This window comes from Cyprinus carpio, chromosome B4, assembly GCF_018340385.1.
Source record: "Cyprinus carpio isolate SPL01 chromosome B4, ASM1834038v1, whole genome shotgun sequence".
NCBI lineage: Eukaryota > Metazoa > Chordata > Actinopteri > Cypriniformes > Cyprinidae > Cyprinus > Cyprinus carpio.
In genome coordinates this window covers 20,316,839-20,388,927 of record NC_056600.1, presented here as the reverse complement: position 1 = coordinate 20,388,927, position 72,089 = coordinate 20,316,839, and the positions used below count along the sequence as shown (strand labels likewise).

At 35.7% G+C, this 72,089-nt stretch overlaps 2 protein-coding genes and 1 pseudogene across 8 annotated transcripts; 2 read left to right on the top strand and 1 right to left on the bottom strand.

Annotated features, from left to right (window-relative positions):
- Positions 1–2,299: 2,299 nt before the first annotated feature.
- Positions 2,300–6,650, bottom strand: LOC109087234. 7 transcript variants are annotated; one of them, XM_042722367.1, is made up of 13 exons: positions 6,344–6,650; positions 6,218–6,260; positions 5,872–6,004; positions 5,662–5,791; positions 5,495–5,576; positions 5,180–5,353; positions 4,994–5,112; positions 4,777–4,904; positions 4,497–4,564; positions 4,209–4,236; positions 4,054–4,136; positions 3,462–3,843; positions 2,300–2,530 (listed from the first exon to the last, which is right to left on the bottom strand). In XM_042722367.1, exons 2-13 carry the CDS (start codon positions 6,248–6,250, stop codon positions 2,376–2,378), a joined length of 1,515 nt encoding a protein of 504 aa, XP_042578301.1. In that variant the 5' UTR covers positions 6,251–6,260; positions 6,344–6,650; the 3' UTR covers positions 2,300–2,375. The 7 variants fall into 7 exon arrangements, with proteins under 7 accessions (XP_042578301.1, XP_042578295.1, XP_042578296.1 ...); XM_042722361.1 differs by having other exon boundaries at positions 6,423–6,650; XM_042722362.1 differs by having other exon boundaries at positions 4,054–4,124; positions 6,423–6,650.
- Positions 6,651–7,471: 821 nt separating this feature from the next.
- LOC122137129 lies at positions 7,472–24,871 on the top strand (annotated as a pseudogene).
- A 12,435-nt stretch (positions 24,872–37,306) lies between these two features.
- LOC109078928 (kinesin-like protein KIF21A) lies at positions 37,307–71,478 on the top strand (the record flags this gene model as incomplete). The annotated part of the gene is made up of 42 exons (XM_042722650.1): positions 37,307–37,546; positions 40,261–40,443; positions 40,830–40,979; positions 41,872–42,003; positions 42,278–42,445; positions 43,195–43,310; positions 43,413–43,608; positions 44,407–44,596; positions 45,249–45,312; positions 45,402–45,602; positions 46,302–46,358; positions 47,269–47,344; positions 47,461–47,563; positions 47,767–47,955; positions 49,139–49,338; positions 49,417–49,524; positions 49,617–49,685; positions 51,383–51,528; positions 51,607–51,751; positions 51,901–52,095; positions 52,386–52,421; positions 53,365–53,563; positions 53,682–53,702; positions 54,418–54,475; positions 54,592–54,646; positions 55,809–56,010; positions 56,203–56,325; positions 57,554–57,694; positions 58,460–58,634; positions 58,741–58,896; positions 59,783–59,900; positions 60,158–60,328; positions 61,107–61,256; positions 62,640–62,842; positions 63,035–63,157; positions 64,388–64,524; positions 65,298–65,472; positions 65,577–65,732; positions 66,618–66,735; positions 66,993–67,163; positions 67,944–68,143; positions 70,804–71,478. Coding segments are annotated over 42 exons (5,874 nt in total), but the record flags the coding sequence as incomplete, so codon positions are not given.
- Positions 71,479–72,089: the final 611 nt, after the last annotated feature.

Below are 72,089 nucleotides of genomic sequence, written 5' to 3'. Positions count from 1 at the left end.
CTACAGTCACAAGTCTTGGACGCATTTACTCATCGTTACTAGTATTTTCACAGTGAATTGAAGTCATTAAAATCTGAAACTCTCATTTATTGTATTATGTAGGCGCATCCAAAAATATTTACAAAATCAATTGTTTCTGTAGATTTCAAATAGCAAAACCCATTCGCGGAGATTACAGCTTTGCACGCTTTTTGCATCCACGTGTGTTCTCCATTTCTTCTTCTTAGTCTCTCCATAAGTCTCATAAGATTCGTGCTTGGACGTCCCTAACTATGAACAACCATCACAACACAAGTGACATTAACATAATTATCAACTGTCCTCTGGCTACCCCTTCCCCTCCCTTCCCGGCTGTTGACACCTGTGTTCCGTAGCAACTCGCCTTGTCTTGTTTGTCCTCTGCGATCCCGCTATCAGTAGTGTCCGCCGTCCAGGCAGCCGTTGATTTTGTAAAGTTGAACCTTCATCTCGTTTTACCCCGCTGGTATCTTCCCGCTTCTTGCCCCAAAAATGTAGCTTTCTGCCGTTCCCTGTGATCGTGTCGTGGGGGGCTTTATCCCTCTATCCCCCTTTCTCTCATTCCTCCTTCTTGTGTGTTTAAAGCCTTTAATTCTTTTAAAAATTTGGGCCCCCTTCTTTTCCGGTCCAATTTTCACTATGGGACACCCCTTGCGACTCCCCCTTTTTCCTCATATAAACTCCATAATTTGCCTGATTATTCCTCCTTTGTCCGCTCGTTGTTAAGACCTTCTTAAGGTCTCGGGCGATGTAGCACATAGAGAAAGTAACAACGATCTGGGCTTCCCAGAAAGTACTGACTAAACTAAGAAACAATAAGAGTTAATCATAGGACTATGCTATATAGGAAACTAGTACATCGTGAGACATTGCTCCAAAGACTACTAAAGTGTTACTTAAATTTGGATATTTTGCTTTTAAATGTAATTTAAATGTTTACATTGTTTTTATCTTGTATCTTTGTTATTACCAGTTTGAATTTGTCTTCCTTAAAGCTAGGGGACAACGGCTCATAGCCATGGTCGTGTCCTGGAAACAGTGGAGGAGAACGTTTTTTTGGAAAAGTACATGTTACATAGCCAATATTCGTTTGAGCTGCTTTGTAAGTATACCGATCGACAACTCCCCCTCAAGCTGAAGCTCAAACTAGCCCCGGACCATTCCCCTCGAGTTGTGGTTTGTCGCTTTATCCGCAACAAGTTTTAGCAGAAAACCAATAATGTTCGCCTCACCAAGTTCCTTGTTCTCCGGTGTCACTCTGTTCAGTGATATAATACTTGTGCACCGCCGGCCCTTGGGTCTTTGTGGGGTTTTGTTTTTCCCGAAATGATTAGGTGTAAATTTGGAAAATTTGCATTGGGAATAAAAAGTTAAATTTTGGTTGCGAGAAGCAAACAAATACACATCCATTGGATGTGTGGGCGTGTTCTCAGTTTCGACCTTTAAAGGAATAGTTCCGCCACAAAGGACCGCGGCCAAGTGGACTCATAACAAAGTCGTTCCAAACATGTATGACATTTTTGACTCTGGTGGAACCTAAAAGGCGCGGCTGTTTGCCTTTGAAGAGTTCACGCCTGCCATTTCCAATTCCTGAAAAGCATTAGTCCCCGTACCCAGGGGGGGACAGACAATCTCCAAAAAAGGGACAACATTAATCCCCTCGAGCTTTGACACAAACCTTACCAGCAAGTAAGTACACCAGACCATGAATCTATGACTAACGCAATAGAGCAAAGCAGAACAAAAAATGCATAGGTGAAACTCAGCTACATTTATTCCAAAATTAGATGTCTGGAAGTAGGAGGACCTCTAGAAAAACTTCACTATAGAGTTCAGTCTACATGTATGAGGTAATGGAGAGGGTCTTATTGATTCGTGTCGAGATCCATTCCTGCCTGAACTGGACCAGATGTATGTTGAATTATCGGATTGTATTAGGGTACGGAGCTTCAACAATGGATCAGCCCATCTGTTTAAGGGTTAGGCGGTGTCTTTTGTGTTTTTTGTTATGTGCACCCACAATGCAGCCTTTATACTGTTGATAAGGTAAGCGTAAGGTGAGGACAACAGATGTTGTGTTTGTACCAAGTTAATTGATTACTGTTGCTGTAAATGTTTTGCTAGATTTATATTCTATGAAACTAAATATATGAACTTTGAAAACTTGAATATGTACTTGGAGATAATAATAAAGATATATAACATACAGTATTGTTTTTCGTCAAATCTGAACTGAGGTAACAATCAATTTTTTCAAGATGTAATTCTGCTTACTGTCCAATCCTTTCTCTGCTTCAACGTCAGCAACATCTTGGAAGTTTTTTTTTTTTTTTTTTTCATTTCTGTAGAAACCGAGTTCACACCTTTCTCTGCTGTGAAGTTCTACACCTCTTCATCTCTTTCATGAACTCTCCTGCATGGCTGACGTCCTTAACAGGGTTTCGCGTCACATTTCCCAACCGAGGGTAGTCACATTTTTCTATTTTCTTCCTGCTTTCCTCTTTTTTCTGTTCTGGAGTAAACAGAGGACATAAACATACTATTTCAGATTTCAAACCAGTTTCATTAAATGAAATGGGAATAGTTCACCCATAAATGAGGCAAACATTCTAATATTTTTCATGTTTTTGAAAGAAATAACTAATGGTTGCCAAGGCTGCATTCATTATATAAATAATATAAAAAATAATGCAACAGTAATAATGTGAAACATTATTGCAATTTTAACTAGCTGTTTTCTATTTTAATATACTTTACAATGTATTTGATTTCTGTAATGGCAAAGCCATTGTGTCAGTGTCACATGATACTTCAGAAATCATTCTAATATGCTGATCTGGTGCTTAAGAAGCATGTAATTTTAATGTTACCATTCATAATAAATATAAAAATAAATTATTAACACTTTATAATTTTTGGTAATACATTTAATAAATTTTTTCAGGATTCTTTGATGAATAGAAAGTTCAAAAGAACAGCATTTATTGTAACATTATATATGTCTTAACTGTAACTTTTGATCAGTTTAATGCATCCTTGATGAAAAAAGCATTAATTTCTTTCAAAACTAGTAAAATGTTACTGGACTCAATCTACTTGCTGAAATCTACCCCTCCTTGTCACATCAAGATGCACTGCACCATGGTCTGATGTAAGTGACACTAATTTTGCTCATATTGTAACCAAACACAATGCGCCATGCTGAAAATTACTTCTACTCGAATATTGTACAACTTCAGTTGTATGCACTAATTTTATCAAGTTTTGTTGTCCTATTTGTATTGAAAAAAAAAAAATTTACAAATACATCAAGAAATCAAAAAAAAAAAAAAAATTAAAATTTTCATTAACTGTTCAACTAAAAATATAAAAATATACAAGAAAAACATAAAAAATTTGAAAAAAAATTCTAAAAAATTTCACAATAAGCCAGTTATTTATACCTGAGGCGTTGCAGAAAGGATGTTTCGAAGCTGACGTCAGATCTCTTTTCATGCTCTTCTGACTATGAAGCTTGCGGAAGGAGAAGCCCATTTGTGATTTTGGATGTCTCTGCACCTGCTGGTTTGTTGCTGATGCCCCTGAAGGCATGTTTCCTGTTTTTTTGTGCCCATTTTTTGGAGAAGTATGTGTTGTTGGATTAAGCAACTGATTAAAATTAGAATACTGCCACCTTGTGGTAAAGGCGCTGGTTTTCTTAGCAGAAGGGAAAGGGTGGTGAATAAGTGAGCACTGAACTGACACATCTCGGTAAGATAACGCTCCTGTTTGTGTCCCTGTTTCCAAAGTTATTGGGAGAGTCCCATCGCACCTTTGTGCTTCTGTCTGCAGATGAGAAAAACAAAAAAGATTCATTCAGTGAATGAAGTGAAATGTATATCCACTGAAATGCTTTTAGGAACAAAGCCACACACTTTCATTATGTTAGATGTGTTCATTTTTCACGCACTATATACTAGGAGAGATTACAGAAACCAATTTCATTATTCCGGTGATTAGGATTATTCAAATTACAGGACAGTTTTTATGTCTTACGTCATCTGAGCTGAGATGAACTCCTCTTGGAGATTTTCCAACATGCACAAAGACGCTGCTACCATCAGCACCTGCTGAAAAATCTGCATAAAACTTGTTCTGAGTAAGCGCCATTAAAATGATAATTTATAAATAACAATAACCAGAACACTTACATGTGTTACTGTCAGTACATACAAATCCCTGAAGAAGAAGAAGAAGAAATGAGAAAGTCAAACCCAAGTTGGCATCTAAAAAAACAAGTTTATTAGAAATCTACTGAAGCTTTTGTCTAAGTTGCTTTTAACCACAAGGGGGTAGTATTTGTTAACAATAAATGCAGTTAGTCAGCAATTTTACCAACAAAACTATGTGTGTGTGTGTGTGTGTGTGTGTGTGTGTGTGTGTGTGTGTGTGTGTGTGTGTGTGTGTGTGTGTGTGTGTGTGTGTGTGTGTGCGTATACCTGTGTTGAGAGGTGGCCATTACTGTCCATGTTTTGTGATCTGTCACAAGGATTCATTGAGTCGATCACTAAAAGAAATGAAAATTATAGAGAACATCTGTAATATGCAATGTATTAAAGTACTGACTGTACTCTGGACTGAGTACTCATCGAGCCTCAGAAAGATTATTAAGTGAGTAAGTCAATCAGTCATTGCATATAATATTGTTTCTGGAAAGTTGCGACTCTGCATTATCTTATTTTGCTATCTTATGTGCTAGAAGCTACAGTATATTATTACCTTTATAATCTAAGTTCTTAAAATCTATGAACAGTGGCTCCTCCGGTTCTTCAGTGCTCTTTAAAGGGTTGAGTGGATATGAACCTGAGGCCTCTGAATGCTCTCCCCTCTCTGGGCTGCAACAGATTCTGATAATTCCATGTTACAAGCACTTTCTCATATCTATTCTCTTTTATCGGCATATTGCATCAGGATATAGCAATATCATTGGACTCACTTTGGTAACGTGCTCTCAAACTGATTTCCAGCTGCTGAGCTGTTGTGTGACACATCTTGCAGGAGAGCTTCATTTGGCCATGGATTAGCCAGCTTTGTTGGTTTAGAGAATGAGACAAACTGAAAAGAGTCATAAACTGTAACAATTTGGGTTACTTGCAAAACTGTGGATTTTAAATGATCACACCTGAGGAGTTTTCTTCATACTGCTGAGATTCTCCAGAGTTGGCAGAGAAGAGGATAAGTGTTGTGCAGGTTTGGGTTGGGTTGGATCTGAAGAGCCAGATGATGTTGAGGGCGGTTGCGGTTGATTTTCTGAGCCACTGGCATCAGACAGGTTCGATTCAAGCAAAGGAGACAGCTAAGGATGAAGAAACCATTATTAAATCCTGTATGATATAAACATATACTGTACATGTTCAACAAATGTTACTAATGCAAAATTTATATTATGTCAGCGGTTACTAAATAAAATACTGGTGAATGATTTTGTGGTAGTGACCATTTTAGTCATCCTTACGGGCGTGAACTTGAATTCTTCAGAGAGACGATGTTTTCTGACTTTATAACCAGGTGTATCAATACTGTTGAAACAAATACTCAATATCTGAAGATGAAATCATTTGGAAATATAGCCTAGAAGGAATAACAAAGCTTCTTGAAACATACCAGTACTGTGGCTGACTGGTAACTAGGTTCAGATTTGAAGGAGAACAAGGGCTCATAGGTAACTCCGAGGGTTCTTTCAGAGCTCTTTTGCTTCTTTTCACACCAGTCAAAAGGTTTGTTTTCGGTTTTTCTAGAAGACAAATGATAACATATGATTCTACAAATGAGCTTTATTAAAAGGGCATATAAATAAGTGCACCATCACTGTACCTGTTTGCTCTTTCTTTGATGAAATCTGGTTTACTATGAATAATGTCAGCAGATCCATATTGTCAGGGTTGTATCCTTTGGGAGACTCCTCAGTATTTGACTTTCTTTTCATCCTTTGCTTTTGAAAAAACGCCTTGAGTTCAAACAGAGAATTACAAGAGCACAGGTTTAAGATAAAATAACACACACACACACACACACACACAAACTAAACCTAACCACCTGTGACCCCAGTACAATCCCTAGCCAATTATCCTTCAAATGTAGTATTAAGAGTGTGTAGTTATTAAAAACAGTGTAAAGTCTCAAACAGTTAGTTTAGAGAGTGAAAAGTAACGTTACTTACTCTTTGTTTTGTTGTGTCTTCTTTGCTTTTCATATACCTGCTCCTGTTTCGTTAAGACAAGGCGCCATTATACATATATAAACTTAATGAATTTATATCAAGTAATTTTGACATCTCTGCTTTGACCTCCTTGAAATGTTGACTTTACAGCCAAGTAATGTCAGTTATTAGCGAGTTTCAATAAAGTTAGCAAGTTAGCACAAACCTAGATCCTCCGACCCAGTTCATGTTGCCCTCAGTTTAGGCGGGTTTTTTTTTTCACCCACCGACTCTCTTTTGTTACAGATAACTAGTTATCTGCTGACAGAGTAAAAACTTGTCAGGTTATGATGCTATTAAGCAACCGATAAGATATAAGGTAAATATCATAAATAGATAACTGCGCGAGTGACGTCTCTCTCAACCAACCGTAGACTGTATGAAAACAGGTCTCAACCACTGATCTATAATATATATATATATATATATATATATATATATATATATATATATATATATATAGATATATATATATATATTATATATATATATATATACATTATAGATCAATGGTCTCAACCCACATCAGCGATTCATTTTTTTCTTCTTTTTTCTAATTTTAAGATCTCAGTTCAGAAACTTTTATTAATTAAAATTGTAGTAATTAATAATGTAACTGGAAGAAATAAACACGGAACGACGCAGCAAAATTAGCCCGTGTGTGATTAAAATTTTAGATTTTATTATAAATAATATTATTGACATATAATGATGATAGTAATAAAATATATTTATAATACATTTATATAATATATTCAATTCTATGTTATATTAATATAATTATAATTCATATAATGTTATATATTAAATAATATATTTTATTTAAAAAGGTTTTTTATTTAAAAACCAAAATAACTAAACAAATATGCATTTTGACATTGACTCAATTGATTAATTTTGACATTTTTTATTGCATAACAAGAACATTAATACATCATAAATATATAGAGGATCACAGTGTTTTCAAATATGATAAATAACATTCATAACAGCATCAAAGGAACAAACAGAAAAAAAGAAGTAAAGGAAGAAAGAAGAAAAAACTACAGGGGATATCTTGCAAGAAATTTCCATAAGAAAATGATTCAAAAATTCTATACATCCTATTTGCTTTATTTATTTCTTAGATCTTTTAATTCTTAAGTTCACTTTTAAATAATGTGACCAGACCATTCTGTTCGATTCTGTTATATTTAAATACGTCAAGTGCGGCAGCCAATCAGCGTAGAGTGGGGGCGTGACCAGCAAGAAAAGCCCAAATGACGGAAACGTCTTATCTAGCGGTGCAGTTTCAACCTTACGGCACAATGAATTATATGTATCTATTCTCTGTTTAAGACATTGAGTGACCCTATGGATGTAATTTGGAACAAACTGAAGATTGCAAACGACTTATTTTTGTAAAAGCAGGATTAAAAAATGAGCAACATCCTTCATGCAGCATCAAAAGTGAGCTGGAATCAGAGCACTGCGGCGAAAAGAGCGGTGTTCCTGGCGGCCGCCGCATACGGAGCGAGAACGCTTTACCCCATCATCTGCAAACAAATAAATCAACGGAAACCACCCAAGAACAACACGTCTGCACCGGGACATGAGAATGGGTTGATACCTGCCCCTAAAGCTACACCAGAGACCGCCTCTAGCCTTAGTAAATCACCCGGTGTCAATGCGGAATTCTTCAAGCAGATTCTTGAACTGGTTAAAATCGTCTTCCCGAGGTTTGTAACCAAAGAACTGGGTTTACTATGTTTACATTCACTAGCTCTGGTTTCACGGACGTTTCTGTCTATTTATGTGGCAGGTTTGGATGGTAAAATAGTGAAAACGATTGTAGAGAAGCAGCCGCGGAGCTTCATGATCAAACTGATGAAATGGCTTCTGATCGCCATCCCGGCCACATTCGTCAACAGCGCGATCCGTTATCTGGAGTGCAAGCTCGCGCTCGCGTTCCGCACGCGTTTGGTGGATCATGCATATAAAACGTATTTCACCGATCAGACCTATTATAAGGTCAGCAATATGGACGGGAGGCTGGCGAACCCGGACCAGTCTCTAACCGAGGATGTGATGATGTTCTCGCAGTCGATTGCGCATCTGTACTCAAACCTCACCAAACCCATCCTGGACGTGATACTGACTTCATATACTTTAATACAGACTGCGAGATCTCGCGGTGCGAACGCAACCGGACCGACTCTGTTAGCGGGTCTGGTGGTGTTCGCCACGGCGAAGGTTCTGCGCGCTTGCTCGCCGCGGTTCGGTAAGCTGGTGGCGGAGGAGGCGCACAGGAAGGGCTACTTGCGTTATGTGCACTCCAGAATAATAGCCAATGCAGAGGAGATCGCCTTCTATAGGGGACATACGGTGAGGAAACGCATAATGCACATGTGCATGTATAAAAATCAATATAACATTAGTAATTGCTTTCTGGGGGGCATAAAGCGAGGATATGCATCAATCATATAGTGCAAATGTGATAACAGAGGACTTTTAAACGTGTCAGACACAGTGTGCACATGTGCATAGGCCTACATACTGTACTGTATATAAAAATCTTATACATATGCAAAGAAAGTCACATTTTATAGGCACATATGGTGAAGAAGCACATCATTCATATGTGACCCTGGACCACAAAGCCAGTCATAAGGGTCAGTTTTTCTGAAATTGAGATTTATACATTATCTGAAAGCTGAATGAAGCTTTCTATTGATGTATGGTTTATTAGTTTAGGACAATATTTGGCTGAGATACAACTATTTGGAAATCTGGAATCTGAGGGTGCAAAAAAAGGGTTAGGGTTTAAAGGGTTAGTTCACCCAAAAATGAAAACTAGGCTGCGTTTTACTCACCCCCAAGGCATCCTAGGTATGACTTTCTTCTTTCAGATGAATCCAGTCGGAGTTATATAAAAATTGTCTTTGCTCTTTCAAGCTCTATCATTGCAGTCAGCAAGTGTTGCATTGCTTTAGTCCAAAAAAAGTGAAATAAAAAGCACCCATCCATAAAAAAAGTGTCTCACACGGACTCCTGTAGCAACTCGATGCGTTTTTGTAAGAAAACATCCATATTCAAAACTTAATAATCACTTTAATCTAATAATCTAATAATCTTTAATCTAGCTTGTGCCAACAGTTGCACACTGAAGCAGTTCCGGTAGCAAGATGTATGAGGTCAGCTTTGCACATTCATGCACGAGTGAGTCTCATGAAAACCAACGTTTGTTTACAGGATCAAAAGAAGCAAAGTTTTCTTACTTTAGCAAAGGAAAACCAGTCTCCTCTTGGCTTATATCAAAACCCTCCTACATTCTTCTTTACAAATCCTCGTTTTGTACTTCTAATTAGTGACCGTTGTTTTGTTTTGAGCTCTCCTCTGTGTTTCCGTGTGCGCCACTTCTGAGTGGCGCTTGCGCAAAGCTGACCTCATATGTAATTCCCCGGGAACTGTTTCTGTTTACAACACTGAGCGCAAGTTAGATTCAAGAGTATATTACGTTTTGAATATACAAAACGCATTGAGACACTACAGGATGCCTTTGTTTATCCCCCGGAGCCATGTGAGACACTTTTTTTTATGAAAGGGCGCTTTTTGTTTCATGTCTTTTGGACTAAAGCGATGCAACACCCGCTGACTGCAATGATAGAGCCTGAAAGATCAAAGACTGGATTCGTCTGAAAGAGTAAAACGCAGCCTAATTTTCATTTTTGGGTGAACTAACCCTTTAAAGTTGTCCATATGAAGTCATTTGCAATGCATATTACTAATCAAAAATTGAGTTTTGATATATTTATGGTAGGAAATTTACAAAATATTTTCATGGAACATGATCTTTACTTTATATCCTAATGATTTTTGGCATAAAAGAAATATCTATAAGTGTATTGTTGAGTATTGCTTCAAATATAACCGTGCGACTTATGACTGGTTTTGTGGTCCAGGGACACACATGTGTTATTTTACCACATAATTTCATTTTTAATTGAAATAAAAAAAATCTAAATCAAATTCTTATATAGGCCTATATTTATATATAAGTGCCAGAAATGAGCTTCCATACATAACTGAATAGGGATTCATTCCTAAATTTCAGTTAAATTATTAGATTATGTAAGCATTAAGTGCTGGAAATGAGCTTCCATATAGAACTGAATAGGGACTCATTCCTGAATTTGAATTACATTTCAAAATGGATGTAAGGAAATAGAATTAAATTGACACTTTAAGAAATTCATATAACTACACTGTAAAAAATAAGTGTAATTTTAACTGTAAAATTTGGTAAAAACACTACCAAAAAAGATCTAACCTGTAAAAGATCTAACCAGACATTTAATGTACTTTTACAGTAAAATGCTGTTAATTTTACAGTTGTTAGAAGTAAAAAATAACAAATCAATGTATAATTTACAGTCAAAAACTGTAAACTGATATTCCCAGAATTCCCTGCATGACACTCCACATTTGAAAGTATTTTGTTTAAATAATCAAGTTTTTTTTTCTAGTTTTTGTTATCAGTTATGTACATTTGGGCTTTATGTTACATATTCTGTTTAATGAAAGTTTATTGCATTATTTAAGTATCATGTGTGTTACCATGATGGTGTTTTGTGTTTGCATGAATGACTCTGTGCACCTGCTTGTGGCGAAGCTACTTGTGATGAGCTCTGATTCTTCATGTGGCTTTCTCTTTTACCACCTGCATTATGGTGGTTGCCAGTATGGTAAAGGTACAAAACAGATTTTTACAGCAGTGTGCACTGTTGAATTTACTGGTTTACATTCAATTTTTCTTGTTTGTAAATCACAGTTTTATACTGTAAAACTTACGGGTTTTGGCCGTAAATGTGTTTACGGTTTTTCTGTATTTTTTACAAAATTATTCTGGCAACCACAGCTGCCAAAATTAATTTGTAAAAACTACAGAATTTTTTTTTACAATGTACATATATATATATATATATATATATATATATATATATATTTTTTTTTTTTTTTTTTTTTTATTCATAGACTGTAAAAAAATATGGACGTAGTGTCCGTGACGTCACCCAAAGAACCCACAATACCTGACTTCAAATCATAGACTGTAAAAAAATATGGACGTATTGTCCGTGACGTCACCCATAGACTCCTCAATAGCGGTTTTGAAGCTCAAAGTGTGCAGAGCGGGCCGTCGACATCTTGGCAGCGCATCACTGCGCGACTCTCCCGGATAATCGAAAATGGGCAAAAGGCGGGCGCTGGTTGCTGAAGCCACGCCCACCTAGCGCGACGGCATTGTCAGCAGCGGCAATTCACCTGTAACCCAAGTGGCCACGCCCTTAATTATGCAGAACTTTAAGGCTTAATATAATTTAAACGGATGAGTCATAAAAATATTCACCCCCCTCACAGTTGTCATGAAGGGAAAAATTAGCAATATAGACCAAAATAATTTTTTGCACCAGGCTGTAAACATGTTTTTTCTGCTGTAAAGTTGGGCATTTTAACATGGGGAGTCTATGGGACTGACTCCCTTTTGCAGCCAGCCTCAAGCGGCCAGTCGATGAATTGCAGTTTAAGTCACTTCCTTATTGGCTTCACGAGAGAGAGCGGGAGGTTGCCGCTCGGTTGTGATAGATAGACAGAAACACATATAGATTATATAAATTTTTTTTTTTCTGCCATATAGGCTGCAGTCTTCATGTATGTATATGCAGTCATACATACACATACCCTTTCCCTGTGACATAGCCTAGATAATATGAATTGTATACCCTATACATTATACATTGTAAAAAGAGGTAGCCTAAAATGGTTACCATAAAATAGGTATTTCTGTTTGATTTAACTCATAGCTTTTTGTTTCAACTTAAAACTAGCTACCAGTTTTCAGTGTAATTACTGCAAATTCTGTAGTCATGCACACAGTGTTGGGCAGCAACGTGTTACTGTAATTTGATTACTTTTTTAGTAAAGGAGTAATTTAACACGTTATAATTTTCAAAATTAATTAATTAGAGTAAAAAAAGTAATTAGAATATAGTTACAAGCCGAGGTCTCTATACGTTACTGCCGCGTTACATTGCTGACAGAATACAGTGTTTTATAATCTAGAGATTGTAAAAAGGATGTAACACAAGCACTGTCGAGTCAAGTGCCAGTGGATTAGAGACCTGCTCCCGTGAGACCCGACGCAACAAAGTGTGGCGCGGGACAAGAGTGCTGCGAGCGTGTAGACACTTGTGTGTGTGCGGGATGTGGGAGAATAAAATGATTCAAGGGACTCCCGCAAAATAGAAATATCTAAACAAAATTGTTATTCATCTATTGCACAAAAGCGACACGAACTAATATAAAATATAAACGATTAACAGGTGCAAGGGTATGCATTATATAGTTTCTATTTAGGTTATAACACACATTTGCAGCGTTGAGCAATGCAGTGCTGAAATTTGCATGCTCACGAATCCTCTTATTATAACACACGAATTGTAGACATTATGAAAGATTCATTATGCATATATTTATTGTGTTATAACAGAGATTTGTGAGATTGCAATGAACAGAGATGTCTTTTAGAGATTATAAATGCAGCGCTCTTTGCTAAATTCTGTCATGTCAAACCATGCACGCAGCAGCCGCTTGCTTTAGTTAAAAATAACAGTGTTCTGTGAATGTTGATGCTTTAATAACAAATATTTATCAGGAGCCTGTATGCTGGGATTTCATAATTTTCATGGAGAAAAAAGTAACGTAACTAGTAATGTAACTAATTACCAATTACTTTTAAAATAAAGTAATCAGAACAGTAACGTGATTACTTTTAAAAGGAGTAATTTGATTACATTTTCAGAGTAACTTGCCCAACACTGGTCATGCATAAGAAGGCCTATATAGTCTGTGTTTGTATACTGTAAGCAAACTTTGCAATTCTGTTTAATCTAATTAATTTCTGATTTCCATAGCTAGCCATTTACATTTGAAGTCTCTCAATCATTGGTATATCTGTTCTCATGTGGCAGGTGGAGATGAGGCAGCTGCAGAAGTGTTATAGTGCCCTGGCAGAGCAGATGAACCTCATTCTATCAAAACGTCTGTGGTACATCATGATTGAACAGTTCCTCATGAAGTACGTCTGGAGTGGAAGTGGCCTGGTTATGGTGGCAGTGCCCATTATCACTGCCACTGGCTTTGCTGACAACGGTATGTGGAAGTGTAGTTTGTACTATATATACAGTCTCATTGCAATTTCTGTCGAGCTTTATTTTAATGATGTTCCAGTGCTTCTATTTCAGAAATATAGGTCATATAAGAGTAGTATTTGCTTTAAGATGTCATGTTTCATATTCATTTGCTTCTTAAAGAGCTGGCTGACGGTCAGACACAAGTGTTGGTGAGTGAAAGAACAGAGGCCTTTACAACAGCTCGCAATCTACTGGCCTCAGGGGCGGATGCCATTGAAAGGATCATGTCTTCTTATAAAGAGGTAAAATATTAAACATGCTCTTCTTTCTTGACATTTTTCACAATTATATCCCTTTTACATAAAAGGAAATAAATGCTAAATTAAGATTTATGTTAAACTGTATATTTTTGAAAGAAGACTCTTATGTTCCCCAAGGCTGCATTTATTTGATCAGAAATACAGTAAAAACAGCAATATTGTGAAATATAATTACAATGTAAAAGAACAGTTTTCTTTTTAAATATGTTTAAAAAATTTATTTATTCCTTTGTTGGTAAATGTGAGTTTTCAGCAGCCATTACCAGTGTTGGGTGTAATGAATACTTAGGAATTAATGACCATTAATTAATGATCATTTGAATTATTTTCCCTTAAAAAAAGTAAAGTAAAGGATTACTTTTATTTTTTCTGTAATTTAATTACAGTTACTTCTGATGCAATTATGTTAAATACTGTATAAACTATAGAACATTTCTATATAAAACAATAGTGGATTTAACGTCAAAATTGAATACAAAATATTCAATTGTATATGTATTTTTTATTTTGAAGAATTAAAAGAGCAGTTTCATGTCTATTTTTGTATTGTTCAAATGGTCAAGGTTGACATTAAGTAATGCAGTACATTTTAGAGAAATTAGTACAGTAATCTAATTGCACATTAACTAGTAGCTAGTAATACTTTTTTAGAGTAACTTACCCCAGCACTGGCCATTACACCACACACACACACAACACACACACACACCACACGTTATATATATCTATATATTATATATATATATATATATATATATATATATATATATATATATATCATAATATTGTAGGGGTGGGAACGATACATGTTTTCGTACTGAACTGTCACGGTATTATGGAAGCAGATTAGTCTCAAATATAATTCACGCAAAAAACACGATTCACACATGCGTAGACAATTTCACATGCATGGAACCTAATTCACGTACACACAAAAAAAATTCACGTGCGTGAAAAACATATATATTCACAAAAAGCAATTCACATGCGCAAAATAAAATTATATATTCATAAAATACATTTCACAAATGCAAAAACACAATTCGTAGATATACAACTGTGCACAAAAACCTTTGAATGTTTAAAATGTACGAGTGTCTGAATGTACAAATCGTCATTTACTACGAATCCACTCGGATTTGTGTGTGTGTGTTTTTGAGACTTTCCTGGCAGAGCTCTCTTCCCACGTGGGTCTGTCGTACTCTTTAGCCAATCAGATGCGAGCTTACCATACAACCAATCATATCATAAGCCACTGAGACTGCATTCAAGGAGCACGATTCTGCGCACCTTTTGCGCCATATGGATTAATTAGAACGGAAATTAAGCCTTTACATCAGTAATCCCATAGACAGTAAAAGAAATGGACACAGCGACCCAATTGGAACTCAATTGAGACAAGTGAAGCCCATTTTTAGCGATTTTTAGCACTTCCGTTTCTGACGCGCAGACTCAAACTAAGCTTGATGACGTCAGCAACCTGTCTGACAGATGTAAATCTTCTAGTAGCTGTGCGTGCAAACTGCCATCTTTAATCTTGCAGAGACGGCGAGCTTGAGCGGGGAGTTCTTTGGCGTGAGTGAGCAGGAGTATTCTGTTTAATTATTTTGTATAGTATTTTAAAATGTAACGCCAGGGCTTCTATGGGCTTCTCTCTTGATGTCTCCCCGATTGCCTGCGAGCTTCTGAATGCACTCTCAGTGGCTTATGATATGATTGGTTGAATGGGTAAGCTCACATCTGATTGGCTTAAGAGTACGACAGACCCACGTGGGAAGAGAGCTCTGCCAGGAAAGTCTCAAAAACACACACACACAAATTCCGAGTGGATTTCGTGGTAAATGACGATTTGTACATTCAGACACTCGTACATTTTAAACATTCAAAGGTTTTTTGTGCACAGTTGTATATCTATGAATTGTGTTTTGCATTTGTGAAATGTATTTTATGAATATATAATTTTATTTTGCGCATGTGAATTGCTTTTTGTGAATATATATTTTTTTTCACGCACATGAATTTTTTTTGTGTGTACGTGAATTAGGTTTCATGCATGTGAAATTGTCTACGCATGTGTGAATCGTGTCTTTCGCGTGAATTATATTTGAGACTAATCTGCTTCCATATGGTATGGACATCTCGGTTTGGTGCGTGAGGCCTTAAAACGAATACAGGCAATTCATCCCCAATCCAGAAGGGGGCACTTGCAGCAATGCAATGCTGTTTGATAACCGTCCTCCAGCAGAACAACAGCGAATGCTGTGAGTTGCGCACTTGAAAACAAAGCCCACTAGACAGTGACCATGTGCTGACTCTGAATGCGTCTCTCACAGACTGAAAAAGGAGTATACTTTAAAGGCTTGTGCACTCAACTGTTTGCGAAATGGAGCTTTACGTCGTGTATCATACCTCTCTCATTCAGCACAAATCCAAATATTCCATAATATTTCCATATTTGCAATGTAACGTATCTGAATGCTAAACTATTATTTATTATGTAAATTATAGGCTTTGATTAGAGGCAGGCATGCTGATGTTTGGTTTACTGTGTTTTATTTTGATAAAGTACTAACTGCTCTGTCAAGTTAGCACTGCTGGAACTGATGTGTTTTGTGTGTGTGTGTGTGTGCACGCCGGCGCGATCACATCAACTGTTTCCTTATACCAGCAGAATAAACTTTAAATGCTTATTGTCTTATTAATAATGCATCACCTGTAAAAAGGTCTGCTTTTATTTGAGTATACTCACAGTGAAAACAAAACATTGTGCTTTTGTAAAATAAAGAAATCAAATAGGATGTCGCTTTCTGCCATTTGAGTTTCCTTTCTTTGAACAAATTAAGTCTGCCACACAAATGAACTGAAATCAGCTTATATAGGCTACGTTATGTGCCGCACTGTACTTTTCCCTTTTTTATATGTAAACTAAATATATATATATATATATATATATATATATATATATATATATATATATATATATATATATACATATATACATATATATACAGTATATATATTTAACATAATGTAATGATTTAGTATTTTCAAATCTAGGTGGATTTTTTTTTATTTGTACTACTGTCTGTTCAAAATAAATGAAAAGAAACCGAGCATAGTAGATTTGATTTTTTTTTTCTGTTGTACCAAAATCGTATAGAACCGTGAACCCCAAACCGAGGTACATATCGAACCGTGACATCTGTGTACCATTCCACCCCTAATATATTGCTTTGTAACATTTGTTTTATTATTATATTCATTAATTCTACAACAAAATGATGGGAACTATGAAAACCCCTTACACTGTCATGACAAAAATAACATTTTTCTTGTTTAGCAGTACAACAGCAAGGGCAAGATCACCACTACAGGAACTGAAACCACAAAGGATGTGATGTCATGCAGCAGTGAAAGCTGGGAATCTTAACGTAGGCTTGTGATCAGTGTTGATATCAACTGCCACTCTGTTGACTAAGCCTGCTGGGCAACTTAATCCACCATCTGTTGAATAGAAAGCATCAGTCAGAGCCGCTTCACAGATGCTGCTTGTGTCCATTACAGTGTTAGATACTATAAAGCACGACAACACTCTATTTCAGACCTTTTAAAATAGAATTTTGTCTAAAATTGTCTAATTTTACTTGTCAACTAGCCCTGCATGTGATTTGTTAATAATTAATATTTTTACATTTTCTCAAGAAATGTAAATGTGAGTGGAGGTGAATTGGTAACACTTTAGTACAGGCACCAATTCTCACTGTTAACTAGTTTATAATTAGCATGCTTATTATTAAAGGGGTCATGACATGGTTTTTTTTTATTTTATTATTATGGTCCCCTAGGTGCAATTATAGTATTACTATAGTTTTTTTTTAAAAAAAACTTTTAAAATGTAGTGAATTATGACATTTTCCCACCCTGTTTCTCATCCTTTGATTCAAACAGTCTGTTTTTGGGTTGTTTCCCCTTTAAGAGTTCAGTGTTAACGCCCACTGTTATGATTGGCTAACGACAGTGCCTATGGATCAATTATTAACGCCCCCAGCCAGAACATTTGCGGATTGAGCATAACTCCATGTACGATGTCGCATTTTCATTGGTCAGTCGTTGAAGCCTATTTCTGATTGGTTGTTGCCGTTTTGACAGCGTTTATGCCAAGAGCAAAGAGAAAGAATTCGAAGAGAAGAGTACTTGGCCATGCGCGAACGCACGGGACACAGTCTAAGCACATACACGCTTACTTTAAGCGAAGAGGAGAGATTCGCGATTGCCACTGAACACGGTTTAAGTGCAGGCATACTCTCTGAGCGAGCCCAGAGAAATTCTTACAAGAGCAACGTGTATCTGAGAGCGAGAGCGCCCCCAGTTATTCGCGCGCGAGCAGAGAGATTCGCGCTCGCACATTATATTAATGTACTTTCGCGCTACAATAATGCGCTCTCGACATTTGACAGGGAAATAACGCCATACTGCGTGGCATTGTAATTTTCCTGTACACAGACCCACTCGCTGTCCGTCGACTGAACACTTGTGAGGTGCGCGGCGCGACAACGATACGAAATGAGCGTAGTTGTCTTGTGCTGGAGGCGGTCATATGCAAATGGTTGGAACGTCACTTCGCACCGTGACGTCCCTTCTTACCATGGATCAAGAACGAGCTGTATTTAGAGCTTGGCTCGTTTATAATGGGGAGGACGTCTTAAGCTATGAAACTTTCAGGACGTTTTAATGGTGCAAAGACCTCTTATATTCTAAAAGATCAAGGCAAATTTGGTTTCTCATTTCATGACCCCTTTAACATATTGGCTATTTATTAGTACTTATATTCCCAAAAACCACATCCCAAATCCCATCCCAGATTCTACCCAATACCTAAACTTATAGGGATAGTTCACCCAAAAATGAAAATTCTGTCATTAATTACTCACCCTCATGTTGTTCCAAACCTGTAAGACCTTCGTTCGTCTTCAAACACAAATTAAGATATTTTTGATGAATTCTGAGAGCTCTCTTACCCTCCCATAGACGGCAAAGATATTACCACTATCAACACACAGAAACGTAGCAATTGGAAAAATTGTCCATGTAACATCAGGGGTTCAGTCGTAATTTTACAAAGCTCAGAGAAAAGTTTTTTTGCGCAAAGAAAACAATGATTACAATAATTCATCAATTATTTTCCCGGAGTTACCGTCTTCTATTTTGCAGAGTACCCCAAAAAGCTATCAACGTAATCATTGTTGTTTATGTTTATTAGCGCGCGCATGTTGAAGGAAAACAACGCAGATTACATTGATTACGTTCTGGGGTACTCTCCAAAATGGCGGAAAATTGTAACTCGGGGAGAAGTAAATTGTTTTTATTGTTTTCTTTGCGCACAAAAAGTATTCTCTTAGCTTCGTAAAATTACAGTTGAATTGTGTCAATTTGTGTTCTGAAGATGAACAAAGGTCTTACAGGTTTGTAATGACATGAGGGTGAGCAATTAATGACAGAATTTTTATTTTTGGGTGAACTAACCCTTAAAACTACCTTACAAACTATTAATAAGCAGCAAATTAGTTTATTGAGGCAAAAGTTGTTGGCTTGTTAATGGATGTGACCATACTTTTATTTATTTATTTTTTGTACTTTTTTTCATTTCAGTTTAGTAATTTAGTTATGTGCTTTTGTCTATTTATTAGGTTATTTTTTATTTATTTATTTATTTATTTTTAATATTTGTATTTAACTTTAATTTATTTTATTTTAGGCTAACACTTTACAATACAGATCCCATTAAGTATCGTAAATTAATGCACTTATGCATTTTGATCTTCTGGTGAAATGACAAACTTTTAAACTTTGTTCTCAAAAACTCGGCCGACTGCAAGCTTGCATTCAGCTCTGCCTCCATCCAATCAACAACTGATGGGTGGAACCAATTCTCTGCCCTACATTTTGGGCCTGTCCAAATACCCGCACTTGTGGTCTTGGCCACATGAGAGCGTGTGCACGCAACAGGAAGTAAGTGTGCAAGACTGTCCCAGGTCTTAAAAACGGCAAGGCCCTGTGCACTTAACGCTTGGGTCTTCACACCCTTAAGTCTTCACACCCTCTTGAACAGTTGGACCAAGTACAGGAAATATGTCAAGTACTGCAAGTAGACACGTGTTTAAGTGCAAAGACCACAAGTGTGGGTAATAGGTAATAGGTTTACTCAATTAGAAGTCACAGCACTATAACTGTAAGTTAAGTATAAGCAATAATAGTTGAAAAAATTATATATATATATAGCAGAGCACATCAAGCTAGAGAGAAAAAAAACATCTCTAGATTCTCAACACCTTAGAAAATCAAAAAAAAAAATACACTCCACAGATAAAAATTTCCCCTTTACAACACACATTACCCCCAGAAGGAAAGCACAATGTTTCTTGCCGAGGCTCTTGGGATGTGATGTGTCTGCCTAAACAAAGAAAAACACTGGTTAAACACTTCCTAACACATGCTTTGGATCAGATTAAGCATTCAGGCCACAAATTTCACACAATGGTTTCAGCAAAGGCTGATTAGCATTTTTGATGCTAGAATGCAGAAATTTCAGGTCACTAGTTTACATAAGTGTCCCGAATACCTGGTCACTTACTTTGGATCTGACAAACAGCAGTTGAGCAATGCTATCTGTTGTCGGGTCACCTCAGCCTCTAAAGGACTCGCTATCACTCTATCCAATCACATGCATTTGCTCTGTGTACTTTAGGTCACCGAGTTGGCTGGCTACACAGCACGTGTGCACAACTTGTTCTTGGTATTTGACGAAGTCCAGAGGGGAATATACAAACGTTCATCTGCCGTCTCAACCGCAGGGGAGATGATAAGCGGGGATGATAACCGACCTGAGATGCACGTCAATGGCCCTCTGGAAATCAAAGGTCTGATGAACGTGTTCACCTAAAACCAAAAATGACCTTACCTTCATGTCTAAACCTGTAAGACTTTTTGTCTTATGTGGAACATTAAAACTCACAGATGAAAGAAAATTGTACAGATTTGGAAAAACATGATGAGTAAAGTGATGGCCGTAATTTTATTATTTGGGTGAACTGTTTCCTTTAATGCTGCTCAGTCCATGCCCCGAATGAATGAGTGACAATATATATATATATATATATATATATATATATATATATATATATATATATATATATATATATATATATATATTTTATTGGAATGAAATGTAAGTAGAGATGATATTAAGAGATATGTAAAGAGAATATTCATGGAACTTAATTGACACAGGAGGCATTTTCCACAAATACACTACTAGTCAAAAGTTTTTTAACAGTAAGATTTTTTATCTTTCTTTCTTTTTTTTTAAGAATTCTCTTCTGCTCATCAAACCTGCATTTATTTGATCCAAAATACAGAAAAAGATTAGCAGTTATCTGAAATAAAAAGCTTTTGTAACATTATACACTATACCATTCAAAAGCTTAGAGTCAGTATTAAAAAGTATTAGAAAAAAATCATAATAATAATAAATGTTTTTTGAGCAGCAAATCAGAATATTAGAACGATTTCTGAAGGATCATGCAACTGGAGAAATTATGCTAAATATAGGAATAAATTACACTTTAAAATATATTTACATTTTACATTTTTATGCATTTAGCAGACGCTTTTATCCAAAGCGACTTACAGTGCATTCAGGCTAACATTTTTTACCTAACATGTGTTCCCCTGGGAATCGAACGAAAGTACATTTGAAAATATATTCAAATAGAGAACAATTATTTTAAATAGTAAAAAAAATTCACAGTATTATTGCTTTTGCTGGATTTTGGATCAAATAAACACAGGCTTGGTGAGCAGAAGAGAATTAAAAAAAAAAAAACATTAAAAATCTTACTGTTCATAAACTTTTGACTGGTGGTGTATACTTAAAAAATAATGCCAGAAACCTTTTAAATAAAGACATAATAATTTAAGAGTTGGAAAAAGTATTTTATAATATATATATATATATATATATATATATATATATATATATATCTATATATATATATATATATAGAAAAAACAAATCTAAATTTAAATTATGTTTATTTATTTATTTCTGTGGAGTTTTCAGGTTTTGCAGTTTAGCAAATAAGTATTCAGATCAAATAGACCAACAAGTTTGGAATCAAATGCTAGTTTGTAGGTATTATTTAAATAATTTCTTTTGATCTTTTTTAATACAGTAACTGAAATTACAGTGGTTGAATGGTTAAACTTGATGAATAATGTCAACACTACAATTTCCTTTCAAAATGTGAGGAAACAGAGTCATTGCTTGTTTTCCCACAGTGCTCTAGAAGGCTAATTTTATGATTAGGTAATAGTTACTGTACATGTATGTGTCAAACATCCCTAATAGGTCTCACACAACTGAATAAAACAATAAAATGTGCCTCTAATGCTTTAAAAAACAGTAATAGGATACCAATGTGTACTGTATGTATGGAATGTGCCATAACTTTCTAATGAGAGATATTTATTCCTCAGTTTGATTGTATTCTAAAACTCTGTCCAATTGTTTATAACATTTTTCCACTCTTTCTACAGGCAAAGTGATTGATGTGGATAAAGGTATAGTCTGTGAAAATGTGCCCATAATCACTCCTAATGGAGATGTGGTTGTGTCCTCCCTGAACTTCAAGGTGAGTTAAACAAGATTAAACATTAAACTTTTAGTACTACACATTTGGTCACAAATGCACTATTTGCTATACACGTACAATGATACTGTAGTGTAGATATATATCTTGTGTTATCAGTCAAGATCATAGTTTTATATTTACACATAAAACTCAAACATGAATAGTGCTAAACAAGTCAAGACAAGGTAATGAAAGGGAATGTTGTTTGCATTGTGCAAAGCAGTTCTTGCATTAATATAGAATTTGTCTAAATTACTCATATATTTTGGTTTGTATCCATCAATTTCCATTTCAGTTATTGAAAAGTACCACCACACTTTTTAAACTGTAGGGTTTGAGATCAGATTAAAAGTATGCTGTTATATACTGTACCTTTTATGGAACCATGCGAACTGTACTCAGCTTCCTGGAACTGGATATTGTTTGCAGGTAGAGGAAGGGATGCATTTGCTGATCACAGGGCCAAATGGATGCGGGAAAAGTTCTCTGTTCCGGATCCTCAGTGGCCTCTGGCCTGTGTACGGCGGGCTTCTGTACAAACCCTCACCTGAGCACATGTTTTACATCCCACAGAGGTACAGACAACACTTACCCTTGGGATCTCTGGCCCACTAGGTTTCAAAACAGCTACCGTCCTCCATCTCTGTTCCATATTGCAGATGATGCACCGCCAGGATCTATCTACTGTCTGTCTGTCTTCACCTGACATAATATCAGTAAATATTTAATGGTTTTTTCCTCTCTCCAGACCATACATGTCCATCGGAACGTTACGGGACCAGGTCATCTACCCCGACTCTCTAGACGACATGCATGACAAGGGTTACAGAGACAAAGACCTGGAAGTTATTCTAGACATTGTAAATCTAAACCACATTGTTACTCGGGAAGGAGGTTTGTACATGTAATTCCCATTTAGCATTACTGAAGTGTTTCACCATTTCAATCTCTTTTTGATCCTTGAAAGAATTATTGTGTGCTGTATAATAGGATCCCAGTTTTTTGAGCCAGCTTTCCACCAATTAAAAATGCCATTAGGTCATTTATTTTGGAGAAGGAAAAAAAAATGCATTTTTGAGGTCATTCACTACTGAGTCTGTTTACAGGGTGGGATGCTGAGCTGGACTGGAAAGATGTTCTTTCTGGAGGCGAGAAACAGCGTATGGGCATGGCACGCATGTTTTACCACAAGTAGGATGTCATTGCACATATTATTTTAATGTGTTTGAATTGATTTTAAATAATAACAATAATCAATGACTTTTTTCAGGCCTAAGTATGCTTTGCTGGATGAGTGCACCAGTGCGGTCAGCATTGATGTAGAGGGTAAAATATTTTCAGGCTGCAAAGGATTCTGGTATCTCCTTGCTGTCCATCAACCCATTAGACCCTCTCTATGGTAAGAAACATAAAACTTTACATTTCTTGAAATTTAATCGTACATTTACACTTTAGTCATTTAGCAGACGCTTTTATCCAAAGCGACTTAGAAATGAGGACAATAGAACAATCAAAATCAACAAAAGAGCCAAAAAATCCAAGTGCTATGACAAGAATCGGTTAGCTTTACGCAGTACACATAGCAAGTTTTTATATATACGTGGTGTGTATGTATGCGATATAATATATATCTATATATATATATATATATATTATATCTATTATATATATATATGTAAACACACTCAAACAAGTAGATAGAATAGAAAAAGAATATAGAAAGCTAATGTTAGAGCAGAAAACAAATAGAGTGCAAGTGATAGAGGTATTTTTAAAATAACAAAATAGGAAAACAAAAAAGAAAAAATAGAATTAGAATAGAAAATGGCTAGAATTAGAGGGTCAAATACAGATGGAAGATTGTGTTTTTTAGCAGTTTTCTTGAAAATGGCTAAGGAAAGAAAGAAGGGACTGTATAACATAAGCTAATTAATTGCATGATATTTTAATTAATTCTGATTGATGAATCAGTGTTTGCAGAAAAACAAAATTCTATTAGGGAGGGGCTCGTTATTCAGTAGATATTGAAAATATCTTATCACTGTATAAATAGTAGTTATACATGATTAAATGTTTATGTAAATATAGTTTTGTTTAATTTTCTTATTGCACTAAATAATGCATTAAACTGTCATCTCTCTCTGAAAGTATAGAAGTAGTATGTAAATATTTATTGAAGAAAACATTAATTATTTGGTAAATTATAGTGATTGAGTTTTGCATAAAGGAACATTTTACCAGTTGCTACAGCAAAAAAATGCATGGAAAGTTTTAACACACACCTAACTATATATAAGATTTCATCAAAATGATGTAAATCTTCATGCTTCTTCTCACCCATCCGCAGGAAATACCACCACACACCTGCTGCAGTTTGACGGAGAGGGCGTGCTGGCGGTTCGAGCAGCTGGATACGGCCACCACGGCTCTCACTGACGGAGGAAAAAAACAACGCTTGGAGTCCTCAGCTCGCAGGCATCCCTAAGATGCAGCTCAGACTGATGAACTGTGTAAGATCTTTGGGCGGAAGATTCGGTTCTAAAAGACGGTGGAGAACAAGGTTGAGGAAATGAAAGAAGCCTGGAGATGCTTGTGTTCAGGAAAAAAACTTTTGGTACTTTTAATATTTATCATGATTTTAACATTTTGATGTGGTATACATAACAATTCGATACTGAAAATGAGTTTAAAAAGGAATTGTAAGAAACAGTTTCCCTGTTGTTTATTTTGTTTTGTTTTTTGATAGTTTAGCTTTGTTTCTTTTGTTTGCTTTTTTTTTTTTTTTTTTTTTTCATTTGTTTTACTTATTTGTTTGTTATATTTTTTGTTTTTGCTGAAAGAAGCCTGGAGAGCTTGATGTTCAGGAAAAATGTGTGTGTACTTTTAATATTAGTAATGAGTTTCAACATTGATGTATGATACATGACAATTCGATGTCTGAAAAATGGAGTTTAAAAGAGCAGTTCCCTGTTGTTTATTTTTTTATAGTTTAGTTTTGTTCTCTTTGTTTGCTTTTCGTTTTTGTTCATTTGTTTTACTTATTTGTTTATGTTATATTTTTGTTTTGCTTTTTCGTTTATTTAGCTTTTTTGTTTGTTTTTGTTCTTTTGGTTTGCTTGTTTTTTTTTTTGTTTTGTTTTTTTCCCTAGTGATTTTCTTATTTTGGTTATTATGTTTTCAGCACTTTAAATTGAAATTATTGCCTAGAAATTTAGCTGTATAATTATGTCTCGAATAGGTAGTTTTCCCCCTTTTCCCCCTGGATTAACTCTTTCAGCTAGTTATTTTTTTAGGCAGTGTACTTCAAAGGATGTATTGCTCATTTCTTATTGATAGTTTAACCTAAACAACTGTCCCCATATCCGTAAACAAAAAAAAAACATGGTACCCCCACCCTGGTACCTGTGGGGTTAAACTAACAATAGTGGATCACAACTTTTTTTTTCATGTAAATTCAAGTAGGTCATTTACAAAACCAAGCTTTTAACACAATCAAACGCTGAAGAACACAGAAAAGAGAAATAGAGATGAGACGATCTATAGGTCATTGTTCGTGAGTCCAGTTGGAGAGCTCTGGGTTCAAGACAGCAGGTTGCCTGTTTTCTGAAAAAACACAATATAAACTGGAATACACACAGTGAGGGCACAGAGCCCAGCAGGAGTTTTCTGTTTGTGTCCACACTGAGCTGACAAACAGACAGAGAATGTGTGATTCCTGGGTCACCGGACTAAGCGAGAATCATGTTCGTCATCATGTTTTAGATTTGTTTCTCAGTCATATTATAAGGTTGTTTCAAAATGTACTGCACATACTCTGTCCTTTCATTCAGACTGATATACTGTGAAGTGTGTCTGACAGCTGTGATGTGTTTATCTTTAGTAGACATTTTTAAACTTTTATTTTTGTTTTTTTTTATCTTGTTTGAAACCCTACTTGGTTTTAGACATATTTTAAGTAAAATAAAATCATGGGTTAAGGAAAACACAAAGAGGACTCTTTATAGTATTGTACTGATGTTACAAAAAACAAAATTACGGCATTTTAAGAAGCTACTGTAGACAACAAAATTAACCATTTCTTGTTTGTATAACTCCTTGCCCGTATGCTATGTTTTTTTTTTTTTTATACCAATCTGATTGTTTTTATATATATACTTTAAATATATGTGAAAAAACGACTTGACTATGTCAAGTTTCAACATCACAAACTGTAATAAACCAGCTTTGTAAATCAAAATTACAATAAAAAACATAAACATTGTGATATGTGAAAATCTTATCCATCTATCTATCTACATCTCCTATCTATCTATATATCGATCTATCTATCTATCTATATAGCTATCTATCGATCTAGATCTAACTATCTAATCTGCGAATTTTTTATTTTGGGAATTTGCTTATCACTCTCGGTCTATATATGTATCTGTCGTAACAAGAGTTTAACTTTGAATATGTTTAGAAATGGTGATTTGATCCTGAAATGGCAAGTTACAAGGAATCACAGAAACAAGTTCCCTGTTATTTATTATTTGTGTTTGTTTTTTATTTAGTTTTGTTTTGCTTTTTATAGTTTAGCTTGTTTAGTTTAGTCATATTTTTCTTTCAGTCATTTCCTTATTGTTGTTCAAGCACTTTATTCAACCAGCTATCTATCTATCTATCTATCTATCTATCTATACTAGATAGATAGATAGATAGATAGATAGATAGATAGGGTAATAGATAGATAGATAGATGGATGGATTGGATGGAATGGATATTATCCGTGCCAAATACTATGTGTGTCCAAAAACGGAGGTGCTTTAAGCATTTATACTTTACTTTTGTCTCTAGCCAAAACAGCAGTTACAAAGGTATTCAAGAGGCTTGTGCTATAATCTTTAAAACATCAAGTTAAACACAATATATGTGGGTGTGTGTGTTTGTGTGCTGTGCGTGTGTTCGTGTGTGTGTGTGTGTGTGTGTGTGTGTGTGTGGTGTGTGTGTGTGTGTGTGTGTGTGTGTGTACTTATATATATTATAGATAGTGTTGGATGTTGGATAAGTTGCATGTTCCAAGCAATGCCACCTAGATTCTGTCGTGTGGTTTTGTTGTGGAGCGGAGGGCGTGGTCCTGACGCGCACGAATGGAGGCGGTGTGCATGGTGGATGTCATCCTCAGGAGAGCGTCGCTCGTGCAGGCAGATGATCTGTGTGTTGTGAGCGCAGTTGGACATGTAACCCGCTGCGCCGAACACGGATGTTTTTATTTCATATTTGCAATTATTTTTCCTGTCAAACGAGCAGACCGTTTGATCTTTTGAGCTTTATGATGGCAGAATAGACGCCGGGTAGGGACCGCTCTATTTGTGTCTGTCTGTGATTAAGCCGATAAAAAAGGAAATTACAGCTATATAATTATCTCTTTGTCCTGCCGGGACATGTCCTTCGGGACAAGACGAGAGCTCCCAGTGCGCGTGTGCTGTCAGGTATATAGACTATATCTTTTTTGTATATTTAATGTAGTAGGCTATACTGACAGAGCCTATAAAGTCCTCCCTGATGCTGCGTATGGAGCCCGCCTCTTATGTACCTGTCTACAATACCCACATCCATCAATCAGGGCTCTGTGTTCTGCACGAGCTCAATTGTGTTTTCATAAATATAAGATGTTATATGCATGCACTGTCAGGCATTAGTTTTTAACCTTATTTACCTTATTTTAATCTTAAATCCATGCTGTAGGGACAATATTTTGTTGATAAACATCTCTGATGTGATAATAAACGTGTCTAGTTAATTAGCTATTGTTTTACATTAAGAATTCAATGAGTTATTGACGTACATAGATTTTAGATATAGATTTTCTTTCATTTCTCCATCTGTTCATGTCTGCTATTGATTAAGTGGTCTAAAACTGTTTTACTGTATGTGTCATGTCTAGAATGGCTGTATAAGGCCTTATTGTGTTTATATTAGTACGTTGTAATGGTTAATAGATAAGCAATATAAAACTATAAATGTCTTTTTACTTTAACGCTTCTGATTATTAAACAGGCCCAACTCATTATTATCTTTATTATAGGATTTAGGTTGTCATTTTCTGTTTTTTTTTATGCTGTATTTATGTATGTGTTTAATGACTCAATGTTTGATATGAAAATATCTAAATTACCTATGACTCCACATATAGCGTTTCCTTCATTCTTCTATATATTTAGTTCTATGGATTTTAGTAACAACGATCGGCCTAGGTGTTACTAAAAACTTTAATTACAGCTAAGTTTGTGGGGCTGGTTTAGGATTTATAATGTATAGGTGCCTGTTTTTTGATATGTATATCTTGAGATTTTATCTGAATATATTTTTTCTACTGGAAGGGTCCCTTGAGCTGAAGTGGTGGCGGCCTGACATGTACTCAAGAATTTCACATAGCTGTAATCAAGGTTTAGGTCACATTTCTATTGTCAGTTGAACTTATTTGCTTAAGCCTTTGATTGTATGTTAAAGGGATAGTTCACTCAAAAATTAAAATGATGTTGTGTACTCATCCATATATAATTTTTGAACAATTGGTTTTCTTCTTCTTCTTCTGTAAAACAAAAAGAGGTTATTTTCATAATGTTTTTGTATATTGAAAGCTAGTGTCCTGTAGTTTGGACCCCCATTGACTTCCATGTTGTATGGACAAAAATAGTTGACTGCATAGATCAAAATATCATTGTTTGTGTTTCACGAGCAGTGTTATTAGTATCATTCAATTCAAGTTTTTAGTGCGCAATACACACAGGTTCCCACCAAAGAAAGAAAACATACAGTTGTCAGGAACAACACGGTGAGAAAATGATGACGGAATGGGTGAAATATCCCTTTAAGTCGGCTGTGCCGTTAAAGTCTATGTAGGATAATATCTTGAAAATGATATAATTTCTTTCATTAAAACGAATCCTTTTGTGACCAAATGAAAGGACAACAGAGACATGTTCTTTTTTGTGGGTTGTAAAAAGCCCCTGTTGAAAACAAAGCGTCTCATTATGCTCATGTTACCCGTGTTCGAAGGTACCTCAGGAGCTCTGGTTACTGGGATCTGTGACAGAACTTTGACCTGCAGTGGTAGCTCAGTTTGCAAAACAAGTTTGGACTTAGGCCTACGTCATTCACTCCCACTCTCTTTACTTCTTCTGTCAGATTTATATGGAAGGCATCGTTTTAATTGGTTTGCCCATGAACGCCTGTCAGAGAGAGAACTTTACACCGTCTAAAACAGGTGTGCAGGATCCATTGTGCAACACATGGAAAATGGTTTACGTACTCCTGGACCATATGAGAATTGAAATTTCTGGGCTTTTATTGATGACAGAGGAAGGGAGTTTATATATGGTTTACAGAAAGATGTGAATGGTTTCTGTGTTTTTAAAATTAGTCACAGGTCTGATCTTGCCTGTTTTGCTAAGTAGGCAATGTGCGTGTTTGACCCATCCTATAGAGATCACGGAGAGTGTGTTAATCTGTCAAAACGTGTAGTTAAGTACGATGGTCACTTACAACATGGACATGGCCACAAACATGGTCACGTATCTTGGTCGATGAATTGCAAGCATGTAGACCCGCTGATTAGGGGCCGTAGAGTTTTCTTTAGATGTCTGCAACATTAAACTGAATTTGGTGTTATTCAAATAGCTTCTGTTGATATAAACATGTCAACATTTTTGCTATCTTTAACTAACATTCTCCTATCTTAGGACCAGATTTACTAAACAGGGCAAATTAGTGTTAGAGCACAATTACATAAAAGTGCCAATGGGAGTGGAAAATACTGCGGGTGATTTATGAACAATGCACACATTAAAGAACACAGATGCAGCCAGATCATTTCCATACATGACCAGCACAATCTACCAAGAGCAGCGCAGTTTACCGCCTGCTTTTTTGGTCGTTAAATAAAAATAAGCCAGTAATTTGACGAGTGCAAACGTTAATCAAGTTGCGTGCTTCATTGCAACTCCTACAAATTCAATAAGGTCAGGCACAAAAACAACTCTGTCCATGCCTTTTTCAGTGCTAATTCCTCACTCTAAATTAATAAATTGAGTAAATCCTGTCAGTACTATTTTAACGCCAAAAGATGGTTTGCGCTAGCACAAGCAGATAGTAAATCTGGCCCTAATTTAGCTTTGTAGTAGCAGTATGCTATAGTTTAGCTAATATTTAGTAGTTTAATTCAGATAATTTAGTAGAAGCTGTTTCAATAATGTCATGATTTAACTTTAGTTTTGGTAATTTAGCTAATATGGTAGAAGCAGCTATAGCTAATGCTATAGTTTAGCTAATGGAAACATTTCAGATAATAGAATAGTTTATTTATTTAACTGGACATAGTTTAACTAATGCTGTAGTTTAGTTAATGTTTAGTAGTTTAGTAGAGGCAAAATTGCTAATGCAATATGCGATATACTATGGCGCCCCTTGTGGCAAAACTGAGATTGCATCACATGCACTTTATGAATTACTTGACACGTTTCAGTCCACAACATGTGAAATCGAACTGCCATAATTAGGAGCGTGCATGTGTAGAGTATGTTCAGGCCTTAAGAAGTTGCTTGTGTTGACATAAGCCAAGTTTAAAGTTTCTACAGTATATCTCACTCACCGCAAAACGCCTGAAGGTTCAGCCTGCAGATATCACAGTTTTTGTTCAAGCTTGTACTATATATCACAGAATTGCTTTGCGGAATGTCTTTAGACTGTGTATCAGTGGCTTTTCTCTCCACGGGGAATGACTTTAGTGTTTTAGTGGATGATTTAGCATCATAAAGACAGTAGCAGTCTGTATGTCCTTTTAAAATGAAGTAACAGTCAAAGGCCCTGCCTTCGAAAACGTTTAATCTTAAACATAAATGGAAGACAATCCATCATTCTTCTTTGTTTGTGAGTCCAAAGTCATGGCAACTGTTTAATTATCATTACATCAATGACAGTATCTCTTGTCTGTAAAACCACGTCTGATGAGGCCCAAAGCCGTGTGTTTTTACGGGCTGGAAACACATGATCGGTAACCTTAGTAATTTTTAGTTTATCCAGGCTGCGGTTAGTTGTTGATATGGTACCAGTCTCTACCTGTTACACTACAGCTTTCTAAAGCTCTTACTTATCTTGTGTTCAGAGTCTCTTGGTTTCTTCATCTATTGTTCTCCTACAGTAATTTAAAATTTAATGGTTTTTCCGATGCACAGATGCGCCTTGGGAACATCTTTAAGAAGTCACAGCTGGTTTTGTTGCATTTTGGATTGACGACATTCGAACTACAACCTATAAAGGGCCTTTTTGCTTCTGAATATGTCAGCATATTTTTAATATAATATATATTATATATATATTATATATATATATATAATAGATATTAATAACATACAAAAATTGTGGAACAGAGGGGCTTTCTCTTTTATGATGCTGCTTTGTGCCACTTGAAAAATAAATAAACTTTTTATGAAAATAAAGTTTTCTGAAGCCGGAAAATTAGGAGACTGAAGTAATTTTATGCTGTCAAAAGTACCTAGAAATAAAACAAATATTATGAAAAGGCATGATTAACACTATAGAATAGGATTTCATTCATAACTAGAATTCTACATATTTATTCTACAGTTTATTCTCATACTATTTAAGATTATATCTCATTATATACAATTTATTCTAAAACTTCACGACTTTACTCTGAATTCATGCTCATAAAGAGCATAATGACAGTATTCTCAAAGCATTAAATTTTAACACTGTCATCCCTCTCTGATATGGCTAAAGCATTTGACAGCATTTTTGTTAGGGCTTTACATGTGTAGGTTTTGAGCAGTTCTCTTTGGCCTTAAGTCCACCACTGGTATATTCAATACCACCGGTCACAGCATTAATATTTTAGCCCCTGGTCTTAAAAACGAGGTGCTTTGGGGAATTACCCCTCTGATCTCTGAGGTTTATTTTGCAGATGAATGTATCTCTGTTTGCTTATGGCGCATGTAGTTTATTACTTATTTGACCTCTTTTCTTATTATTTTTAGGCTGAAAGGTAGTGTGGCAAATTAACGTCTGTTATTGATCAACTGAATCAAAACCTCAGATTTCCACCCTTTCCGTTAAAATTTCACCAGTCATAAGATGCAAAGCAACCAGTTTAGCTGCCTTCGCACAAAGGGCTAAGTGGGTCGTAAGCGTAAGCAGTTTTGTTCAAATATTAAGTATTTGAAAATGAATATTTTAGTGTCATGTGATAATTCATGTATTCACAAATTAATACTACAGTCAGAAAAATTGAATTATTAAGATTTATTTTGTTTTATGTTTTTGAAAGAAGTCTCTTATGCTCAACAAGGCTGCATTTATGTTTGCAAAAACAGTAAAACAGTCATATTATGAAATATTGTGCAATTTTTTTTGAACTGTTTTTTTTTTTTATATAATATATACACATTATACACATATTTATAATGTAAAAAAAAAAAATATTTTGGATGGCCATTAATTAATTAATTAAACGTTTTACAGCTCTAATTATATTATATAAAATTGTTATTTTCAAATGTAATAATATTTCACACTGTTTTTAACTGCAATTTTGATCAAATAAATGAAGTCTTGATGAGCTTAACAGATTTATTTCAACAACAATAATAATAATATAAAAAAATAAAATCATAATTATTCCAAACCTTTAACCCATAGTATATGAAAGATACATAAAATGCTTTTTCAATATGCACTGTGTCTTTAACCATTGCATTCTTGTGAGCATCCTGACTGGCATAATGTTTCCAGATTTTCAGAACAAAATGGGTGGACTAGATTAAATCAAGAGCTCCACCTTCTGTTGCAACCCAAATGGATTTTTTGTAGGTCTTCTCATGATTATTCATGAGCCAGCTGAGTAAAACCAACCCTAGAAACCATCTGTCATGTGAATTGATGAGTTAACAGACTCACATGCACACTGGGCTGGGTGGTTGTGCATACAAAGATGATGGCATTAGTAAAGATCTTTAATGTTTATTAAGCATGGGAGCATCTGTGTACATGTTAAAAGCCTTGTTGAAGATGAAAAACAATTTCCACCACAGCTATTTTGAAAATCCAAAGATATGTATAGTATATCTTTGTCCTGTCTTGGTCTCTTTTTTCCATTCGTTTGTTTTCCACATCTAGTTTAAAAAGTAAAGTACTTTTATCTAGGCCCTACTTCTAGGAGATAGCTTGAGTTAGATACTTGTGTTCTAATTTTAAATAGCAAAGTGCTGATTATGGACACAGTTTATAAAAATACATTTTTTATTTTTTTTTTTTCCACCCCAATATAATGTAAACAACTAAACATTAAATTTTTAAGGAAAAAGTCAAGGCTTAAACTATAAATGGGTGTAGTTGCGGGATATCAAAATTTTTGGAGGACTAATTCAATGACTCACGTCATTCAGTGTTTTGAAACTGCTGGGTTGACAATGTATGATTCACTCATTCTTAACGACAAACTGTATAGCAATGTAACTAAAAATAAGAATAGAATCAGAAATCTAAATACATTTCTTACAAAAAAAAGTGTTTTAAAGAGAGACTGTTTAATGACTTTTCAAAGACTTTTTATTTAGAGGTGGCATACATTTAATTTCAACAGTGTGTCTTCTTAACTACATTATATTAAATAATAATATATTAAACAATAGTGTATTTAAAATTAAGTAAAATACACAATCAAGAATCATTCATTCATTCATTATATACTATTATATTTAATATTATATATTATAACGTGATATTCTAGGTGCAAAGGTTTATCAATAGTATGCGCATTAATTACATCATTCCGTTATAAAAATGTCTTGCTTGCATTTTAGTCCAAATAGAATTTCAAACAATTGGTTTCAGATAAACATCTGGGTGTTCGATGTTTAAACCTAATTCTCCAAATCTTGTCAGATAAACTAAATAGAGTTTTGTGGGAGCTGTTGAAATGGACACTGTATTTCAGGCCCATAAATGTCTCACAATATCTTTTTACAGTAGTATAATTACACATGCAGAGGCATCGTCTGGGCTCACATTGACATCAGTCCTGGTTAGGGGGTTTCTTGATTGCATTATGGTTAGGATTACAACACCAATTCATATATCCTCAAGTCTTTAAAGATTTATAGTGGGTCAGAGGTCTTCCATTGTAATATGGCTTATTTTTGAGTTATGTGTTCATGTATCCCCTCTAAGCTGCACAGATGCGCTGACACACATGAGTAGCCCTGAAAACTGAGGAACAAAGTTAACCTTGAGTGACTGTGGTCACGGGATTTTAAGGGTTTGGAGACACTAGAGATGTCACTGGAAAAGACTGGACACACACAGGAGTGCTTGACTAGCATTACTGTCCTAAAATCAAAACCAAAAATAAAAGAACAAAAACAAGCAGCTGGAAAATCGTGTTACGAACAGGGGTTAAAAACAGAGTAGCACTGTTTAAATTATTAGGACACTGATTCAGTAACAGTTTGTATGCACAGAATTGTACGTGAAATCTGCATACAAGTGTTTTCACAAACAAATTGTGAACTTTTGGTTTGTGCAACAAAGCGTAATAAAAAGTGAAGGTAAATAATATCACTGAAGAGCTTTCAGCTTTACTGGATACTAACATTTCTCTCAGACACTAATGCATTGAATCCTGGCGTCTCTAGAATGAGCAATCTTGCCAGGGTGAACTCTTTGTATTGCATATAAATACTGTACTACAGTTTTTGCTGAAACCTTCATTCAGTATTCAACTAAATTAGTATTCACTTTTTATACAAATAATAAAAAAAGTATATTATAGCAGTCAGTAAATACTCTTAGAGATTATATTTATGCATGAACACCTAGTGGACTTTGTATAGAGCACAAATTACTATTTATGGCATTCGCTACTGTAACAACGATTGATTGATTGTATTTATTTATTTACTAAATATATATGTATGCCCACCAATTAACAAAAAAAACAAATAAACACAAAAAAACGGAAACAAGCCGCAACACAACAAAATTAGCACAACTCAAAGAAAACAAGCCACAACAGAAATTGAACAGTCCAACAGCGGGTTCACACATTAGGAAACCAGTCACAACATAACCAAAATAACAACACAATGGAAACCAGTCACAACATAACCAAAATAACAACACAATGGAAACCAGTCACAACATAACCAAAATAACAACACAATGGAAACCAGTCACAACATAACCAAATTAGCACAACACAATGGAAACAAGTCGCAACACAATGGGAACAAGCTGCAACACAGCAAAAACAAGCCAAAACACAACAGAAACAAGTCGCAACACAACGGAAACCAGTCACAACACAATGGAAACAAGCTGCAACACAACAGAAACAAGCCACAACACAACAGAAACAAGCCACAACACAACAGAAACAAGCCACAACACAACAGAAACAAGCCACAACACAACAAAAACAAGTCGCAACACAACGGAAACCAGTCACAACACAATGGAAACAAGCTGCAACACAACAGAAACAAGCCACAACACAACAGAAACAAGCCACAACACAACAGAAAAAATACTAAACACAACGGAAACCAGTCACAACACAACAAAATTAGCACAACACAATGGAAACAAGTCGCAACACAATGAAATTAGCACAACACAGCGGAAACAAGACGTAACACAACGGAAACGAGTCGCAGCACAACGAAATTAGTCCTATGTGTTGTGTTGTGGCGATTTCGTTGTGTTGTGCACTACTGAACCACTGTCTGCCTTCAGTTTTTTACAAGAAAAAAAAAAGATAAATCTTTTCTTTAACATTTAGTTATGTCTAGAACATTTTATTGTTATTATAATTTTTTGTTAATTTACTATCAATTATAATTAATACTAAAAATGAATTACATCATTTCAAAATATTTTTGTTTTCATATTTAAAGGTGCTATATGTAAGATTTTGACTCTACTAAAGAACACAATTATATGTTTGCAGATATTTAAGAAACATGCTATGTTAACATACAAAACAATGCTACAGTCAGTTATTCTCCTTTGAAAATGTGCATTCTGGGCTGGAATGTTGGTTTCTGTTTTGGTTTGTGAATGAGCTCAGAGTTTTGATATCATAACCATCAAATTACAACTGTACATTTTTGTAATTCATTTTCAGTAAATCATCTGGGTGGACCAAGAGGATGCTTTGTGCTCTTAATATTATATACGTTATCACATAAATTCAGAATTCAAGTTTTTCTGTGATACATCTCCTTCAAAAATCATTGGAATAATAGCTAAAAAGTAAAAGGCAGAGCAGCAGGTTGTGTTGGAGGAAAGGTTTAAATAATGAAAACAGAAAACGTGAGTAAATGAATCCAGGGTGTGACTGTTTACCTATCGTGTTGCCAGAGCTTCCTCTCTCGCTCTGCTCTAACAGAGAACGTCTGTGTTCATCAACGAACTCAGGATTGGAGTGTTTTGGCACTTTCCACAATACAGTGATTCTGAAGACCTTTTTAAATCATTAGAGGCTGTTTTCATAGATTTGTTAGATAAACCATTATGTGACATAAAGAACCTACTATGAATAGCTTATAAACACCAAAATATTTTATTTAAAATTTTGGCCTGTCCCACCTCAAAGATCTTGACTTTCTTGACTGTTTCCACAAAATAAAAAACATATATCAAATCAATATCAATAAATATCAAATATCAGATCAGTAGATTATTAGAATATAGAATATAACAACTTTTTAACTGTCATACAACAGTTCGCCATTATGTTCATTCAAAAATACTTTTTAACAGTCTTAAGATAAAAACATTTTTTCAGATAAATAATTTTCCTCTTTAACATAAACACTCTGTTTTTCCAGGGTTCGTCCACAGTTGGCAAAGGAAAAGATAGAGGGATGTCACATCTGCACGTTCGTGACCCCTGGGGAGCCCCAGGTTGTTCTGGGAAAGGACAAGCCCTTCACGTTTGACTATGTTTTTGACATGGACTCGCAGCAGGACAGTATCTACAGCAACTGCACTGAGAAACTCATCGAAGGCTGTTTTGAAGGATATAATGCCACTATCTTCGCCTATGGACAGGTACGACTGTAAAATCCCAAGAAACCACGATTCAGTCAACACTAAAAAATGTTTATATTTTCAGACCCAGAACTTTCTGAACCAGACATTTTCCATTTCAGCCAAGAATTTCATTAGTTTTATTGGAATTATTATTGAATTAAATGTTTCTGAACACAACTTTAGCACACTATCATGGCAGTTCGAAAACTATATAATTTGAAAGGTTTCATATAGTCTGTTAGGGTGGACACTGATGGTTTAGGGGTGTATGTTCAGGGTGGACCTTCATGCAACCCCCCCCCCCCCATATGAAATCATCACCTCATAAAATAGTTACGTTTTAGGGAAACTCTTTAATAGAGCCAGTTAAAAAACAATTCACAGCTTGTTACATGTTCTTGATTTGTAAGGAAATATTTAATTAAACCTGCAATCTTTTGTTAGTTGTTTTAGTTATCCTAAACTTATCTTTTCAAGTCTTAATACTGCAGTGATTAAGTATTTTTTTGTAGGCAAACCTGGAAGTTGCCCTATAGAATGTGTAGATGAACTTTCCTGTTTGGAGGGATGATGTTTAATGTCCCTAACACATTTAGTCCCATTTAGCTACTTGTTAGCTACCGCCAGACCCTTTTTTCAAGTAAAAGCCTTAAACAATTACAAGTGAGTATTATTGATGTATTTTATTTTTTAGAATAAAACATGAAAATATCTCAAGCTTGTGTTAACCACAGATTTTATATCAGGCATTTAACCAAATATCCATTCAATGATCCATTGACTTTGTTTCTGGGTTTTGGTCTGCAAAATTACCACATTATCACTGGAAAAATAAATTAAGCTATTTGATAATTATTAATTTCAAAACATATAGCTTTCGGTGTAGTACTTATTTTTTGTTTGTCGATGCATGCATGCTACACATCAAGCAAAGCAAACAAACCATAAAACTTCTGACAGAACCTGAACCATGGACATGTTCAGACAAGAATGCTGCTAACACTAATAGATTACTAAAAAGGTCTAATCCCCTTAGTTCTAATGCATTGTTTTGTTTTTTCTCCAACAGAGGGTACTGTATTACATCTTAAGTTCTTTCTTTGAAAAATTATAAAAAAAAATAAAAATAAAAACTCTCCCTCATGAGAGTCCCGCCTCTTCATCAGCCTTTTCTGGCTTTGTTAATTCTCCCCCTGTTGTTCAGGGGTCTTTTCTTCCTGTCAGCGTCTCTTTCAGTGGGTGATGTGCGCTCAGGCCCTGTGTGTCATTCCTCTGTGTGTCTATGGTGACAGAGACCCCAGACTTCTTTTGTCTGGACTGTCACCACCCCCGTCCCCCACCTCTGTTGCCTCGGCTAAAAGAAAATGTCTCTGCTTCACATTTACCACACATACCAACAGCACAGGCAGCTTTTTCACAAGACTGTTTTTTTTTTTCTCTATGGGTTTCTTTTAACCCTAAATGAGTTTTGACTCATTCTGTGAAAAGATTGAAAAGAGATTCAGTAAAAAGTGTGAGAAATTAATCACTATCTATCTATCTATCTATCTATCTATATACTGTATATATAGATATATATATATATATATATATATATATATATATATAATATATATATAAAAGTCATTTTATGTATATTCTTATAATATAAAAAGCTTCACATTTTTGCATTTAAACCCTCCAGAACTCTTGCCCAATTTATTTACTTTGTAACTGCAGTACTGTTGTTTGTTTGAGGTGTTTTTTTAATTATTATTATTTTTTTTTGTTGTATATGCTTTACTCGTGTAAAATAATGGTTAAAAAAAACCTAGCACTTCACTTTTAGTGTAACTGCATTACTTTAAATGTTTTCTAGGGCTGTCAAATGATTAATCACGATTAATCAGATCCAAAATAAAAGTTTTGTTTACATAATATATGTGTGTATACTGTGTATATTTATTATGTATATATAAACACACACATGCATGTATATATTTAAGAAGAATATGTTATGTTTATATATTAAATATATTTAATAATAATATAAAATATAAGAATATAAATATATAAATGTATATACATGTAAATATTTTCTAAATATATAATTTATGTGTGTGTATTTATATATACATAATAAATATACCCTGTACACATACATATATTATGTAAACAAAAACTTTTATTTTGGATGTGATTAATCGTGATTAATCATTTGACAGCCCTAATGTTTTCATTTTGCTTTATTTTTGTTTGTGCAAACTAAAGGGGCAAGTTAAAATTATTTTTGTGGTATATATATTTCGCTATTTCCATATAGAGAAAAAAAAAAAAAAAAAAAAATATATATATATATATATATATATATATAATATATATATATATATATATATATATAATATATATATATATATATATATATATCATATTATATATATATATGAGCTTGACATTTTTTTTGTGTGTTTAAAACTTCCAGAACATATTACCCATTGACTTTCAACAGCATATAACAAGATTGCTGTAAATGTTTTTCTTCATTGTTTGTTCAAACTGAGGGACAAATTGAATTTTTTTTCCATGGTAATCGACAGCATGTTGCAGGTGGTGTCCATAGACTTTGTTTTGGAAATTATCTGAAATATTCCTTTAATGTACGATGAGGAACTTTGAAACACATTATAAGTTAACTAAGAATATCCTCTGTTTGAGTGGACTTGTTTACCTCACATCCTCCTGAATCTTTCCAGACTGGTTCGGGAAAGACCTACACCATGGGTACGGGCTTTGACGTGAACATCACTGATGAGGACTTGGGAATTATTCCACGGGCGGTCAGCCACCTCTTCAGGGGCATCGAGGAGCGCAGACAGGCCGCCACAGAACAAGGGCGACCCGTACCTGAGTTTAAGATCAACGCCCAGTTCTTAGAGGTAAATAGCAACCTTAACTGTCAGTTTCACTTGTAGATTGGTTTCATCTGAGCTTAAGAAACTACCATTAGCGAACTTTCAACCAACAGATGTGTTATTCCATGTTATTTCCATGTTATGTGTTATTATATGTATCTTAATGGAAGTAAAGATGTTGAGTTATCTCTCCATATCAGCACTGAGGTTTAAATTTATCCTCTGATAAGTGTAACAGAGCTGCTGTCATGCAAAGGGTGGTGTTGACAGCATGCCACAAATGTAACACGCCTGTTGTAACTTTGGCAGACGCTGGAGATGTTAGCATACATGTCTGAGCTTGGCTAATTAATTACTTAACCACTCCTGCATATTTTCAGCTGACTAAGGTGCGGTGTTTTGTTTCATAGTTGTACAATGAGGAGGTGCTTGACCTGTTTGATTCCACTCGAGATATGGAGGCCCGCAAGCAGAGATCCAACATTAAGATCCATGAAGATGCCAATGGAGGGATTTACACAGTGGGAGTCACAACACGAACTGTTAGCTCAGAAGCAGAGGTTGGTTTTACACTAGGGTTTGAGGACATATCTTAAGCCTTTCTGGATTTGCTAAAATGTATAAATAAAAAAAGCCCCCCCCCACCCCCCTCCAAAAAAATTGTGCTATCAACTCGATTAATCGCGATTAATCACATCCGATTTAAGAAATAAATGTTATATATATTTATATTTTTGTATAATATAAATCTTATATAAATATGAAAATATGTATACATGTAAATATTTCTTAAATATATACATTAGTATACACAGTACACACACATATTATGTAAACACAAACTTTTATTTTGGATGCGATTAATCGTGATTTATTGATTTTACAGCACTAAAAATAATGTCTTTGATTTTTATTTTTTTTTAATAGAAAAAAGTGCATTGATATAAAAATCATTATATTTATCTATAAATGTCATTTTTTTTCCTTTTTTTTCAGTTTTAAATAAGTTTTTTTTTTGTTAGATTTTTGTCAGTATTTAATACTAATCAATTAGTCAGTTTTATTGTTTACGTTTTCCAGATTTACAAAAAAAGTTTATAAATTATACATATAAAAAAAATCTCTTCTTTCCACAAAATATAACTTTTTAAATACATTTTATTATTTATTTTTTTCTTTATAAAAATCAAGTGTCTATAGGTTTGTGGGTTGTTTACAAAATTTTTTTAAGTCTTTCTTGTCTTTATCAAGTCTTTATCATTTTTGTTTTTTAAGATTGTTAAGATTAAGATGTTTTTTTTTCATATAAAAGCTGATCAGTTTTTGTAAAGTTTAAATGACCTGTCCATCCATCATCATCTGTCTATGTATTCCGTCATTGTCAGTCATGCTCAGGAGAGATAAATTATCTCATTGCCGATTACCCAGAATTCTCCTCTCTGTCTCTTTCAGATGATGCAGTGTCTCAGATTGGGCGCTCTGTCCCGCACCACTGCAAGCACTCAGATGAATGTCCAGAGCTCACGCTCTCATGCCATCTTCACCATCCACCTGTGCCAAGTTCGCGTCTGTGCCTCAGACAATGTAGGTGGCACCACCTGGCTATCAAGTCAGATCTGTGAAAAAGTGTCCGTTATACTGTTTGGTCGTCAAACCAGAATTGAGTCACATTGAAAGTGTCTCCACCGAACATTAGACACATGTTGAAATCTGTTTTGAAAAAAATATTTTCAGATTTGATTGATAACATTGTAGTTTAAGATAAGTGTGCTAGCTTTGTATTATTGGGGTATTTAGGTAGAATGAGTAATAATATACTATAACTCTCTTCAGTTTATAATTGTATGTTTTCTTTCAGGACACGGAGACCGATAACAGACTGGTGAATGGCTCCTCAGAAATGAACGAGTTTGAGACGCTAACAGCTAAGTTTCACTTTGTGGATTTAGCAGGCTCTGAGCGACTGAAGAGAACAGGGGCCACAGGGGACCGAGCCAAAGAGGGCATTTCTATCAACTGTGGACTGGTAAGAAAAGAAGTGGAAAATGGGCAATTCATAAACTCTAAAATACTCAGTTTCTCAAGTATAGCTACAAGACATAAACAATGTGTGTTAGCATGATTTCAGTAGGATAAAATTACTTATTAACCTTTTCTGTCTGAAGTTATGTCCAGTTTTACTACAAACATAAAATTTACTACAACATAAAATTAAATAATAGTTAAATAATGAATTATCAATAACATTATAAACTGTTATACTGTATACACACACACACACACACACACACACACACACACACACACACACAACACACACACATATATTTATATATATATATATATATATATATATATATATATAATATATATATTATATATATATACAGTATTAGTGCTGGTCCGTCTTTAATCACAACTAATCGCATCTAAAATAAAAATTTTGTTTACAAAATATTTATTTTATATTCTTATGTATATATAAATACACATACATGCATGTATATATTTAAGAAAAATATGTTTGGTTATTAAATATAGTTTATATAATATAAATTATATGACTATAAACATATATACATGTTAATATATGTAAATGTTTTCAAAATATATATTGTATGTGTTTGTATTTGTATATACATAATATATACAGTACACACATATATTTTGTAAACAGAAACTTTTATTTTGGATGCCATTAATCGCAATTATCATTTGACAGCACTAATTACCTTTGATAACTAATAATTGTGTCTTTGTTTTGCGGTGGTAAAGTTAGCTCTTGGCAATGTGATCAGCGCTCTGGGTGACAGGAGCAAACGCTCCACACATGTGCCTTACCGTGACTCCAAGCTCACTCGCCTGCTTCAAGATTCCTTAGGAGGAAACAGGTGAGCATCTGTGCATTATTTCCAGTTTTAGATATTTTATTAAGAGATATTGCAGGTATATGTGCAGTTTTTTAAACATTGCCTCTCTTTTGGGACCTACAGCCAGACAGTGATGATCGCCTGCATCAGTCCATCAGATAGAGACTTCATGGAGACCCTTAACACGCTAAAATATGCGAACCGTGCTCGCAACATCAAGAACAAAGTGATGGTGAACCAGGACCGGGCCAGTCAACAGATCAGCGCTCTGAGAACAGAGATCGCTCGACTGCAAATAGAGCTCATGGAGTACAAAACGGTTTGTGCAGCGTCTCTACTTGTTTCAAGTTTGTGTCAGAATTAGATTTTCACTATAATGTCTCTAAAAAGATTTTGGTTTTTTAATATAATAAAGGAACTTTTCTTAAAGGGATACTCCACCCTAAAAAGAAAATTTTGTCATTAATCACTTACTCCCATTTTGTTCAAAACCTGTAAAAGCTCCATTTGTCTTCAGAACACAATTTAAGATATTTTGGATGAAAACCTGGAGGCTTGAGACTGTTCCATAGACTGCCAAGTAAATAACAGTGTCAAGGTTCATATAAGGTATGAAAGTCAGAATACTCCATCTGCCATCAGATGTGCAATCTGGTTATATGAAGCGATGGGAACACTATTTGTAAGCGAAGAAAAAAAAATAACGACTTTATGTAACAGTTTCTTTGTCAACAGTCTCCTGTGTGTCTCTCCATATCACCGTATGCTGTGTATGCTCTTCTGTGTCATCCGCACCACAAGGATGCGCTGTTTTCTTTCAAATCAAAGCTAAATACACGTAGAAAAAGTGAATCCTTGTGGCCGGATGATATAGAAGAGCATACACAGCATACGGTGATATGGAGAGACACAGATGAGACTGGGGTAAGTGATTAATGACAAAAATTTCATTTTGGGGTGGAGTATCCCTTAAAATTTTTTAATCCCTTTAATAATTTAAATGAGTAAATTGATTATTATTATTTTTTTTTTTACATTATTTTAATTTTAGTTAAATTGCTTATAACAATATAATATAATATGTTACATTATTACATATGATTATTTTTTTAAACAGGGCAAGCGTATGGTTGGCGAGGATGGTCTGGAAAGCATCAATGATATGGTGCATGAGAATTCCATGCTGCAGACAGAAAACAATAACCTGCGTGTACGAGTGAAGGCAATGCAGGAAACCATTGATGCCCAGAGAGCCAGACTCACCCAGCTACTCAGCGACCAGGCCAACCAGACCCTCGCCAGAGCAGGTACACACAATGACATATAAAGAAAATAGCATATAGTGCTATATTTTTAAATTAAGCTGTCAAATTGATTTTGTGTTAATTGTTGAATGAATGAAAGAAAAATATATATGTACATAGATGTATATGTATATAGATGTATGTAGATATATGTACATTTTATTTATGGGAAATATAAGTGTATAAATTACCTAGTCCTAGACTGCAACCCTGTTGTTTTGTTTTGTTTTTTGTTTGTTTTAATTTTTGTTTGTTTTGTTAAAATACGTTATTATAATTATTCTGTATGTTTAATGTTTACAACCAGAAAATATTTTTAAAAGGGCAAAGCGGACCCTTTTGCCTGTTTTGTTTTGTTTTGTTTTGTTTTGTTTTGTTTTGTTTTGTTTTGTTTTGTTTTGTTTTGTTTTGTTTTGTTTTGTTTTGTTTTGTTGGTTGCAAAACGTTTTAGTAATAGGGTTGAATACTAAGAAAATTTTAAAAATGGACACAATTGTGATGCACTTACATAGATTAATTTTTACTTATCTAAATGGATTAAGATCTCCTAGACACAAGAAGGATCATTTCATATCATCTCTAAAATACATTATTGTGCTGTTTTTACATACCCAGCAAAAAAAATATATATATAAAATCTTTGACTTTTTTGCAGGTGAAGGGAATGAAGAGATCGGAAACATGATCCAGAATTACATCAAAGAGATTGAGGAGCTCAGGTAATGTATGCAAGCACAGTGCACCCATATGTCAGAAGTTCTTAAAACCTCTCTATATGTGCAATGTTTGTGTATTTTGTGGTTTTCAGGGCAAAGCTACTAGAGAGTGAGGCTGTAAATGAAAACCTCCGGAAGAACCTGTCCCGTGCCTCCACCCGCTCTTCATTTTACGGTCCAACCTCTGTTACCCCCAGCTTCCTTGCACCCGAAAAAGATGCCACAGACGTCATTGAAATGGCAAAGAAAGACCTGGAGAAACTGAAGAAAAAGGAAAGGAAGAAAAAGAAGAGGTAAGCTACTTATATTGATGCTTAACCATGCAGCTGTGGAACAAGAAACTCAGATTTCCTTTTTATTCCTAGACAAAGGAGGGCATGTCAGGGATTGTTCTGGTCTGCTGTATGCCTCAGATATGTGGTATACAATTTCTATGCTTCCTCACAGGCATCTTCAACAATTTGATTTATGCGTGACTGTCCGTCTTTGTCACAAGTTCTACTTCCCTGACTTTTTCACCCACATTATGCATTTGTCCAGATGGTTATATCAGTTACCGTGAGCTAAATAATAGTAATCTTACATTTATGTAACTTTTTTAAACCTTAATTCCACATGCAACATGGTACAGTAAAGGCAGCTGACCAATGGCAACTGATTATTGCAACTAAAATAGTCATAATTTAGTATTAGTTAGTCATAAATTAATGTATTTGTAGTTATATCCTTAATGTTTTAATATAAGTAAATGTTTAGCACAAAAATCCATTGGTTGTTTGAGAGTGTAGAGATTTTATTTTGTCATTTGCAATGATTCATGATGATGGGAGTATAGTCACTGCTAAGTTTTGTTTACATCCGATTCTTTTATTCATTATCAAAAAAAAAAAAAAAAAATTGGACTTATTCCTGTTCCTCACGTGTTCTTCTCTGCCGTCATCTTTGGCACCATGGTTCCTCTTACTCTCATTCATCTCCACCAAACCCCCCTCACTCTTGAAGCTCCAGCAGATGGATGAAGGTGCTCATGAAGATCTTGAGAACGTCAGGTTGGAGAATGTCATTGAATGTAGCTGCTCCACTAACCGTAGTCAACGCGCCATGGAAAATTTGACCCATTTTACTGTCCTCTTCTTTTCTCTAATTTAACACTTTAATCATCAACGGTTCAAGAGTTTAGTGTTTATGAAGCTGTTTCAAACCTAGTGAGCTCCCTTTGTGTCTAGTATCTACATAGTCAGCAACTCCAAATAGTTCTCTTCAGGTTAAGCAGCACATGGTAAAGTTTGACATTAGCATGTTGCTAAGCTAACACTCATTTACTACAAACATAATAGATAATACATAGTCTACATTTATTGGGTCAAATAGTCCATTTGCAGCTATGTTTATAGAATCTTAGTGATAATTAAGTATTAGTTACCATTATAGCTAAGCTATCATTAGCATGTCACTAGGCTAATGTTTTGATGCTTTACTAAACATTAAAATACATAGTACACACACCGTAGTCTTGTGTGAAAAATATCAATGAACTTGTTACAATGTGGGATAGTGGATTGTCTGATCTATATGAGATACTGCCTTCAGTTTGGGTCAAAAAATGTGTCTTAGAAAGGGTTTGGAGTCTTTTATCAAAATCTCTTTCATTTAGTCGGGTTTATTCTGGTAGCCCTTTAAAATGTGTAATCAACTCACGTTCAGGTTCATCTCAATATATGATGCTTTAGAATTTTCTGTAGAGTTTAACAATGTAATAGGTTCAACTAATTCACTAACATGGCATTATTTAATAATTTATTAATAGATCTTAGAATTAAGTAATTTGTGAAATCAAAACATTTTTGGACACCTCTTTAACAATTTGTTAGGGTGTTTATGTAAATGTTGGTACTATGGGGTTTGTTTTTGTTGAGTTTGACTTAATAGGTTTAATTATATTGTATTGATGTCATGCAGTGTCATAAAGGAGGAGGGGCCAGATAATGAGCAGGATAAAGAGGCCTCTGAGAGAGCCAATGAGGAGCCAGAAGTGGTAAGTTTATCTCTCTCCTGTGTGTACATGTAAAGATATGCTGCTGTTGATTATTTACAGTCTCTGCGATTCTGTGAGGCCAAAATTTGCTTCTAATAATGCCAATACTCTTGCAGGATGGGAGCGATCATGATGAAGGCGAGGAAGCCGAGGGCGATGAAGAAGAGGATGAGATAGAGGTGGACAGCTCTGATGAGTCTGACTCAGAGGAGGAAAAAGGTACAATGCCTGCATTTATTCTGTGAGGTTTCAGGTCTTTTTTAACTATCTATCTATCTATCTATCTATCTATCTATCTATCTATCTATCTATCTATCTATCTATCTATCTATCTATCTATCTATCTATCTATCTATCTATCTATCTATCTATCTATCTGTTGAGGTTAAAAACCTTAATTCTGTGCATTTGTGTGTTGACAGAGGACTTCCAGGCAGATCTGGCCAACATCACGTGTGAGATCGCAATCAAACAGCGGCTGATCGATGAACTGGAGAACAGTCAGAGACGTCTGCACACCCTCAAACAACAGTATGAGCAGAAACTCATGATGCTGCAGAGCAAAATCAGAGACACGCAGCTGGAGAGAGACCGTGTACTGCAAAACATGGGTACGATACACACACAGTATAACCCAGTGGTTTATATGATCAATAAACAAACTATGCAAGTCATGAGTATTTCAGAAAGATGATCACATTTTGAATGAAATCATGCACCTGCAGCGTTCAAATCTCAGTAAATCTCTAGCGCCCTCTTCTGGCTTGATTTGGAAACAGCTAAATGAAAATGCAGATGCATTGATAAATAAGTTATAGGCCTTTTACACACTGCACTATAAAACAAAGCAAAGTGTACTGTAAGTTGCACAGTTTAACTGTCACAGAAAGTCACAATACTTTACAACTTAAAAGTTGGTAAAAGTTGGGACCAATTCTCACTATTAACTAGTTGCTTATTAGCATGCCTATTATTAACATATTGGCTCTTTATTAGTACTTATAAAGCACATATTCTACATCCCTAATCCTACCTTAACTTAACAACTACTAAAAAGCAGCAAATTAGAAGTTTATTAAGGCAAAAGTCATAGTAAATGGGTTGTTAATGGCAAGAATTTGACCTTAAAAGGATACTCCACCCCAAAATGTTGTCATTAATCACTTACCCCCATGTCGTTCCAAACCTGTAAAAGCTTTTTATAATCTTCGGAACACAATTTAAGATATTTTGGATGAAAACCTGGAGGCCTGTGACTGTCCCATAGACTGGCAAGGAAATAACAGTGTCAAGGTCCATAAAAGGTATGAAAGGCGCCACAAGGATGCGCTGTTTCTACGTGTATTTAACTTTGATTTGAAATAAAACAGCACATCCTTGTGGTGCGGATGATACAGAAGAGCATACACAGCATACGGTGATATGGAGAGACACAGAGGAGACTGTTGACAAAGGAATTATTGAATAAAGTCGTTATTTTTTTTTTCTTCGCTTACAAAAAGTGTTCCCGTCACTTCATATAACCCAGATTGCACGTCTGATGGCATATGGAGTATTCTGACGACGACTTTCATACCTTTTATGGACCTTGACACTGCTATTTATTTGGCAGTCTATGGGACAGTCACAGGCCTCCTTTCATCCAAAATATCTTAAATTGTGTTCCGAAGATGAACAAAGCTTTTACAGGTTTAAAACGACATGGGGGTAAGTGATTAATGATTAATGATGGAGTATCCTTTTAAAATAAAATGAGACCTAAAAGTCCAAATTTCTTTTCACATTTCTGTGCAGGCTCAGTGGAGTCATGTACAGAGGAGAAAGCAAAGAAGATAAAGTCCGAATACGAGAAGAAGTTGAACTCCATGAACAAGGAGTTGCAGAAACTTCAGTCGGCACGGAAGGAACACGCACGCCTTCTGAAGAACCAGTCACAGTACGAGAAACAGCTGAAGAAGCTACAGCAGGAAGTGACTGAGATGAAGAAGACCAAGGTAGGCTTGTTTGTGTGTGGGGCCATTTACACTTACAGTAGAAGCGCTGTCTAATCATGGTGGCTTTGTTTTGCTCAGGTGGGTTTGATGAAACAGATGAAGGAACATCAGGAGAGGACCCGAGCCACAGAGACCCGCCGCAACCGAGAGATCGCCACACTCAAGAAAGACCATCGCAAACAAGAGGTGGCGCACTGTACCCTGAGAATTATGGGATATTCTCAGATACAGTTCCTGCTCACTCTCTTGTTGTCTTTTTTCTTTCTTGTCTCGTTTAGCACCAGCTAAGGCAGCTTGAGGCTCAAAAGAGACAGCAGGAGCTCATTCTCCGCAGGAGGGCAGAGGAGGTGACAGAATCAGGATTATTTGGGAATTACGTTTTTTTTTTTTTTTTACAAAAATGCTTTTGTTAAAAAGGATTTAGAGATGATTAAAAATTGTTACAAAATAATTAAAAAAACTTTTTTAAAACTATTCAAATATATACACTACCAGAATTTTCTTTTTTTGGGTGAACTGTTCCTTTAATTGCTCAGTCATGCCCCTAATGAATGAGTAACAAAATATTTTTGTTTTATTGGAATGAAATGTAACTAGAGATAATATTAAGAGATAAGCAGAAAGAAAATATTCATAAAACTTGATTGACACAGGAGGCACTTTCCACAAATACACTAATAGTCAAAAGTTTTTGAACAGTAAGATTTTTAATGCTTTATTTTTTATTTTTTTTAAAGAATTCTCTTCTGCTCACCAAGCCTGCATTTATTTGATCCAAAATACAGAAAAAGCAGTAATATTGTGAAATATTTTTATTGTTTAAAATAACTGCTTTCTATTTGAATATATTTTAAAATGTAATTTATTCCTGTGATCAAATCTAAATTTTCAGCATCATTACTGCAGTCTTCAGTGTCACATGATCCTTCAGAAATCATTCTAATATGCTCACCTTATCCTTCAAAAGAAACAATTTTTATTATAATTATTATCAATATTTAAAACAGTTAAGCACAGTTAAGCACAGGATTCATTGATGAATATAAAGATATAAAGATTTTTACATAAACATCTGAAATAAAAAGCTTTTGTAACATACAATATACCATTCAAAAGCTTGGAACCATATATATATATATATATATATATATATATATACTGTATATATATATATATATATATACACACACACACACACACACACACACACACATACACTATAGTGTATATACTTGGAGTATATATATATATATACAGTATTTTTGGGAAAAGGAAAATGATAGAAATTAATACTTTTATGTAGCAAGGATGCTTTAAATTGATCAAAAGTGATGATAAAGACATTTATAATGTTACAAAAGATTTCTGTTTCAGTTAAATGTTGTTCTTCTGAACTTTCTGTTTACTTTCTTCATCAAAGAAACCTGAAAAAATTCTACTCGGCTGATTTCAACAATAATAATAATAATTATATTACATGTTTTTTGAGCAACAAATAATAATATTACAATGATTTCTGAAGGATCATGTGTCTGAAGTAATGATGCTAAAAATAAAATACAATTAACAAATTTTTTTTTTAATTTGTAAATTAAATTAATTAATTACACAAATAAATTACATTTGAAAATATATTCAAATAGAAAAGAGTTATTTTAAATGGTAAAAATATTTCAAAATTTTACTGTTTTTGCTGTACTTTGTATCAAATAAATGCAGGTTTGGTGAGCAGAAAATACTTCTTTAAAAAGAACATTAAAAATCTTACGTTCAAAACTTTCAGAAACTTTTGGATACAGTGAAATAGTGGAAATAAAAGAAAAAAAAAAGTGTCAAAGTTTTGATGGAATGGACTTTCAGTGGCAGGAATCTTTCAGGTTTTGTTAAAAATAGCTTCATTTGTGTTCGTTGAATGCAAGAGCAACATGAGGGTAAATGAATGATGACATTATCTTAATTTCTGGGTGGACCATGCCTTTAATCACTCACATGTAACACATAAAGAACAGTACTAAGATTTTTATTTCCTGCCTCTCTGAATCAGATAACTGCCCTGAGGCGCCAAGTGCGACCAGCATCAGGCAAGGTTAACCGTAAGGTCAGTTTACCAGAGCCTTTGCAGGAGTCTTCCCCCCGTACGGCTCCTGTCAGACCACAAACTGCTGGGGCCACAGCTCCTCATGGGACAAGGTAATGTGCGTTTCATTTCAGAAGAGTTGGCTCCTGAGTATCTGAGTGACTGATGCAGTCATGATACTTGTATTTCAGAAAGTACCAGATGAGAACAGCAGGAGTGTACTCTACAAGGACGGCGCGGGCCAAATGGCAGTCGCTAGAGCGGCGCATTAGTGACATCATCATGCAGAGGATGACCATCTCCAATATGGAGACTGAAATGAACCGCTTGCTTAAGGTGACCAAGAACAGCTTTTAATTTGTACTAAACAAATTTCATCAAGCAGGACAAAATGTAAACTCATGGTCTCATGCTTCTTTTTTTATTTTGAGCAAATTCAAGATTGAGTTAACTGACAAACTATTCTATTGATTCTGTGAGTACAGCAACGTGAGGAGTTGACAAAGCGCAGGGAGAAAGTGATGAGGAAGAGGGACAAGATCGCCAGCGAAGACACAGATGCCGACAGGACTGTTCTCTCTCTCAGCGAAGAGATGGAGTCGCTGAGCGCTAACATCGACTACATCAATGACAGCATTGCAGACTGCCAGGCCAACATCATGCAGATGGAAGAGGCCAAGGTGCTTGTGGGAAACAGGAAATTGTGTTTTGCACAGTATTATACTCTAAGGCTGATGGTACAAAATTGAGCAATTTTGCCTGTTCAGATGTTGCTTGGGCACTTTCCCTTTAAGAATGGGTAACACATTTCTATCTGGATGTTTTAGATCAGTTGTGGGCCCTGTGTGATGGCAACATGCCCAGCTTATCATCATAATACATACAGAATCACTCCCGATTTATGATGAAAAAATGCATTGTGGAACAGAAATCTTTAATTCAATGGTTTAAATCTTTTTTTCCGCTGTAGGAGGAGGGAGATACAGTGGACGTCTCTGCTGTGAGTGCTATATACTAATTAAACATAAATATAAACAAATAACAATAGAAGTATAAGGCAAACAATTATAAACATATGGAGCTCAGTAGATTTAGATTTTGAAATTAGAGATGCTTAATAAATCAGTAATTATACTTACAGTACATTGGTCAATATTTGCGTTTTCACATATTAGCTTTAAATTATCGACATTTTGGCCAACTTTCAGTAGTTTGAGTTTTTTTTTTAATTTTTTTTTTTTACTGAAAAAGTTGCCCCGTATTTTTATGACATTCTACTAGAAAATATAATGTAATATAAGCAATGGAATATAATATAATATAATTAAATCAAATCAAGTCGAGCTTTATTGTCATTCGGCTACACGTGTGGACATATTGTGGAACGAAATGTTGTGTCTCAATCAGGACCACAGTGCTATATACTAATTAAACATACATATAAACAAACGACAATAGAAGTATAAGGCAAACAATTATAAACATATACAACAGTTTACCATCTGACTATACAAATACTATAAATAGTTAACTATACATACACATAATCTGAGAGAGACTGAACTTTACATAAATACTGGACATGTATATTTTATACAATTTTTTAATTTAGAATTTTAAATATTGTCATTTAATGGCATGCCATCTTATTTGCTAATATTAAATTGTATAATGAATGTTGGCTCTTGTCATATCAGTTAACCACTAGTTTAGTAATCGACAGATATTGGTACCAGCCAAAATATCTACAGTGGCATATTCTTAATTGAAATATTGTTGCTTATAATAATTATCATTGTTATAAGGATTAACAATCTCTGATTTAAGACTTTAGATAACACAAAAAGACATCCATAATAAGACCCGTTTTTGATTCCAACTGAATATTCAATAATGTAGGTCAGGACTTTTTCCACATGGATTTCATCGACTCAAGAAAAGATTACTAGAATAGTATAATGTCCAACAACAACTGTTCTCAGGGCTTACAAGCTGCACAGAAGGAGTCTCAGATCAAAGTGATGGAGGGCCGTTTGAAACAGACAGAGATAAACAGTGCCACACAGAACCAGCTGCTCTTCCACATGCTGAAGGAGAAAGCAGAACTCAACCCTGAACTGGACGCTCTGCTCGGGAATGCTCTCCAAGGTCTGACACACATAAACGCATGTTCCCATTCAGCTGTTTGGTTTTCGTTCTCTAGACTTGTACATTTTAAGTTTGAGTTTGATTTGCTTTTGTCTTTTTGTTGCCTGAATTCAAACAGAACTAGGTAGCGTGCCATCGGGTAAGTAGAGGCCACTAGAGCTGTCCCCCAGTGCATGTGTCTCTCCCTCAGACTAACAGACAGTAACAGTAGCGTAGAGCTGCATGGGTCTTGCTTAAACCCCCTGTGGACTTTACTCTTTGAGGAACATGTCTCTCAACTGGAGCGTCAACTATTAAAGCACTTAAAAACTCTTGGAAGACCCTTGGAGGATGTAGAGTCTTATAGATGTTGTTAGATTCAGCTCTAATTTCAGTATTATACTGTACAGCATATTTATCAAATTATTTAATAACACATTTAAGAGATTTAAACTACATTAGGAAAAATGCAGGTAGATATGGTATATAAAGTCACTGAAGAACAAACAGAACAAACTGAGACAGACATATAGTAGATAGATAGATAGATAGATAGATAGATAGATAGATAGATAGATAGATAGATAGATAGATAGATAGAGCTGTGCAGCTGAACTACATATTCATTATCTAGTTTCCTTTCTCTGCATCTGACCTAGTGACCATTCATCCTTAAAAAAAGATGTTTGCTACCCTAATGCTGGTGTCCTGGCTGTAGACTGACCATATCTCCTGTCCTCTAGTTCTGTTGAATTCAGGGTTGTGATAACAACACTATGATGCATGTCGCTTGACTATTAATGTTCACTGATATCATACTGACAAAGCACAAGTGTTTCTGATGCTAAAGTGTGTGTGTATGTGTGTTTGCTCAGAAAACGGCGATGAAAGCAGCAGCGATGAATCAGCACAGAGTCCAGCCACAGAGAAGAGGTAAAGCACTCAGTCAGGCCAATAAAACTCTTTCAACTCAATTGTAAATCTGTCTGTTATTTGGCTGCAGTGTGCATTTGAATCGATATCAACATCTGTTTCTGTGTCTCTTGTAGTTGTTTGGCTTCGGATCTCATGAAACTTTGTGGAGAAACCAAAGCCAGGAATAAGGTAGAACAGTAGTAATCCTGCACATTTATTTGCTTGCTTTTATTCATTTATATGTTAAAAAACAACAACTACAGTATTTAATAATAAATTAAAATACAGTGTGATCAAAACCTATTGTGACAAGTAGTTTGTTAAAATAGCCTATTTGGTTTTATATTATTTACTTCCCACTGTGTTATCCGCTTAAAGGGATACTCCACCCCAAAATGAAAATTTTGTCATTAAACACCCCCATGTCGTTCCAAACCCGTAAAAGCTCCGTTCATCTTCGGAACACAATTTATCAGACGTGCAATCTGGGTTATATGAAGTGAGATTGTCCCATAGACTGCCATGTAATTAACAGTGTCAAGGTCCATAAAAGGTATGAAAGTCATCGTCAGAATACTCCATCTGCCATCAGACGTGCAATCTGGGTTATATGAAGTGACAGGAACACTTTTTTTTAATGAAAGAAAACAAAAACTAATAATTTTTTCAATTATTCCTCTGTCAACGGTCTCCTCTGTGTCTCTTCATATCACCATATGCTGAGTATGCTCTTCTGTGTCTTCCGCCCCACAAGGATGCGCTGTTTTATTTCAAATCAAAGCTAAATACATGTAGAAACAGCGCATCCTTGTGGCGCGGATGATACAGAAGAGCATACACAGCATACGGTCATATGAAGAGACACATACAGTACCTGTAGGAGACTGTTGACAAAAGAATTGTTTAATAAAGTTATTATTTTTGGTTTCTTCGCTTACAAAAAGTGTTCACGTCACTTCATATAACCCAGATTGCACGTCTGATGGCAGATGGACTTTCATACCTTTTATGGACCTTGACACTGTTATTTACTTGGCAGTCTATGGGACAGTCTCATAAAATGTGTTCCGAAGACGAACGGAGCTTTCACGGGTTTGGAACGACATGGGGGTAAGTGATTAATGACAAAATTTTCCTTTAATTATGGTTTAACTAATTGATAATTACAGACTAATAGTGTGTCATACAACAATAATAACAATAACAGAAGCCTTAATTATCTTCATTGAAGAGAAAAAAGAATGTTGAAAGCATTAAATGAGCTGAATACTACATCATAAGACAAAAGCGTGACAAAATAATCCTTTTCCCTGATGTATAAATTCATTATTTGAGTATATGATACATTTAGGCTCGCAGAAGAACCACCACCCAGATGGAGCTGCTGTACGCCAACACTGGTGACCCTGACGCCCCTCCAGAGGATTTCTCTGCCCCTCTGCTTCCTGTAGTGGAGAGTTCAGAAGGACATAAAGAACCTGCACCCGTTCCCTACTTAGGGGACAGAGACTCAGTGGCCTTCACCTCTAGCTTAGCGTCCAAGCCAATGCTGTGTAAGTGTTTGGCAAACAGAAGCATAATCCATAAACATTTATTCTTACGATCTTTTCTGAAAAATAATTTCAATCAAGCAGCCATTCCTTTATTCTGAACTGCTCATAAACATGTCGACACATTCTAATAAACATTACAGTCACGTCTGATGTGAGGTTTTTAAGTCTCGCTGGCTTTTGTCTAATGCGTAGCTCCAGTGCCAGATCTCCCACGGCTACAGAAAGGAAGTCTCTGGACCGCTCGCCTCTCACCCGCAGAAGAGCACAGGACAGGAGCCAGAACCCTACAGAAAGAACCAAAACCCTGGACAAACAGTAAGAAATGGCTTGCTAGTTGTAAATGCCCTCCTTTCAAACATAATTTGTTTACAGATGTTTTAAAGTGAACATCTGTACTTTCATTCCCATAACAAAATAACCACTTTTACATTATTTCCAAGTTTCAGTTTTTCAGTTTTGATTTGTTCTGTTCAGGAACTGATGTTGTGTTAGAAACACAAAAATAGCGTCTATCTCTCCACTTCAAAACCTGATTTGCTTTGATCTTCCCATAATTCTTTTCTCTGTCTGATCCTGCATTGATGTGGGAGTGGCGACTCTTGTTGTGAAACTGCATATTGTCTGTGGTATTCAGTTTGGACATGTACATACTGTACACATATCTGCTATAATAAAGGTCTTCACTTGTTCAAAATTACATAATTATCATATGTTTTTGAGGATGTAATTTATTGGAAGGAAATGATTTTCAATTTCTCCAATCAATTATTTTCCCTCCACATACAACATGTCTTAAATGGTTAGTTCACACAAAAATTTAAATTCTGTCATTTTTTCTGTTGAGCACAAAAGAATAATTTAGAGTATTTATAGAATGTGGGTAACCAAACCGTTGACAGAACCCAGTGACTTCCATAATAAGGAAAATTTGTGGAAGTCAATGACTACCATCAACTGTTTGGTTATAGACATTCTTCAAAATATATTTTTTTGTGTTCAATAACGAAAGAAACTCATACAGGTTTGGAACAATTTGTGAAATTAGGGTGAGTAAACGATGACAGAATTTACATTTTTGAGTGAACCAACTTTTTTAGTTCTGGTCACATTAGCAAAATGTTGTCAAAATATTTCCAAAAAAAGGTCCATTGTCCATAGTGCATGATCGCGTGAATTTCTATTGTTATGACTGGATTTTGCAATGGGTTGAAGTTGGTAATGTGGATTCACCGCTGGCTTAGTTGACCACTGTGTGAACTGTGCTTCACATTATGACACCCGTTTGAACCTGTTGCGAAATCTGCGTGGGAAAATCTTTCGCCCTCACATGAAATTTCCAATACCTTGGATTCTTATTGAAATTAATGGATTTGCTGGCAAAAATTCACAAAATAATACTAATTGTAACCACACCTTAAGATCAACCTATGATGCCTAAAAGCTCTCTCTAGGTATAGGCAGCTTTGAAACAGAGTCAGTGTATTTTATTAGTCTGATTGTATTGAGTGTTTAATGCATCCGTATCATGTGTTTTTTGGTCCAGAGGTCCAGCAAGCCCAGCTCAGGCGTCCCGCTCTAGCCGAGCTGCCAGACTGCAGTGTGTGCATGTGGCTGAGGGTCATACTAAACCCCTGTTGTGTGTGGACTCAACTGATGATCTGCTCTTCACGGGCTCAAAGGGTCAGTAAACTTTTTGTTTTTCATGTAAGGAGTAACAACATTACAAACAGGTATTTACTACAGTAAAATACAAAGGAGTATATAATTTACTTTACTAAATGTCACCTCATGCACAGTCAGACAGTTGTTTATTATGCAATAATGACAATCTATTTATTATGCTATATATTACATGGTTGATTAACAGATAAATAAATACATGGGTGTAACATTGATTTGAGTTTAAATTATTATTAGCTAAATAAAATTCAGGTATTTAATCCATCTCTTCAAGCAGCAGTAAATAAGGGGGTTGGAACATAGGGTTAAAGGGATAGTTCACCTAAAAATAAAAATTCTGTCATTAATTATTCACCCTCATGTCGTTCCAAACCCATAAGACCTTCCGAATACAAATTAAGATATTTCTGATGAAATCCGAGAGCTTTCTGACCTTGCATAGACAGCAAGGGAACTACCACGTTCAAGGCCCAGAAAGGTAGTAAAGACATTGTTAAAATAGTCCATGTGACATCAGTGGTTCAACCGTAATTTTATAAAGCTACAAGAATACTTTTTGTGCACAAAGAAAACAAAAATAATTTCATTTAACAATTTCTTGTTCTTCTTAGTCTTCGACGCGTTCACAATAGTACCACAATGCAATGGAACTAATTATGTATGCAAAGAATTTCTGCTTCTGAATTTCAGAGTGTTACCCTTAATGCATTTCCAGTACAAGAGTGATAAACATTGTATTCTATCCCCATCCATTCCTTTTTTATCTCAGATCGCACATGTAAGGTGTGGAACCTGGTAACGGGTCAGGAGATCATGTCTCTTGGAGATCATCCCAGCAGTGTAGTGTCAGTCCGATACTGTTCCAGCCTGGTCTTCACTGTCTCTACTGCTTATGTCAAAGTATGGGACATCCGTGACTCTGCCAAATGCATCCGCACCCTCACGTGAGTCATCCTGGTATTGTTTAATTTATTGAAAGCCAGTGTGTTCTCTAATGCTTCTAAATATTTTACCTATGGTTGCTCATTTTTAGCTTTCTGTCTTCTTCAGATCTTCTGGACAGGTGTCTCAAGGTGACACTTGTGGAAGCAGTTCTGTTGCCATTCCTCCAGGAGAAAATCAGATCAATCAGATCGCCCTCAATCCTTCCGGAACATTCCTTTATGCTGCCTCAGGCAACACGGTCAGGATGTGGGACTTGAGAAGGTACTAAACACTGAACACTCTAGGGACTATAACTAAGAAAAGCTTTTTATAGTACTCATGGTGTTACTTTCCAATATTCAAATTAAACTAGATGTGGCCATTAAGAATGCACCTTTTTTCAGGTGGCAGCACGCAAATCGTCACGCTAATTTGTACACTCAAACTAACTATACTCTCTAAAACCCAACTATAACAGTAGTTGACCTAAAAGAGGGAATGAATCGTAGAAGACATGCTAATGTACTCATTTAACTAACCTGGGGTGTGTTTCCCAAAAGCATTGTTAGCCAAATATTGTTACCAACATTTAATTCAGTGTTTCTGAAATGACTAATGTGGTTCGCAGTTTGTGTGATTGGAACTACAGCTCTTAACCTGTGGTCCAAAGCATATTTTCTTGTTATCATGACATGCTGATTGACATGCATGACTTGCATGACTCACAATAGCCATTTTGGTGGGCACACTGGTTCGTTAGATGTCAGATTTTGGTTTGTATGGATGATTTTAATGCTGCTTTCCAAAGCTGTGTACACACCAGCAAAGTATAAAAAATAAAGTGAGCAATGGTATGCATTTTGCAATATTCTCCTGCATCATTGTTAACTAGCAAAATGAGTTAACAATTGTTGTTTTAATGATGCAAACGTGTGACGTTGTTCTGTAAAAAAAAATTAGTGCAAACAATATATTGAGTAGTCAAAATCAGGTTTGGACCAAGCAATCAAACCATGTGTTAAATAGATCATGCTTTTGAAATAATCAAGCTACCATGCAATATAATCTATAGTTTTCATTTTGTAGTTGGCAAGCCTTTTAAAACCTGTAAAAGTCTTTGTAGTGTATTCTAGCATTAAGTCTCCATTTACATGTTATTTGTATACAGGTTTGTATCTACTGGAAAACTGACGGGACATCTGGGACCGGTAATGTGTCTTACGGTAGACCAGATGGGGAAGGGTCAAGATGTGGTCATAACGGGCTCAAAAGATCACACCGTGAAGGTATGTTCAGACATTCTAACATGCTCTCTGTGAACTACATCATTTTCACCTTTTGTTTATGGCTCATGCACAGTTACACAAGCTGTTGCAGCTCATTTATGGATGCTTGAACACAAACAGTAGTTTAAGCTATTAATATGGCCTCAAGTGCAACAAGAAACAAAATGCCTATCCAGCAACATGCTTTCAGACTCTGATAGACAAGCTTTTTGGGACTTGTGATGCATCTCTTAGGCTTTTATTTTCTTGTGTTGCAGATGTTTGATGTGGTGGAAGGCGCTCAGGGCAGCATCAGCCCCACACATCATTTCGACCCATCCCATCAGGATGGGCTGGAGGCTCTGGCCATTCACGGCGATTCACTTTTTACTGCTGCCAGAGACTCCTGCATTAAAAAATGGGACTTAACCCGCAAACAGCTATTAGAGGTAAGTAATGTTGCAAGGAAAGACAGCTATTCGGGAAAAACACTGTGTCTGTGTTCCAAATCCTAGTGAGCTGCCTACCTAAGCACCATTTTCAGGCATCATTCCCAAAACTAAATCTGTCCCAAACAGTATGCAGCAAAACTGTGGTGCCTACTTTTAAGATCTCACTGTGACTCAAATGTATAGTCAACATTGCAATAATTATTTGAAGAATAGTCCTTGTACTTGTCATTTAAGATGATGGAATCAAGATAAAATATTAAGTACTCTTAGAAAATGGTTATGGTTAATCTCATTAAAATGAAGCTATTTTACACAATATTTAGCCAAATGTAGCTTAGCCACATGCTAACACAATTTTTTTCCAATCAGCCTATCAACTGTGAATTGCTGTTATGAGAAGATTGAGATGCTAGTCTAGTATAACATGCTACATACTTTTAAAATCAATTGTTAGCAGTCTAGTCTCTTAGTGTTTCGTTTATTAATTAGCTTAGCAGTATGCTAATGCCTAAAGTTTAATACTTGGAAAAAGCTATTTGTTAGCATTTCTATTCATCTTAGTAGCAGTTATTTGGGACGGAGATTCCTTGGTTTCAGATGTTTCCATATTTTGACAGTAGAGTTTGGAACATATAACCTTTTGTTTATATCTAAAAATAAATCCTGAAATGACTTTTAACTATCACACATAAAGACTGAGTATAGTAAAACCCTCACACTTTCGGTTATCCTGCTGTAAGTGATTTGTTTGCATGTTTTCTTCATCTTGCAGCAGGTAGAACAGGCTCATTCTGATCTCCTGAGCTCTCTGGCGGTGGTCCCTGGCTCCAGCGCTGTTATGAGCGGCTGCAAGGGTGGACTGCTCAAATTCTGGCACACAGACACGCTTAGAGCTCTGGGAGAAATAAGGGGTCATGACAGCTCTGTCAATAGCATCTGCACAAACAGCAGTCAGCTCTTTACCGCCTCAGAGTGAGTGACAGACATTCAGACATCAACAAAGAACACACACATATATAAAATACAAATTAACAGAACTGTTAGCTTATGCTTACAACCACTCAACTTAACAATACCTTGGTAACAAACAAACCTAACACAAAACCCTAGCTGGACAATGCATAGCAACATTCTGCCATGATATAACTGTTTACGTTGCAATGCTAAAACTTTGTGATGTTGTCAGTTAGTAATTACAACATTGTGGCAACATCATGGATCAATAGTTGTTCATTGGTCATAGTTGTTCACAAAATGAAAACGTTGTCATTAATCACTTACCCCCATGTCATTCCAAACCCGTAAAAACTTTGTTCAAATTTGTTCGTCTTCGGAACACAATTTAAGATATTTTGGATGAAAACCGGGAGGCTTGAGACTGTCCCATAGACTGCCAAATAAATAACAGTGTCAAGGTCCAGAAAAGCATGAAAAGCATCGCCAGAATAGTCCATCTGCCATCAGTGATTCAACTGTAATGTTATGAAGTGACGAGAATATTTTTTGTACACGAAGAAAACAAAAATAACGACTTTATTCAATAATTCCTCTCCTCTGTATCTCTCCAAATCAGTGTAGTGCCATTTTGGCAAAACCAAATTGTAAATACACACAAAAAACGTATCCTTGTGGCGCGGCTGACACAGAAGAGCCTGTTTGCTTCAAACCAAATTGTAAATACACACAAAAAACGTATCCTTGTGGCGCGGCTGACACAGAAGAGCGTAAGCCATTTGTGTACAGCTCAGAATTGCCAAAATGGCACTACACTGATTTGGAGAGACACAGAGGAGAGGAATTGTTGAATAAAGTCATTATTTTGGTTTTCTTCGTGTACAAAAAGTATTCTCGTTGCTTCATAATGTTACGGTTGCATCACTGATGGCAGATGGAGTATTGTGACGATGCTTTTCATACTTTCCTGGACCTTGACACTGTTATTTATTTGGCAGTCTATGGGACAGTCACAAGCCTCCCGGTTTTCATCAAAAATATCTTAAATTGTGTTCTGAAAACGAATGGAGGGTGGAGTATCCCTTTAAGTTGCTCAAGCAATTGGCAAAACACAAAAATTTTAATTTTGGGGTGGAGTATCCCTTTATGGTTTAACTAACTGATAATTACAGACTAATAGTGTGTCATACAACAATAATAACAATAACAGAAGCCTTAATTATCTTCATTGAAGAGAAAAAAGAATGTTGAAAGCATTAAATGAGCTGAATACTAGATCTTAAGACAAAAGCGTGACAAAATAATCCTTTTCCCTGATGTATAAATTCATTATTTGAGTATATGATACATTTAGGCTCGCAGAAGAACCACCACCCAAATGGAGCTGCTGTATGCCAACACTGGTGACCCTAACGCCCCTCCAGAGGATTTCTCTGCCCCTCTGCTTCCTGTAGTGGAGAGTTCAGAAGGACATAAAGAACCTGCACCCGTTCCCTACTTAGGGGACAGAGACTCAGTGGCCTTCACCTCTAGCTTAGCGTCCAAGCCAAATGCTGTGTAAGTGTTTGGCAAACAGAAGCATAATCCATAAACATTTATTCTTACGATCTTTTCTGAAAAATAATTTCAATCAAGCAGCCATTCCTTTATTCTGAACTGCTCATAAATATGTCGACACATTCTAATAAACATTACAGTCACGTCTGATGTGAGGTTTTTAAGTCACGCTGGCTTTTGTCTAATGCGTAGCTCCAGTGCCAGATCCCCCACGGCTACAGAAAGGAAGTCTCTGGACCGCTCGCCTCTCACCCGCAGAAGAGCACAGGACAGGAGCCAGAACCCTACAGAAAGAACCAAAACCCTGGACAAACAGTAAGAAATGGCTTGCTAGTTGTAAATGCCCTCCTTTCAAACATAATTTGTTTACAGATGTTTTAAAGTGAACATCTGTACTTTCATTCCCATAACAAAATAACCACTTTTACATTATTTCCAAGTTTCAGTTTTTCAGTTTGATTTTGTTCTGTTCAGGAACTGATGTTGTGTTAGAAACACAAAAATAGCGTCTATCTCTCCACTTCAAAACCTGATTTGCTTTGATCTTCCCATAATTCTTATCTCTGTCTGATCCTGCATTTATGTGGGAGTGGCGACTCTTGTTGGTGAAACTGCATATTGTCTGTGGTATTCAGTTTGGACATGTACATACTGTACACATATCTGCTATAATAAAGGTCTTCACTTGTTCAAAATTACATAATTATCATATGTTTTTTTGAGGATGTAATTTATTGGAAGGAAATGATTTTCAATTTCTCCAATCAATTATTTTCCCTCCACATACAACATGTCTTAAATGGTTAGTTCACACAAAAATTAAAATTCTGTCATTTTTTCTGTTGAGCACAAAAGAATAATTTAGAGTATTTATAGAATGTGGGTAACCAAACTGTTGACAGAACCCAGTGACTTCCATAATATGGAAAAATAAATATTATGGAAGTCAATGACTACCATCAACTGACATTCTACAAAAAATATTCAAAATATCTCAATAACATAACAGCAGAAGAAAGAAACTTATACATGTTTGGAACAAAATTAGGGTGAGTAAACAATGACAGAATTAACATTTTTGAGTGAACCAACTTTTTTAGTTCTGGTCACATTAGCAAAATGTTGTCAAAATATTTCCAAAAAAGGTCCATTGTCCATAGTGCATGATCGCATGAATTTCTATTGTTATGACTGGATTTTGCAATGGGTTGAAGTTGGTAATGTGGATTCACCGCTGGCTTAGTTGACCACTGTGTGAACTGTGCTTCACATTATGACACCCGTTTGAACCTGTTGCGAAATCTGCGTGGGAAAATCTTTCGCCCTCACATGAAATTTCCAATACCTTGGATTCTTATTGAAATTAATGGATTTGCTGGCAAAAATTCACAAAATAATACTAATTGTAACCACACCTTAAGATCAACCTATGATGCCTAAAAGCTCTCTCTAGGTATAGGCAGCTTTGAAACAGAGTCAGTGTATTTTATTAGTCTGATTGTATTGAGTGTTTAATGCATCCGTATCATGTGTTTTTTGGTCCAGAGGTCCAGCAAGCCCAGCTCAGGCGTCCCGCTCTAGCCGAGCTGCCAGACTGCAGTGTGTGCATGTGGCTGAGGGTCATACTAAACCCCTTGTGTGTGTGGACTCAACTGATGATCTGCTCTTCACGGGCTCAAAGGGTCAGTAAACTTTTTGTTTTTCATGTAAGGAGTAACAAACATTACAAACAGGTATTTACTACAGTAAAATACAAAGGAGTATATAATTTACTTTACTAAATGTCACCTCATGCACAGTCAGACAGTTGTTTATTATGCAATAATGACAATCTATTTATTATGCTATATATTACATGGTTGATTAACAGATAAATAAATACATGGGTGTAACATTGATTTGAGTTTAAATTATTATTAGCTAAATAAAATTCAGGTATTTAATCCATCTCTTCAAGCAGCAGTAAATAAGGGGGTTGGAACATAGGGTTAAAGGGATAGTTCACCTAAAAATAAAAATTCTGTCATTAATTGTTCACCCTCATGTCGTTCCAAACAAATAAGACCTTCCGAATACAACTTAAGATATTTTTGATGAAATCCGAGAGCTTTCTGACCCTTCATAGACAGCAATGCAACGGACACGTTCAAGACCAAGAAAGGTAGCAAGGACACTGTTAAAATAGTTCATGTGACATCAGTGGTTCAACCGTAATTTTATAAAGCTACAAGTATACTTTTTGTGCGCAAAGAAAACAAAAATATGGACTTTATTCAACAATTTCTTGTTCTTCTTAGTCTTCGACGCGTTCACAATAGTACCACAATGCAATGGAACTAATTATGTATGCAAAGAATTTCTGCTTCTGAATTTCAGAGTGTTACCCTTAATGCATTTCCAGTACAAGAGTGATAAACATTGTATTCTATCCCCATCCATTCCTTTTTTATCTCAGATCGCACATGTAAGGTGTGGAACCTGGTAACGGGTCAGGAGATCATGTCTCTTGGAGATCATCCCAGCAGTGTAGTGTCAGTCCGATACTGTTCCAGCCTGGTCTTCACTGTCTCTACTGCTTATGTCAAAGTATGGGACATCCGTGACTCTGCCAAATGCATCCGCACCCTCACGTGAGTCATCCTGGTATTGTTTAATTTATTGAAAGCCAGTGTTCTCTAATGCTTCTAAATATTTTACCTATGGTTGCTCATTTTTAGCTTTCTGTCTTCTTCAGATCTTCTGGACAGGTGTCTCAAGGCGACACTTGTGGAAGCAGTTCTGTTGCCATTCCTCCAGGAGAAAATCAGATCAATCAGATCGCCCTCAATCCTTCCGGAACGTTCCTTTATGCTGCCTCAGGCAACACGGTCAGGATGTGGGACTTGAGAAGGTACTAAACACTGAACACTCTAGGGACTATAACTAAGAAAAGCTTTTTATAGTACTCATGGTGTTACTTTCCAATATTCAAATTAAACTAGATGTGGCCATTAAGAATGCACCTTTTTTCAGGTGGCAGCACGCAAATCGTCACGCTAATTTGTACACTCAAACTAACTATACTCTCTTAAACCCAACTATAACAGTAGTTGACCTAAAAGAGGGAATGAATCATAGAAGACATGCTAATGTACTCATTTAACTAACCTGGGGTGTGTTTCCCAAAAGCATTGTTAGCCAAATATTGTTACCAACATTTAATTCAGTGTTTCTGAAATGACTAATGTGGTTCGCAGTTTGTGTGATTGGAACTACAGCTCTTAACCTGTGGTCCAAAGCATATTTTCTTGTTATCATGACATGCTGATTGACATGCATGACTTGCATGACTCACAATAGCCATTTTGGTGGGCACACTGGTTCGTTAGATGTCAGATTTTGGTTTGTATGGATGATTTTAATGCTGCTTTCCAAAGCTGTGTACACACCAGCAAAGTATAAAAATAAAGTGAGCAATGGTATGCATTTTGCAATATTCTCCTGCATCATTGTTAACTAGCAAAATGAGTTAACAATTGTTGTTTTAATGATGCAAACGTGTGACGTTGTTCTGTAAAAAAAAATTAGTGCAAACAATATATTGAGTAGTCAAAATCAGGTTTGGACCAAGCAATCAAACCATGTGTTAAATAGATCATGCTTTTGAAATAATCAAGCTACCATGCAATATAATCTATAGTTTTCATTTTGTAGTTGGCAAGCCTTTTAAAACCTGTAAAAGTCTTTGTAGTGTATTATAGCATTAAGTCTCCATTTACATGTTATTTGTATACAGGTTTGTATCTACTGGAAAACTGACGGGACATCTGGGACCGGTAATGTGTCTTACGGTAGACCAGATGGGGAAGGGTCAAGATGTGGTCATAACGGGCTCAAAAGATCACACCGTGAAGGTATGTTCAGACATTCTAACATGCTCTCTGTGAACTACATCATTTTCACCTTTTGTTTATGGCTCATGCACAGTTACACAAGCTGTTGCAGCTCATTTATGGAAGCTTGAACACAAACAGTAGTTTAAGCTATTAAAATGGCCTCAAGTGCAACAAGAAACAAAATGCCTATCCAGCAACATGCTTTCAGACTCTGATAGACAAGCTTTTTGGGACTTGTGATGCATCTCTTAGGCTTTTATTTTCTTGTGTTGCAGATGTTTGATGTGGTGGAAGGCGCTCAGGGCAGCATCAGCCCCACACATCATTTCGACCCATCCCATCAGGATGGGCTGGAGGCTCTGGCCATTTACGGCGATTCACTTTTTACTGCTGCCAGAGACTCCTGCATTAAAAAATGGGACTTAACCCGCAAACAGCTATTAGAGGTAAGTAATGTTGCAAGGAAAGACAGGCTATTCGGGAAAAACACTGTGTCTGTGTTCCAAATCCTAGTGAGCTGCCTACCTAAGCACCATTTTCAGGCATCATTCCCAAAACTAAATCTGTCCCAAACAGTATGCAGCAAAACTGTGGTGCCTACTTTTAAGATCTCACTGTGACTCAAATGTATAGTCAACATTGCAATAATTATTTGAAGAATAGTCCTTGTACTTGTCATTTAAGATGATGGAATCAAGATAAAATATTAAGTACTCTTAGAAAATGGTTATGGTTAATCTCATTAAAATGAAGCTATTTTACACAATATTTAGCCAAATGTAGCTTAGCCACATGCTAACACAATTTTTTTTCCAATCAGCCTATCAACTGTGAATTGCTGTTATGAGAAGATTGAGATGCTAGTCTAGTATAACATGCTACATACTTTTAAAATCAATTGTTAGCAGTCTATTCTCTTAGTGTTTCGTTTATTAATTAGCTTAGCAGTATGCTAATGCCTAAAGTTTAATACTTGGAAAAAGCTATTTGTTAGCATTTCTATTCATCTTAGTAGCAGTTATTTGGGACGGAGATTCCTTGGTTTCAGATGTTTTTTCCATATTTTGACAGTAGAGTTTGGAACATATAACCTTTTGTTTATATCTAAAAATAAATCCTGAAATGACTTTTAACTATCACACATAAAGACTGAGTATAGTAAAACCCTCACACTTTCGGTTATCCTGCTGTAAGTGATTTGTTTGCATGTTTTCTTCATCTTGCAGCAGGTAGAACAGGCTCATTCTGATCTCCTGAGCTCTCTGGCGGTGGTCCCTGGCTCCAGCGCTGTTATGAGCGGCTGCAAGGGTGGACTGCTCAAATTCTGGCACACAGACACGCTTAGAGCTCTGGGAGAAATAAGGGGTCATGACAGCTCTGTCAATAGCATCTGCACAAACAGCAGTCAGCTCTTTACCGCCTCAGAGTGAGTGACAGACATTCAGACATCAACAAAGAACACACACATATATAAAATACAAATTAACAGAACTGTTAGCTTATGCTTACAACCACTCAACTTAACAATACCTTGGTAACAAACAAACCTAACCCAAAACCCTAGCTGGACAATGCATAGCAACATTCTGCCATGATATAACTGTTTACGTTGCAATGCTAAAACTTTGTGATGTTGTCAGTTAGTAATTACAACATTGTGGCAACATCATGGATCAATAGTTGTTCATTGGTAATAGTTGTTCATTTTCACTTGTTGTTCTATGGATGGACATGCCCTAGTTAATAAGTCGTTAAAGGGTTACTCCACCGCAAAATTTGTTCGTCTTCGGAACACAATTTAAGATATTTTGGATGAAAACCGGGAGGCTTGTGACTGTCCCATAGACTGCCAAATAAATAACAGTGTCAAGGTCCAGAAAAGCATGAAAAGCATCGTCAGAATACTCCATCTGCCATCAGTGATTCAACCGTAATGCTATGAAGTGACAAGGATATTTTTTGTACACGAAGAAAACAAAAGAAACTACCAAATACAATCTCCAAACCAAATTGTAAATACACACAAAAAACGTATCCTTGTGGGGCAATTCTGAGCAGTACACAAATGGCGTACGCTCTTCTGTGTCAGCCGTGCGGCACCGATGCGCTGTTTGCTTCAAACCAAAGCGTAAATACACACAAAAAACATATCCTTGTGGCGCGGCTGACACAGAAGAGCGTAAGCCACTTGTGTAATGCTCAGAATTGCCAAAATGGCACTACGCTGATTTGGAGAGAGACAGAGGAGAGGAATTGTTGAATAAAGTCATTATTTTTGTTTTCTTCGTGTACAAAAAGAATTCTCGTTGCTTCATAATGTTACGGTTGAATCACTGATGGCAGATGGAGTATTGTGACGATGCTTTTCATACCTTTTATGGACCTTGACACTGTTATTTATTTGCCAGTCTATGGGACAGCCACAGGCCTCCCGGTTTTCATCCAAAGTATCTTAAATTGTGTTCCGAAGACGAACAAACCTTTTACGGGTTTGGAACGACATGGGGGTAAGTGAATAATAACAAAATTTTCATTTTGGGATGGAGTATCCCTTTAAATTATTAAGTATTTTGAATATCGTATGTAACTGAAATGTTCTTGGATAACTTATGAACTTCCAAACTCATGCCTGATGTTGTTTTGAGTTGGTAACTTGATGGTAATGAAATTACGTACATGCAGTGTTGTCGCTACAATGTCAGGAAATTACTAAAAAGAAAAACAAAATAGTACTAAAAATTTACTAAAAGATGTGCAAATACAATTATGTTAGCAAGCTATTGTGCTAAAAATGATTACAACACCCTACTAACTACATGGCAAACTTTTTGCAAGTGGATACCAACAAAGCTGGGTAGTAACTACCGCTGCAACAAGGTGGAAAATTTTCAGTAAATTTCTGAAAAATTCCAGAAATTTTGGAAACTTTCCAGGATTTTTTGGGGAATATTCCATAAATTTTTGGAAACTTCCCGGAAATTTTCCACCCCTTTGCAACCCTAGTAGTGACTGATTACATGTAATCTGAATTACGTAATAAGATTTTTTTAAAAATCAAGTACTCATAATTAGAGTATATTATGTAATATAATACTCATAATCAGATTACAGTTACTTTTTATGGATATACAGTGTCAGTAAATCAGTCATAATTGATTTATTCTCCCTAATTCTTCTTTTTCTCTTTTAAATGTTCCTTTCTTAAAATTCTAATGTGTGTCATACTATTTAGCTTTGACTATCTTCACAATATACGTTGAATAGCCATGTACATGTCATGTAAATAATTTTACGATCCATGCTTCTGAATTTTGGGGGTGAAAGTACTTCTTAAGCAGTTTTTTTTTCTCAAATATTTTTGACAGCCGGAAATATCTCTGAAGACATTCATATTTCAGTTTTTTAAAAACATATTTGCCTGTTTACAGTTCAGTGTCGCTTATGGTCACATTGACATGCAGCTAAACAAATTAAATATTTCTATTTTTAGTGTTTTTAATATATATATATATATTTTAATTACATGTTTATGATTTAATAAATTATTAGCTTTTTATCAACTCACAAACCCGTTCTTACATTAAGCCCAGTTTGGGAAACCCTGGTGTAATGTTATGTTTAATGCATCTTATAATGTTGATATTAAAAAATGGAATATATTTTCTTTCTCTTTGCTTTTTATATCAATACGGTATGTTAAATGGCAAGTTTAAAACAAGTTAAAAATGAGTCAGAATACATTACCTAAAATGAGTAACCTAGATTATGTTACTAATTACAGTTTTGATCATGTAATCTATAATAATTAATAGACTACAATTTGTAAGTAATCTACCCAGCTCTGGATAGCAACACCTTGGTAACTGCATAAATAACAAACTTTCATAACATATACATATACACCCTAGCAACTATGTAGCAACACCTTAGCAACTACTCAGGTTTCACAACAGCCTAGCATTGTGGCAGCTTTTGGCCCATAACCACTTTTCAGAAAATATAGAAAACGGTTGCTAACACTGCTATACAGTAATCAGTAAAACTGTATAAATTATTGATTCGAATTCTCTCGTTGCTTTTTCACAGTGACCGGACAGTCAAGATCTGGCAAGTGAAAGGATCTTTAGAGGACGGCCTTCACTGATGAGAACACAAGGTCACTGGGAAGGTTTTGGCTTCCTACAAGAATTTCCTCTACTTTCCAGAAACTCTGGCAGCGATTCAGAGGAGAGCTTCTTGTTGTAGCTGCTGTATATTTCCTCATCTACAGTGTTGAAGTGCCCCGACTGTAAAGGGGGATTTTGTAGGTCACTAAGTGTTTTTTGATGTGGCACTGTCCTAAAGCCGGGCTTTGGGCATCACAGACTGCCATATGAGCAGTGCTTAAGAAGCACACGTGTTTGTGAACGTCATGTTGACTGGACTGAACCGATATGCTTTTAAATTATCCGTTAATATTGATGTCAGCTCTTTTCCGATGTTTGTTGACCAAAGTTAGTCTCTCTTTGTGTGAATCTTTCCAATGGAACCTCGACTCGTCACAGATCTCAATGCACCTGTACTGTAGTCTTAACTGCACTGGAATGGTACAATGATATTTGCACCAGTGTCTGTTTTGTGTTTTACCAACCTGAACTGGTTCTTTTTCATTTTCTGGTTGAAACCTTTGAGTACGCTGTAGAAAAATATTTCCTCTGATGTACTGTAGTTATTATCAATGTCAGATGGCGAGTGAAATAAACTACATCTGTCAAAATCTCACAGGTGTTTCTGCAGTGTTTTAGTCTAACAGAATAAGCTTAAACCAATGTACTGTACTTGATATAATGCGGAGTAGTGAAACTGCTGGGTCAGAATAATATCACTAGGGGGCAGTCCACACATAATGGACGGTGAACTGGCAAATATAGTGTGTGTTTACTGTAGATGGTCTTTACATTAAAGGGACTATTTAAAAAAAATTACATTGATATTTATAATTTTTTTCTGGGATCAAAAAGTGCTTTGAGTGGTTCTGAATTAAAATCATGGCCTGTGCACAAACCCCAAATTCTGTAAATCTGCCAATTTATGGAAAAATCTGAACTGATTTCGGGGTTTTGTACTCATTCCTGCAGCACTCGATTAAGAGTTGTATAACGTTTTAGCTGATGGACATGGTGCAAGACCTTCTCTTACAGGCAGCGCCTCAGCTGTCTCCATCTCACAAGGCACTCATCTAAATTTAGAATAAGAGGGAACTCACTCAGCTGTAAGGAATCTCTCAGCTCAAGCACAAACAGCCTCACGTCATCTGTCCGTTCTCAGCTGTAATGCCAGTCATTCGTCTGCCCTTACTGGAAGAATTATAAAAGGATACTGTATTCAGTATG

What these genes read in the sequence shown, in the direction of transcription:
- LOC109087234 (XM_042722361.1), bottom strand. Translation starts at nt 6,445, where the DNA reads ATGAACTGGGTCGGAGGATCTAG. An exon ending in AACTGGGTCGGAGGATCTAG is followed by an intron (nt 6,261 to 6,422) that starts GTTTGTGCTAAC and finishes TTAACGAAACAG; the next exon opens with GAGCAGGTATATGAAAAGCA. An exon ending in ATGGCCACCTCTCAACACAG is followed by an intron (nt 4,237 to 4,496) that starts GTATACGCACAC and finishes CTTCTTCTTCAG; the next exon opens with GGATTTGTATGTACTGACAG.